At 37.3% G+C, this 58,022-nt stretch overlaps 3 protein-coding genes across 9 annotated transcripts; 2 read left to right on the top strand and 1 right to left on the bottom strand.

Moving 5' to 3' along the window:
* The first annotated feature begins 10,828 nt into the window (after positions 1-10,828).
* On the top strand, positions 10,829-18,477 carry LOC127455945 (ATP-sensitive inward rectifier potassium channel 1-like). The gene is made up of 2 exons (XM_051724141.1): positions 10,829-11,081; positions 14,057-18,477. Exon 2 carries the CDS (start codon positions 14,074-14,076, stop codon positions 15,190-15,192), a length of 1,119 nt encoding a protein of 372 aa, XP_051580101.1. The 5' UTR covers positions 10,829-11,081; positions 14,057-14,073; the 3' UTR covers positions 15,193-18,477.
* Positions 18,338-56,114, bottom strand: LOC127455943 (Friend leukemia integration 1 transcription factor-like). 7 transcript variants are annotated; one of them, XM_051724134.1, is made up of 11 exons: positions 55,998-56,114; positions 53,182-53,295; positions 43,774-43,985; positions 43,413-43,567; positions 42,449-42,652; positions 30,137-30,205; positions 21,412-21,468; positions 21,014-21,076; positions 20,686-20,733; positions 20,121-20,165; positions 18,338-19,309 (listed from the first exon to the last, which is right to left on the bottom strand). In XM_051724134.1, exons 2-11 carry the CDS (start codon positions 53,251-53,253, stop codon positions 18,780-18,782), a joined length of 1,455 nt encoding a protein of 484 aa, XP_051580094.1. In that variant the 5' UTR covers positions 53,254-53,295; positions 55,998-56,114; the 3' UTR covers positions 18,338-18,779. The 7 variants fall into 7 exon arrangements, with proteins under 7 accessions (XP_051580094.1, XP_051580095.1, XP_051580096.1 ...); XM_051724135.1 differs by having other exon boundaries at positions 53,209-53,295; XM_051724136.1 differs by lacking the exon at positions 20,121-20,165.
* Positions 21,475-26,233, top strand: LOC127455946 (uncharacterized). The gene is made up of 2 exons (XM_051724143.1): positions 21,475-23,555; positions 25,042-26,233. Exons 1-2 carry the CDS (start codon positions 23,236-23,238, stop codon positions 25,361-25,363), a joined length of 642 nt encoding a protein of 213 aa, XP_051580103.1. The 5' UTR covers positions 21,475-23,235; the 3' UTR covers positions 25,364-26,233.
* Positions 56,115-58,022: the final 1,908 nt, after the last annotated feature.

The raw sequence follows: 58,022 nt of genomic DNA, 5'->3' as shown, positions 1-58,022 counted from the left end.
TTAATGATTCACTCATTTTGAGTTTGTAAGAGTTCCAAGTGTGTAAATGTATCAATTCATGAAAGAGTAATTTAATTAAATAAGAAATGTATACCTTTAAGAAACACTCTTTTTCGGACCATTTTCTAATGTGATACAACCTTTCCATATCTCTCTTTATATATATATATATATATATATATATATATATATATATATATATATATATATATATATATACAGTTGTGTAAATATAAAAACATAATTCAAAATAACACTACACAATGTCACTACACAAAAGTCAGAGGGGATGTATTTTTATGACACTGCAAGCATTATTGTCAGCTGACTATAATGAGATCAGGTAAGATGAGTATTTTCTTTTCTTTTTTTTTCTTACCCTTTTCTCTTTTTATTCGCAATAGTGAAATGTGAATCACAGTTGATGTTACAACATAACCTTGTTGGTTGTGCGATTTATCCATTTCTTTCTCCTTTTTTCCCCTCCTCAACAGGAAAATATGCATCATGGTTGATGTCATAACATGCCCTTGAAGTGTTGTTGATAGCACTGAACTCGTTTTTAATGTATATTGCAAATGCCATATTTATTCTTTTACTGCTGAATTGCTTTTATATTTGTTTGCTATGGAAAAAAAAATTAAAGCACCAGTGTTGTCGTCAGTGCTCCTTTTGTGTTTCTAACATGCTCCCCAAGGTCGTTATTAGTATTGAGCGTAGGCTCATGTTGAGTAACTGAGCCTTCCATAATGCATGGGGAAGAGCGACATATTAATGATCGAGCCTTGGACCCTTGGGTTTCAGAAGTTTTATAGGTTCTATAACCAAGTTTGCTGATTGGAAATCAGAAATGCAATTGATGTTGTATATTCAGTGGTTGAGTGAGCAGTAACTAGTTCATTTCTATACAGTATCAGGGATTTTAGAAGGGGAAGCACTTTTTTTTTATTAAATATTTTGTTATTGTGAATTAATACCCAGGATAAGAATATTGGTCAAATCTATTTTACCTTCTCTGTTTTTCATCTAATTTATTTCAAACACGCTATGCCTGCAGGTTGTATGCTTCAAAAAAAGAGCAGATTGAAAATGGGAGCTCCGTCGGGAATCACGGACAAAAACAGTTATAATCAAATTACTAGCTAAATGTGAGAGAGCAATGCTTGAATATGACCATACTGTTGATGCAGTAAGAAACAATTAATTGTGTAACATGAATTTAAAATTATTAAGACGTGTTTATATAGTGCCAGTTACTATAACTGCACATGGTTTGAAGAGAGCTGTAAAACTGCTCTGCCTCTGATTTATTTTTTTTCTTGTCAGATGAATCCCTCTTATTTTCAACGCCTTGCCTTCAACCCCCTGGCTCCATTCTGGTTAATGCTCACTTTACATATTCCAATAAATTCCTATTTGTCCTGACCTAATTTTTTACTCATTGATAAAGTAATGCAAACAACATTTTACATTGACAACTACTGTATTATTAAGATGCATACTTGAACCACTAAATGTCAACGGATAACACAGCATGACAGCATATTGTGAGGAAGGTTTGCAATGTAATCGTACTGTGTCATGCATAGGTAGGCTATTCACCTCTTTCCACATTCCTTAGTAAATTACAATTATTTTAATTGGCATTTTTTACTATCTAATTTAAACAACATTCATACACATTGATGATGCAGAAGATTTATCACATAAGTTATTTTAATGAAAAAGCAGATATTTGTTGGTTGCATAAGTGTTCACCAGTCATAACATCAGGTGAAAGACTTCTTGTGTGCACTATAAACATCTGATTCTGGAAGACCCTCTAAAAGTTTGTTAGATAACATATGACGTGAATCATGGTAGTAGCATCATGTTGTGAGGATGCTTTTCCTTGACAGTAACTGGGAAACTGGTCAGGGCTGAGGGGAAGATGAATTCAGCCAAATGCAGTGCAGTTTTTGAGGAAACCATTTTCTGTCTGCATGAAACTTGAAACTGACGACCCAAATAAAATATACTGCCAAATCTAGACTGAAGTGGTTAAAAAAACAAGAACATGAATGTCTTCGAATGGCCCAGTTAAAGCCCAAACCTCAATCCAGTTGAGAATTTGTGGCAAGACTTGAAAATGTATGTTCACCAGTGGTCTCCATGCAAACCGACAGAGCCTGAGCAGTCTTATTGCTTAAGAAATTTTTATAATATTTTAATTTTGCCAAAAAATAGAAAATGCAGGATCCAGATGTGTAAAGCTGATAGTTATACCCCAAAAGATTTGCAGACGTGACTCCAGCCAAATTTGGCTATACCAAGTATTCACTCATGGGATGATTTTTGGATAAATTATGCAATCAATCTTTTTTATTATTATTATTCAGTTACAGTACAACACAATACTGATTCAAATTATTTGCAATTTCAAAATGTTACATAAATCAAATTTTAAAAATACAAATCAAACCAACACTACAAAATGTGGAAGGGGGTGAATTCTTATGCAATGTATTATAAGCATTACTGTCACCTGAGTGGAGTGAATGCACATAGGGTGGATCATGTGATATTCTTTTTCTTTTTATATTCCACTCAATAGGAAAAAAAAAAAAAAGTGTCATAGTTGATGTTACAACATAACCTTTTTCACATTTTGTCCTCAATAGGAAAATGTGCATCAAAGTTGATGCAATAACATACCTTTGAAACTCTACTGTTTAGTGATTTTCCTAACAGTCTTTTGCAGTGTTTAACTAGTTTTTCATGTTTTTTTTTTTTTTTTTTTTTTTTACATTTGACCAAAAATTTGCAAATTACAGTTAATCAAATTTAGCATGTTAATGTGGATATGACATATTGATAGGATATTGGTCTTGGCACACTATATCTCCTACGCTGCTACTGCTGCTGTTGCAGAGTAAATACGGAGACTTGCTACAGCTAAACCATACACATACATACTAGTTATGGAAATGCTGCTGCTGCTGCACAATTAGAAAAATACAAGACATGCTGCATCAAGCATGTATGACATGCTGCTGCAGAATTAGACATAAATACAATCACCATGTAGCAGATTTAGACAAGTGGAGCTGGGGAAATAAGGGGTTTTAGAGAAAACTCACACAGCACGCTGCAATAAAACTGGCTTATTGCAAACTGAGAAAATTGTAATGTTAGGCTAAGAGAGAGTACACAAGTTGATTGGCTACCTGCTTACACGATCTGCTTACATCATGTGAGTCGATTTGCTTGGCTTATCTCATGCGAGTGAGATAACAAGTTCAAAGAATGTATCGGCTTGCGCCATTCAGAGTTGCATGTCTGAACTGCATTTATGTCTCCAGTGCATCGTATGTGGTTCCAGTGTGCTCCCCAAGGTCCTTTGTATTTGAGTTGGCTTAGGACTTTGCCACCTTTTTCGGTGTAGTGTGGTGACTGGAGTGTCTTTCATTAAACTTAAAGGAGTTCTTTCATTCAGTTAACACTTTCTAAAAATACTCCTATATTCCATCTGTATTTTGCTTTGTTAAGAGACAATTACTTCTAAATTATTGTAAGTATTTAAAAATATTTACCGGTAAGGAAATATGTTTTGCTCTGTTTACAACTGGTATTAAGATCCGTCTCAGGTGATCTAATCACAAGTGGTCAGATGAGACACATTGCCATTAACACCTGCAAGTTATATATGTCTCCTGTGACCACTTGTGTTGGGATTTCAAGTGGTGGGTCTCTGATTTCATGATTGCATACATCACTCACTAAGTCTTTGTGATAGTGCATGTTGATGCAGTCCAAAAAAGGACAAAAGAAAAACAAAGCATGAAAAAAAATGGCACACTGTTTCTCATAATTATATTTTAGTTTTAATCTAAGCACAAACAGGATATTTCAAGCAGAATTCGTTGTTATTTAAGGGAAGTACATGTACTGACTGAACTTGTGCTACACATGACTGTTTCTGCATTGACTTCCATTTAAATGTCAACATGATCACACGGGAAGTCGGCATGTTATTTCTGAGAGTTCCGGCACCCTTGGATTGGCTACTTTATGCCAATCTCCTATCAGACATTTTGGCATCTGCTCCAGCATGTTTACCTTCCCCTCCGGTGTGACAAGAAGCACATTGTGTCAGCAGTGCTGGAGACTTGTGTTCAGAACCCACACTGAAACCAGGAAATAATCACATTCCCATAATCAATGACGAGTGCAATTTGGTGGTTGCATTTTTCCCTCTAACATTACATTTTTACTCACAAAAATGTCAAGGCATGTCAAAAATTCTCCAGGGCCCAAAACACCCTCAGACCCCAGAGGGTTAAATCGCTTGCTTCCGGACAGTTCTGCACTAGCCAAGCAACTGCCATTGAGATTAATGGGAATGCTAATGGATAGCTTTCTCAAGGTACTATATAACTCTTTGTAGAGGAGCACAATTTGTGTGTATGTAGAAAAAGGACTGTTTGCTCAGTACTGACACCCTTTAGAAAGTAATGGAAATGTAATGGTTCCACTAACAGGTTCTGTAAATATTAAAGATCTTTGTCCTTAGAAGTTGGGTTTGATTATACAGGACAGCAAATCAGTCTAATTCAACGTTCAATCCTTCATGACCTGAACAATGAGTTGTTGGCTAATACACAGCCACTGTTTGCCAGCAGTCTTTGGCCATATCTGTACTGACAGCTTTATGCTGGCTGGAGATCAGCTCTGACTGCCATAGTTTATCAAGACAACAAGGATTTCAGCACTTTTATTAGGTACTATGTGTCTATTTTGTGAACTCATTGTACCCTCAGATATTGTGACTGAATAAAAAAAAGAGCACTGAACTGCAGATTCAGCTCAATCTAGATGAAGAAGGAAACGTCAAAGGACACTGCATTAACCTACTGATTTCGGTAAAGATTTCCTGGCACTCGAGGAGGGTGAGTCGCATTGTTTACCTCAAATGTCATTGTCTGCAGTTGAGAATGGGATGCCAGCATTGGTAAAACTTTAAGTTAGAAAAAGTAAACTAAATCACTCTGTGAAGGAATGTGTTATTCAGAGCAAGAGCTATGTACATTCAGACTGCATATTGGTTTGGAATTTGGAAGCTGTCTTGTGGTTCTGAACCCTGCTAAGTCGTTACTTAGCTGATCTGATTTTAAAACTGTTCAAACACACAGGACTTCCATAGACATACATTAGAGAAGAGCAAAAACTTTTTCCAAATAATTTGGTTGGCTTTACTGATCTGAGTTGCTACTCATTTGCTTTGGCATATTCAATCAAATTAATGTGCCTGTGATAGACCAAATCAAATTAGAGCACTGGGGTCACTAGCAAATTGAGTAAAATGTCAAAATGAATTAAGGAAGTATCATTCATTCAATTAATGATATGCATGACTTGTTTCCTTGGATCTCCTTACGTCAATTCAAGGTTGGTTTATGGAGTTATTCGGGTTTTTGCTGATATTTAAATACAAAGAAGATACATTGACCATGAATGACAATGACTTCCAGGACTTGGAGTAAATAATACACAAACATTTTAAACTTTTTAATAAAAAACATAGCAGCTTGGTAAATTCGGTCCAAAAACGAATTTAGTTTTTGCTCTCAATTGTCTGCCACATGCAACATATCAAAAGCTACACTGTTGGAATTTGAAGTAACAAAGCAGGCAAGGAGAGCAGAAAATACTTGCGGGAGTGGCGCCTAGAGCCTGCAACTCATTCGAGTTGTTCAATGGAACTAAGTTGGCCATTATCGTTCACACTTCAGTAATGAAATACCCCCTCAGACACCTGAAATAGGTGATCACAGTATATGATTATGATCACAGAAGGGAGAAGAGAAACTACAATTTGCCACCTTGACTAAATGGGCATTGCTTTTTTAAAATGTTTGAATGAGGCAAAAGTTCAAAAAGTCAAGCATTTTGCAAGTTTAGAGTTTGTCCTTTTAATGTTAATTGGTAAAATTCAATAATTATTTAACTCATTTTCTGTGGTCAGCAGAGAGAACAAAAGCATGTCCCTCTTTGTCCTGGTGTCTGAATTCCATGCAAGGAAAGAATGGAATTATGAAGAAAAATATCCAGGTCAAAGAATGAAGAGAAGAGTTTTGCTGTCTAAAATGAATTTGCTACTTATGACTCTTGCCATTTACACAATTATAAAAAGCTCATTTCATAGCAGAAAAGTCAGTGTGGAAAAACTTCTTTCTGGGATCATTGCTCTTTAATGATAGCCTAATGCAGGTTTTTGTGGTTTGTTATTATTGAAAAGCTTATAATGGACTTTCCATTGAAAGCTTTACTCTGGGACATTTGGTCTTTGGCACACAAAGGTATTGAACTGAAGGAATATTATAGTCGAATGAATGACAGAAGAACTAGGGTACCACATCCAGTCCATGCAACACACCTAAAAGGTCAAGACAAATTATTATTATGTTTTCCAAAGTTTAATAGTAATAATTATTAATGATTAATACTGTGCAATGAAGACGCTTTTAAAAAAACTGACTGTAACACTTTGTAATTTTGTCACATTAGGAAAATAAGATGCCAAAGAGAAAATTTTCCCAATTCTTCCAAAAGTAATGATTGTAACACCTGTATATTGATTCTAGAATTCTAATGCAAAACAGCCAAAATTATGATAATACTTCATAAACATTTCCCTGTTTATGCTTTAGGCTTTTTGAATTCCAAAACACTATTGTTTTGAATTGATTCAGTCACACAGTAACACAGGGCCAATTTGTAATCCATGCAGGTAAGAAAACTACTGTGATGGAGACTCACGTTACATGATAATAAAAAGCATTCTGCGTTGCCTTGAATATTACATTATAGAACACAAACTCAGATACCTTTGAACCAGATTTGTTTTTGTTTCATCAACAAATGCTGCACATGGCTTTCTCTCCATACAAATGTCATCTTAGCTGGGTTTCCATCCACCCATTTTAATGCAAATTTTGGGATATTACATAAAAATGCTGCACAAAAAATACCAGGGGTTGGTTAGTGTGTCTGTGCTAGGGTGCAAATAGCATCTTCCTTTTTATTTTGTGAGAAAACATAGGCATTAAACTACGATGGAAACACATTTACAGAATACATTTCCAGATGTGTATCAAAAAATCAAATATGTTAGGGTTATAGGAGTATGGGTTATAAATACACAAGGACATAAGGGTTTAATGAGACTAATGAGCAAGACACACCTGGAGAACAATTTACAACAAGAACAGACACTAAACAGGAAACACAAGACACCAGAAACTACAAAATCAGAGAGATGAAGAAAGACTTCAAATTTCAAAGACAAAAAATTGCAAAGACTAACGTGTTAAAATCCATAAACATGAGTCAAAGACCTCAAAACCTGTTACATGTGTTTAATGGTTCATATAGTTCTAGTTAGCATTAAGGTAAACAGATTTGGCATGCTGTCCATAATGGAGGGGCTCAAGCTCTCAGATCCCCCTAAACTATCTGACTAAAGCAAAAAATATACACTGGCAGCCAAAAGTTTGGAATAATGTACAGATTTTGCTGTTACAGAAGGAAATTGGTACTTTAATTCACCAAACCGGCATTCAACTGCTCACAAAGTATAGTTAGGACATTATTGATATACAAATACAGCACCATCACTATTTGAAAAAAGTATTTTTTGATCAAATCTAGACAGGCCCCATTTCCAGCAGCCATCACTCCAACACCTAATCCATGAGTAATCATGCTAAATTGCTAATTTGGCACTAGAAAATCACTTGACATTATATCAAACATAGTTGAAAGCAATTTGGTTCATTAAATGATGCTTAACATTGTCTTTGTGTTTGTTTTTTAGTTGCCCCAGTATGCAATAGACTGGCATGTCTTAAGGTCAATATAAGGCCAAAAATGGCAAAAAAAAAAGAAACAGCTTTCTCTAGAAACTCATCAGTAAATCATTGTTTTGAGGAATGAAGGCTATACAATGCTTGAAATTGCCAAAAAAAACTGAAGATTTCATACAAAGGTGTACACTACATTCTTCAAAGTAAAAGAACAACTGGCTTTAACAAGGACAGAAAGAGATGTGGAAGGCCAGATGTACAACTAAACAAGAGGATAAGTACATCAGAGTCTCTAGTTTGAGAAATAGATGCCTTACATGTCCTCAGCGGACTGCTTCATTGAATTCTACCCGCTCAACACCAGTTTCATGTACAAAAGTAAAGAGAAGACTCAGGGGTGCAGGCCTTATGGGAAGAATTGCAAAGAAATAGCCACGTTTTAAACATAAAAAAGTTAGAGTGGGCAAAGAAACACAGACATTGAACAACAGATAATTGAAAAAGAGTGTTATGGATCCTAACCCCATTGAGATTTTGTGGGATCAGCTAGACTGTAAGGTGTGTGAGAAGTGCCCGACAAGACAGCCAAATCTATGGCAAGTGCTACAGGAAGTGGATTGCATTGTCACCTGAGTATCTGGACAAACTGACAGCTAGAATGCCAAGGATCTGCAAAGCTGTTATTGCTGCACGTGGAGGATTTTTTGATGATAACTCTTTGAAGCAGTATAAGAAGTTTTGAATTTTTTTCAAATTGTAATAGTAATTTTTGTATGTCCTGACTATACATTGTGATAAGTTGAATGCCGCTTTGGTGAATAATCTTTACAATGACAAAAGAGACACAGAATGAATAAGAAATTACATAGCCATTGAAATCATGTAAACACCCACTGTCAAATAATGTAAAATTGTTTCCAATACCTTTCAAGACAAACTTGCAGAATATGTCTTTGTGAAAATGGAAAGGTTTGAGTTCTCAAGGATGAGACCACTGTCACTGCCATGTCTTATAGAACAAAAGATCACAGGGAGAGCGAGATGAAAGATTCCTTTGGAAAAACCTGTCTGAAACTCCAGCCAGTCCGTGAGCTTTCAGAGTCCATGGGCCTCTTCATCTTTATCACTCATTCAAAGCAGTGAGAGTTCCTCTGTAGAGCTTGTCCTTTTTACAGTGTTATCTTTTTCACAATCATACAGGGACTATATTCTGATTCACACTTATTCTCTTTCTAGAAGAACCACACTTTAATTGGTTGGGAATATGATTCTGAATAACAGAAAAAAAGGTAACACTCTGTAATATGTTGTATACAATATTGTATTATAGTTAACATGAACTAACAATGAACTTACAATAAGATTGTATTCATTTGCATTAGTCAACTACATTAATTAACATGAACTAACTCGCAACCTTCAGTGCGATTCGTGCCATTAAGAAAACACAGTTTCACATGAAATAAGACACTGTATGCCACACATTACATGGCAGTCAACTTATAATACCAATTGACATTTTAAAAACATGTCCACGCACGAAAGCCAGAACCAAGGAGATCTAATACCAATAAAAATCTCTCTAATGATATTTGCTATTAAAATTTTGCTTGCAATAAATTCTGTTTCGTCAGGGTACATGGTTACTATTCAAAATTTGATCTGACACTGAATGCTCAAGCAGCCTAATTTACACTTAGAAAACTCAAAAAGCACTTACCAATTTGCTTGAAGTGAAAATCAGCCCTCCTTTCCTGTTTAATTAATCAATCGCACGATCATGCAGAACATCTCAGGTTTTTAAATCCATAAGGATCTCTTTCTCAATGGTGATGGCAGCCGACTCGACAGCTTTCAAATTACGTACATCACTTAAAACATGATTGCGTCACTCAAGGCCAGCTAGAAGGCCTGGACTGGGACATATCCTAAAGACCACACCCACCAAGAACAAATAAATCAATCTGATTGGCTGATGAATCTGACAATCTGACTTTAGATGCCCATTCATCTGCATTGTTGAGGGATTCTGTGGAAATTCTGAAGTCCTGACAGGGTGGAGCTCAGACTCATGCTCTGCTTCGGCTAAGGAGCGTGGCTTTGGGCATGTGATTTGTGAAACAGTTGTCACACTTTGCTTGTAAGCATCGAGGAATAAATTCTGACTGGATAAACTTTTTGTCTTTTGCTATTTGTTTGTAGATGAATTAGGAGTGAAAAGCGATTGAAAATTCATAGGCAAAAAGGTCAATGAGAATGAAAGGATGAAAAAATTTATTTATTAGGCATGTTACGCCAGCAGAAAAGGCTTTGCTGGCCCTGAGAAATTGCCACTGTGTTAACATATACAAGAGTAGAGTGTAACCAAAAAAACCTGATTCAGCTTGTATGAAAAACTAAGATTACAATTTAGTCTAGGCTTTGACACACCAGATGCACACCAGCAATTTTGTTGGGGACCCTGATTCTGTTTATTTTAAAAGTTTGTCTGTAGGTCCCTCCAAATAAAAGCTCTTTAGTTGCAACAAAGCGTGGTCTGTCACCTTGATTTGCAGCTCACCAGTAACCTAAAACTGTCCCAGAACATAGATTTATCACTTCATACATCAATTTATATTACATTACTTGCACCAGTGACAAAAGTTTATGGTAAAGCAATAAGTGATATGATTTTGTGGGGGTAGCCTTAACAGTTTAATTGTTACAATGTGTCCTGCCTGAGTGTGTGGGAGTGTGTGAGTTGTTTGATGATATGTACTTCCATTTAAGAGTCTACATGCATATGTGCATGTGTGTCAAAATTTTAGAGTATCTTCAGGTAGATGCAGCCTGCTTGCTCTGCTTGCGTAAAGCATTTTTTGTGTATTCATTTGTCGATTTTTGTGTATACATAAACATGTGATGACTGTGTGAGTAGGAGGGAAGCCTACATAAGGACAAAGTTGGGCATAAGCTGTCTCAGACACAGAGAGAGTAACGGAGTGTGAAAAGGTTAGGCACTTACGGAGGGACACAGTTTATTAATGAGTAACACATATGTGTTCATTTCCAATTTCCTGCTTTAGTTGACATTTATAAGAAGGGAAAGAGAGAATAGGAACACAAGTATTTGAACGAGACACAGGAAAAGAGAGCGAGCAAGAATAAAGGATTTCATACACGTTTTTTTTTTTTTTTTTTTTTTTCAACTTCAGCTTGCATTACTTCTGGATATCAGCAGAACATCTTAAGTAGCAGGTAAGCTGAACACTAAACAAATATGCTGTGACTTTCATCTAGATCTAAAAGCAAAAAAAAAAAAAATAATAATAAAATAAAATAAAATAAAAACTTGGATAGTAAATTATCTTTTTGTCAAATAATGAAAGTGTATGGTGACTGTGACACATCTCCTTTTGTGTTCCACAAAAAATTTAATAAAACGGAGTGTCTGTTTACACTAACTCCGCCCACCACTGCTCAGACCACACTCAAGACCGATACGACAGATTTATTTGGGGTCATCTACACTATCAACTGAAGGTGGGCATATTTGAATTTTTCGCAATGGGGCAGATATATTAAACTGGTTAACTGGTTAGACATTTAGTGGATTAAGAGACTGGATAACTAAGTGACTAATTGTGCTCCGAAATTCTGGTGGAAACACAGGATTTTATGACAAATTGCGCCCCCATGAGCAGCTGTAGTAGTTTTGGGTGTAGCGACAGTATGTGTATGTGTTGTCATGCTGGAGATCCGGGTTCGAATCCCACCCCTTGACATATTTTTTCCCATGTCTCTACTCTTAATTTTTCCTATAATACTACTTATAGTAATAAATAATAGAGATTCCTCACAGTGATTTGGTCACAGTGAAGGTCAGGGAGTACAGAGAAGGATTTGACCCGAATAAAATTAACCATGGTTTTACTGTAGTAATATTGTAATAACCATGTGTTTTGGTGGAAACTATATAGTTCTGATGTACTAACCATGGTGTTTCTACAGTAACATGTTGTTAATAGTAATTAATAGTAACCATGTTTAATTTTGTGGTTACTATGATTTTACTAGAAAAATACCTTGGTGATACTATGGTTACTGTAGTAAAACCATGGTTAATTTTTGTAAGGTAGGGTTAGGGTTAGGTGTAGGGTTTCTGTGGGACTCCAAATAAACGCAATAAAAATGCCGCAGTGATGCCACTATACTGTATGTTAGTATTTAAACAGGGGCGTAAGAGTATCTGCCACTAATTGCACTATGGTGCAAATAGCATCTAACACTATTTGCACATAGTGCAAAGAAGATGCTTTTTGTTGCTTCTTACATTTTTTATACAAATAAAAAATAAGCGGGTTTGGAATGAAATGTGTGTGGGTGATGACAGAATTTTCATTTTTGGGTGAACTATCCCTTTAACACGATCACAATATTGCTGTGAAGAAGAGAGCCTTCTCCACTCATGTCTGGTCTAGCTCATCTGTGAGTCTTTTAGTTAGACGTTCTCATCTGATGTGCAGTCTGGTTCACTCATCAGTACCAATATTCCTCAAGGTATTTCGGGAACATTAAATTCATAAATCTGTACAGCAGATGACTGGCAGTTGATGGGAACTGCCAGTACTTCTGGCTGGGCTGAACAGTTGCTATAATGTGGTGTAATTGAGCTTTGGAACAGAGTTGATGTGTATTCTAATAGACTCTGCATTAAACATTAAGCACACTCCAGAGATGAAACAAATGGATTGAATGTGAACTGAACAGCTCTCAGCCCCTCATAAACGACAGATAATCAGAGATTACCCGCAGCTAACTGCCCTGAACATACTACCATGCCCGCATTTATCAACACTTTTATTTACTGTTGTAATTACTGTAAGTACATAGAAACATCCATGTGGCCATAAATAAAAGCGTGCAGTGAATTGAGAGGCCATGACAAGCACACTCATGTGCAAGGGAAAATTATTCCACAATTACCCAATTGCTTGAATTCCATGCAAGCTTGATACTTATTTTGACTTATTCTTGTACTCACAGCTTAGTTTTAAAACAGATTCTTTTTTTCAAAATTGGAGGAGGGAGGCAAAATCAATTCAGATGAAACACCGTTATGATCATTTTTTAATATCTTATTTGTATTGCAGTGTTTAATTATTATTATTATTATTATTATTATTATTATTATTATTATTATTATATCATGTAGGCATGGTTTTACTGAACACTGGCTTAAGTAATATACTGACATTAGTCACATTAATATAAAGTGTCACATTAAGAGACTAATTGTGGATATACAGTATAGGAGGTTGTGTTACATCACCAATGTGCAATTATAACCAATTTTGTCCTAGCCTGTGGTCCATGAGGTATTTCCATGGATGACGTTATGCTTTTAAATACCTAAAAATTATTATTATTATTAATTATTTAATTTTTTTCAAAAAGTATAATATTAGTACAGAGGAGTAGAAATTCCCACAAATCTGTTGTTTCAACATTTTAATTCAAACACAATACACTAGATAACTAAGGAAATAAGCATTAGCCACTCGAACAAGCATATAATTTCCCATTGAAGCCACTCAATCCCTTTGCTAAACCTCATTCAAACATATGTGAATGACTTGTGCAGTGTAGCATGCAGAAATCAGGGCAACGGACCCTAAGCTCATGATGCCAAAGTCAATCTTTTGTGCATTTCACTAAATGCTTTTCTTTGTGAAATGTGCAATTTTGTGCAGGGTTTATTATAGATGTTTTGGCTAGGGACTTGATTTGGACATGAAATTGATGGTTTTCTACATAGAAATTCAGGGATTGGCTGTTGTTATTTGAAATGGCCCAGTTAAAAGAGTTGGACATTGTTTACTGTATGCCACATCTGAAATGACCTGAAGTGCATGTACAGGATGTGGACAGATTTGTCTCGTGTATAACAATGCCCAGTGTTTATCCCTACATACTCTTTTGTGGGGCAGCACGTTCTCCGTCCCCTTTTGAAACACTTCATCAACCACTCCAAATGATTTGAAGCTCTTTAGAGGTTTAAACTGAAACCTCAATCAACATTGTTGTTTTGTGTTATGCCCTGATTTGTTTCTAGTCTTATTAACAGACTTGAAAGTTGTGAAGTTGAAAAATGCTTTACAAAGTACAGTATAACTCTACTTTTATTGTGCTTAAACTGATTAACTTAAAATATCCCTTTTTTCTCTCCCCAGACTGACAGACCCTCAAAATGACAATTTCTTTGAGAGAGCAGCTAAAAGAATACTTAGCAGAACGGCGAGTTCGCAAAAACCGCCTGGTGACAAAAGATGGCCGCTGCAACATTGAGTATGGCAACATAATGCACCGCAACCGCTTTGCCTACATCCTGGACATATGGACCACCTTTGTGGAAACTCGATGGCGGTTTGTCATCCTGTACTTTGTGGCTTCATTCACTCTCAGCTGGTTCATCTTTGGTCTTGTTTGGTACTGGATTGCCAGAGATAATGGCGACCTTACATGGCAGAATCCTCCAGACAATCACGTACCATGTGTAATAAATGTCCAAGGCCTGACCGCAGCCTTCCTCTACTCATTAGAGACCCAGACCACCGTTGGCTACGGTTATCGAGCCATCACCCCACTCTGTGCTGGAGCTGTTGCACTCATTGTAATTCAGTGTCTTATCGGTGCCATCATCAACTGCTTCTGGTGTGGAGTGATCATGACAAAGATTGCCCTACCCAAAAAGAGAGCCAAGACCATAACTTTCAGTGAGTCCGCAGTTATCTGCCCGAAGAAGGGCACCCTCTGCCTTCAGATTCGCGTAGCCAACCTGCGCAAGACCCTGATGATTGGCAGTCAAATTTACGGCAAACTGCTTAGAACAACAGTCGCTCCTGAGGGTGAAACCGTCATCATGGACCAGATCAGCATAGACTTCATGGTGGATGCCGGCAAGGACAACTTGTTCTTTGTGTGCCCATTGACCCTATACCATGTCATTGATAGAACAAGTCCATTCTTTGACATGGCAGTTGACACTCTGCATCAGCAAGAGTTTGAGCTTGTGGTATTTCTGGATGGAGTAGCTGAGTCCACCAGTTCCTCCTGCCAGGTCAGGACTTCCTACATCCCTCAGGAGATCATGTGGGGTTACGACTTCCTCCCTATCATCTCCCGCGGCAAAGAGGGGAAATACCGTGTGGACTTTTCCAACTTCGCCAAAGTGGTGGCCGTGCCAACTGCTCATTGTTCCTACTGTTACCACAACGAGCCAGGGCATCATCACCACTCGATAACTGGCATTGATAACCAGGGTTTTGAGGTGATTGACATTGAAGTACCCAGTAGTACCAAAATGTAGCACTGGTTATTAGAATCTAGCTGTTGGAATGACATGTATCTGTATGATGTCACCATCTTGCATTACATTATATCAAGTACTGGACACTGACAGACTCTTTATACTTTATGCTAACTGCAAATGCAAGCAGGGGTGAGCAGACTGTAGAAATACCACCATATACCCCATAAATGGCCAAATGAAACTGCTGCAAAGCCAAAATGTATTTAATTCTGTTTTAAAGAACATGCATTAAAATGTGACTATATTTTCTGTCTCGGATCACTGCCAGAAAGTGTGACAACCTAACATGAGTTTCATGTCTCACTTGTAAAACACACGGCTAGACCTCCATTTAAACTTGAAGAAAAACAATATTCCTGTCCCTTTGTCCCCACAATATTAGAAAGATAAAAGTGTGAATTGTCATTGATTTGAAGGTGAAAGTAGGGCTTTGTGACATGGTCATTGCCTTGGGAGTGGGAATATTAACTGGAGGTTTATTAATATGAGGGTGGTTTGTATTATCTGAAGTTATAAATTCAAATACTAATGTGCCAGTAAAAGTCTGTACTTCTGCAAATGTTTAATGCTCTGAATCAAATGGGAATGGTGTATTTTTTTTTTTTTTTTTTTTTTTTTTTTTATAAATGAGTAGATATAGTTACAATTTTAATATTGGATGTGTAAATATAATTTTTACTTTTTAAATATTATTATTATTTTATAAATAAAAATAAAGTAAAGAATTGGATTTGTTGGTTTCATTTGTATGTCATGATACAATCTTTATGGAAAAAGCTTGTCAATTATTGACCTACTGAATTTTCCTGCAGTTACTGTTCAAAATGACCACATGAGGGCGCACAAGACAAAGCTATACAATAGCTGTCCATGTCTGCTTGCTACATGATACACTCTTAGCTTGACTAAATGTTTCATGATTGTTTCATAGAAATGTCTCATCATACACAACCTAATGAAAATGTAAGTGCCATTGCTCCGTCATTTACTGGAATTAATGGTGCTGGCTTCTTGGCAAGTGCTGGCTTCTTGGAAATTTGGAAAGTTTACAACAGAGCAAACATTCATGTGTATGAAATGGTAATGCCAAAATGGCGATGGAATTTTGTTGTCAGAATCTCTAGCCCTCTGACTCACTACATGAGATACCAAATAACGAAGAGGCCTTTAAAATATATTATATGTAGGATGAAGATAATACCCTGAGGAGATTTTACTGCCAAAGATTAGAATTAACATGCATTTATGCACAGTCACACCTGATAAAAGGATTCAGTCTTTTTGTTTACTTCACTTCTCAGGATTTTCATTGATGGTATATGATGTAATCTTTTCCTCACCACAAACAGTGGATCTAAATAAATAAAACTATCCAGATATGTCATATCATCATATCTGTTATCACAGCGGTTTACAGTACGATCAATCAGTACTGGATTAGATGAAAGTCATGGAGTCTAGAACATCAGACTGATTTAATATTTGATTGAACAGTTGAGGCAAAGATGCTGACATTTACAAATCATCTACCTCAGTGTCAGTCAGTCAATTCAATAAAAGTTGTATTATATTTTAAGAAGCAAGATGCATTGACCAAACAACTGATAGGAAAAAAAAAAAGTTATATGAAGAGTTTTTTTTTTTTTTTCAAATGTAAAAACATTTATTTTGTCACATTTTACCTATACAACAAACCCTTTTACAAAAGGTAATACTTAATAAATTGCAGAAACAACAAAATTAACAAAAAAAAAAAAAAAAGATTAATTGCAATATTTCATATATTTTTATATAGTCATAAATTTAATATCCAAAATACACTGCATATATAAAATAGCAAAATTCCTTCATATCCGAGAGTGATCCCTTATAGAAATGAGTTGGTGGGAATTTTCAATCATCATTTACATTAATGCTACAAAGTACACAAAGAGGGAAATGCTTTCATGGAACTAACACTGGTATAACACTGTCCAATCAAGTTTAGGCACACACAAAGTTTGGCTTTAAGGCATTTGTCATAACAAGGATTGTTTTTTAGCACTTTGGAAAACCATGATTTATGTAAAACTGCTTGTTTCTTAGCATGTTTTGGTAAGGCATTTGCTTTTAAGGAATAAAAATACATATCAAAATAACTTTTTATTGTCATGGCAACGCACTAAGGACTTTAGAAAAAAAGCTTTTCTGAAAAATACAAGAAAACATTCATAAACTTATTCCCCATATGTACAGATACAAAATACCTACGTAGTAAAAACTACCTTCAGTAACTGATTAAAAAAAAAGTTTTGACCGAGGTCAACTCGTATTAACGTATGATTTTTAACACTGTCACATATGAAAATAGCTCTGCATAATTTATACAGTAAGATGCTTTTAATGCCTAGTTGACCCTTGATCAAAATAATACTAGCAAATAGGTCTGACAAACGCACAGCGTTCGCGAATCTCTGGTTTCAACGTTTTGTTTTGCTGTTTTAACTGTTTACAGGTTTACTTATATGGTTTTTTTTTCTTCCTTTCAAAGAGGTACTTTGCATGATGCCCACATTCAGTTGTTCAGCAATCCAATAATCTAGTCAAGAGTTTTAAGACATAGGAATGTATTTAAATTGCATATGAACTAAAATGACACTTGGCTTTAGATTGGCTATTTGAGATTAAATAAAATAAAATGTTCCTGGCCAATGAGGGGGCCACAAACAAGAATTGACCCCCAAAGCAGGTAAGTGAGCATTAGTTTTCAGCAAGTTAAAGCTGCATTAAAAATGTAAGACAGGTTTGAATTCATCTATCATTTACAGAGCTTTCACATCAACACCATCTTGGTCATCAGCACAGAGGAATGCTAAAGGTGTTTAAGTAAGTTTAGCTTGAGCCAGCTAGCCTGAGAAGCTCCTTATAAACAATCAACCACCACATCCTCCAGTTTGGAGAATAAATGACGGGTGAATGCCAGCATTTTTCCAGTTGCCAGATTTGCTTTAGTGAGAAAAGTTTTAGGTACAACTTAAAAAGATCAATTTATGTTTCCAAGGTGGGTTTAGACAAAATCCAAGAGAAGGATGGACTAGGTCCAAAAACATAAACACTCAGTTCACAATTGCATCAACACACAGGGAGAGTTTACAGTGATTCGTTTTTTTCTTTTTTTTTTTTTTTTTTTTACTTCGGTCATTCACCGATTTAATAACTGTGGTCTTTAATTTGTAGAAGGGGACTTTCGCCCATCGGTGCAGCTTTTGGGTGTAGAAAGGCATAAGGACATTTTGAAACACACACACTCTCCAAAACAAACATCAAACAAGACGCCACTTGTCCTTTGAATAAGTAGTACTCCATTTTGAAGAGGATCAGCCATTTTTTGGTCTTTTTTTTTCTTCTCTCTGCTTACTTTCTCTATCTCTCCAGCTTCTTCCAACATTTCCTTCATTGTACAAATTTTCTCTGGCCTCTCCAAAGAAAAAAAAAAATATTTCCCTTTCCAGCTTCCTTTTCTTCCTTATCCAGGTCCCTTTGTCTTCCCTCCAAGTGCAGTTCAAGTTTTGGCATGTGTGGAGCAGGGTGAGAGGTGAAGGGCATTAGTAGTAACTGCCTAGGTGGGAAGGCACATGAGAATTGGAATGACGTGGAACGCTCGGATTAGGATAAATCCCCCCTGTTGGAGAGCTCCAGTATGGGGAGGTGTGGCCAAAGAAATTGGAGGATGTGACGGGCATGGAGGGTGGATGTGGTGAAACAAAGTTGACCTTCTGCTGGTGGGCGTGGTAGCTAGGTACATATGGCAGGTCGGTTGGGTACTTGTACATGGTAGACTCGGTTGGGTGGGGCTGCAATGCCTGAGCAATGCCATGGAAGTCAAACTTATAGGCATAACGTTTGCCGTGTACTTTGGTCATGATGTTTTTGTCGTAGTAGTAGCGAAGGGCACGGCTTAGTTTGTCATAGTTCATGTTGGGCTTGCTCTTGCGTTCCCCCCAGCGACGCGCTACTTCGTCGGGATCGGTCATCTTGAACTCTCCATTGGTCCCCTCCCAGGTAATGCAGCCAGCATTGGCACAGTCAGAGAGAAGTTCTAGCAAGAACTGCCAAAGCTGGATCTGACCTGAACCTGGACAATGAGAAATATAGGCAGAATTTTATACTAGTCTATAGACTGAAGAGGTTATCTTAAAGGAATGTTCTGGTTCAATACAGGCTAAGCTCAGTCGACATATTTTGTTGCATAATTTTGATTACCACAAATTTTTTTTTTTTTTTTTCGATTTGTCCCTTGTATCTAAAAAAAGGAAAAAAATTGTGGTTACAGTAAGGCACTTATAATGGAAGTGAATGGGGCCAGTCCATAAACACTAAAATACACACAATTTCAGAAGTATATCTACAAGATGTAAACATCATACGTGTTAACATGATTTTAGCATGATAAAATATCTTGTTAACATTATCTGTGTAAAGTTATATCCAATATTACAATTTTGTTGCCATGACGACATAATGCCGGTTAACTCTGTAATCTGGTAAATGCTGTAATGCCAATAAATCCCTATTTTTTCACTCAGAAACAAATAAGTAAGTCATTATCCTTACTTATTTGAATTTGAGAAGGTTTTTACAAGCAATTTAATTTCTTTAAAGTCAGTTTCATTCAGCCAATTAAATATAGTTGGATTAGGGCAAATCAATGTACTGTAGTAGTTTTAACTCAATATTATTAGGTTTGTCAAACTAAATTTACTTATGTTTAATTTAGCTAATTTTCTTATGTTGGTCCAAATTAATTTTATTAATCATTAGTAAATGTCAGGTGAGCAAGTGTAAGGAAAGTGAATCTGTTGCACGGTCAATTTGATAGCAACTGCTAATAGAGCAAAGCAGCTCTCAAATCAAACATCACTTGAAAGTGAAAGTCCATACTCAACCTAAGCACCAATCTTCACCAGAATAGTAACCCCCAAAACTCCAGCCTAATACAATAAAGCAATATAATAGAAAATTAAACATGAACAAACCTGCCCAGTTTCATCAATGCTACAAAATTTATTTATGTAGTCCAAACTCAAATGAATTAGGTAAACTTCAATTTAAAACATTTTATTGGATAGAACGCAGTGAATCAAGTTGTGACAAAATGTTCTAGAATTGTGTTGCTTTAGTTTATTTCAATTAGGTAAACTGAACAACAAGATTTTTTTTTAAATCTTCTGGCTATACTTTTGTCATACACAGTGTGTATTTTAACTGTTAATGTACTGGCAGCCCCAGAGGCGCAAGAACCATATATGCAAGGTATGCAATGCATAGGGGCGTCATGTAAAGGGGGGCACCAGCGGCTCACTAAAGGTGGTGCAGTCGTCCTATATATATATTTGTGGTAATTAATATTATGCCATATATACTGTAAATTGAGCTTAACTTGTATTGAACCTGGAGCATTCCTTTAAGACACAAGGTATCTCAAATAAAGTAAGCCTTTTTGTTTTTTACCTGGATTGGCGAGTCGACTGCTAGTGGGTCCCAATATCTGGTAAGGGTCTAAGATGAAAATGAAATGAGTCTGTATGTTACCATTTTGTTACCAATACCATGTTATCATTTCCACGTTCTCATTACTTGACTTCAGCTCCTGCAGTTTAACTGGTAGAATATGGCACTCCCAATGCCAAGGACATGGGTTAAAATTCACAGAGAATGCTTTGACTGATAAATTGTATACCCCAAATGCATTGTATGTATAAAAATGTCTGCCAAATGCATAAATGTAAATATGTTTTTGGATGAGTGTGTATGCTTGTGGCATAGAATGTCAGGTTACCTGGCTGAGGCCGAGCCTGCTCAGTGCTCTTGGACACGTTCTGAGAGACCACTGTCGGAGAGCCTGAGAAATGGAAAGAAAGAGAGGGAAAGCGACAGAAAAATGAGAAAAAAGTTACGTTCGTTAGTCTAGGTGAGCAGACACATCAGTCTTGGTCCAAAGAAATCCGGGGGCATTAGCTGTCCAAACTGCTAAGTACTTAATTGGCCTCTTTAGTTTCCTGTGTCCCTAAACTAAAGACTGACCATCTGTGTCTGGGCTAATGCTCTGTCCGTAATGTACAGAGTAGAGTATAGATACCTCAGAATCAAGAATATTGGAGCTGATATGTGTCTAAATAAAAAAAAAAGTATCTGAATCAAGATCTACTTTTTGGCAGCTGTTGCAACGACACTCACCTTTTCCACTGTGCATGTTTGACCAGCCTGCCCTCCGTACAGCATCATAAGATGCATCTGGAGAAAAGATCATTTATTTTGTAAATTTACAAGACAGAAAGTAACTTTTTAGTAACTTTCATATTTCATGAGTAACTGAAAAGCTGCTATTGTTTTTCCAAAATCTCAGAATGATTCAAGTGTTAATGGTTTATATCCCAGTCGATGTTCTTGCCTGAGAAGACTTGTGCATATTTTGTTTCTCTCTCTCTCTTTTTTTTTAAACACTCAAAAATGTGTGTTTGTGTGTGCGTGTGTTTGAAAGAATGGACATAGAGCTGTGCTAGAGCTGTTTGGTTGTATCTGACCAACTTTTCAACACATGTAGTACACAGACTCACGCAAGAACACACAAACACTGAGCAACCTATAATAATGATGTCAGGATTGCAGTTATAATCTCTTTGGATGTAAGAACATAATAGTCATCAGTTTCCATCTGTTTTTAGAGATCTCACAGAACCACAAATTGCAAGCCCATTTTGAGCACTTCGGCATATTAGCAGAAAATGATTAATTTTTTTCTAAAGCAATTAAACAGATAAAACATATCAATATCATAGCTCTCATACTGCTTATGTTCTAATAATGGAATAATTTCCACAATTATATATTTATTTATTTTCATAAAATAGCTCAATAACAAAATGCTTTCTTTTCTTTCCCTTTCAGTAGAACAAAGCTGTATGCATTTCTTTGGAACACATTAAACAGAAATGATTTTTTTTTTATTCTTATGCACAAATACAACAATATTATTATAAACACCTTCAGATTAATAAACAACTAATATTATTGATCCATTAACAACATCTATTTAACTTATCAAAGATGCAGAAAACAAAATATTTATTTATTTATTTATTATTTTTTTGGTGCAATTTGAGGTGCATGTGTCATGTGTCCTAAAACCAGCATTTTATTTATTCTTTCTTTGTTTCTTTGTTTCTTTCTTTTTTTGTTTCCAACAATTCAATCATTTTCCAAATAGTGGGATAGTGATAGAAAACGTTATGTTGTCATATGGCAACACCATACAGTATAGTCTCATAGCAAAATGTCAAGAGTTTGTATCAGAGGAAGATTCATGTGTGTTTCTTATGCATGCCTCAGTCACTCAAATGTGCCCTTAAAACTGTCCCATCATGCCTGAAGCACAGCACTGATCCCTTACTTCCAAACGGATATTAACAAATGACTAGCCAAATTTTCTATATACCCTAGACTCTGTGGTTCGAATTTTGGCCTGGGTTACAGAGTAGCTTCCTCTAAGGCTTAGAGTGGCACTAAGACCATATAAAGAAAGACTTTACCATACTACTGTATTTCAGTAGTTCGTATGTTAATGTAATCTTGTGTTGAAGCAGTAAACGTATCTGGCTTGCTGTCCGTATACTGGAGGGCTCGGAGCTCGAGACTCGACTATGACTATGGCAGGAAGTATTTAGTACGGCAAGCCAGCAACAATTCTATTTGGTAAATTGGCTTGGCGGATGCTTCTGAATCGTTCTTCCCCCCAAAATCTGTATAGAGGGAGTGATTTAAGCATTTGTTTGAAGGTGCGTTCTTGTACGATGGCTGGTCGAGAGGGCTACACTGCGATTTGAACGAGAGACCACCACTCGTCGTAAAAGTGGGTGGACTCACGGTATGTGAACAGGGAAGGTGAAAATGAGAGTTGGCTCGTGCTGCATTCGAAAGGGAGGGCTCACACTGCGATTCAAACGGGAGACTGTTCTAAGAGAGAGAGGTATAGCTCACGGAGTTTGAACGGGTAAGCCCAGCATGCGTTCGAACGGGGAAGGTGAGAATGAGAGTTGGCTCACACTGCGTTCGAAAGGGAGGGCTCACATTGCGATTCGAACGGGAGACTACTCTATAGAGAGAGAGAGCGCTCACGACATTCGATCGGGTAAGCCCAGCAAGCAGTCGAATGGGGAGAATGAGAACGAGAGTTGGTCACGCTGCGTTCGAAAGGGAGGGCTCACATTGCGATTCGAATGGGAGACTGCTCTATTGAGAGAGAGAGCTCATGGCATTCGAATGGGTAAGCCCAGCAAGCAATCGAACAGGGAAAATGTCAGGAGAATTGTCACAGGAAGCAGGTAAGCAGTGGCTTATATATTCCTGCTCGTGGGCTGTGATTTTTCAGATTAAAATTAACATGCTCCTCCTGAACCTCTGTTAATTAACTCCATTTTATGAAACTGTCAGGGATGGTCAAGAAATGCTGGCCCCAATAATAGTATACTGGAATTATGTCTTTGAAATTGCAGTAATCTTTGTGTAATGACTGTCCTGAGTGTTAAAGCTTCAGTACACACCTCTATTTTTAATGGATAATGGATTTCTGTGTGCCCTCTATCAAACCTAAATGGGGCCCAATACTTCCGCAAGTATGACATAACAGTGCCCTCTGCTGGTGATTGTAGTTGAAACATCATCCAAGCTGTGGGTGGAACTATGAGACATTAACCTCTGAGGACGAAGAAAAATGTTTAGTTTGGAAAGTGCTGATAAAACGACACGGCCCACGTTTCAAAATCATAACAATATCTCCAGCCAGCATTTCTCAGCAAAGGCAGTATCCAAGAGAAAGGAATATGCTAATCTTTAAAAGCATCTCAGACTCCTGTAAATTAAGAGCAAGAATTTCATTGCTCCTGGTTATCATTAAATCCATCACAGCAGCAATTAACTGAGCAGACATAAGAATTACATCTAAAGACATTCAAAATCAAAGACTTATTTATTCAGCACAATGTGATACAGTTTCATCAGTGATCTATTTCCTTTTTATCTTTTTTAAGATTTCGTTCAGTCAATAATGACCTACATTTCCATATTTTGTCACACAAAGCTATCATATAGCTTCAGAGGACTTCAAATATAGTAAGTGAGTGATATGGACTACTTTTATGGGGTGCTTTAGTGGTGTCTGTTTGTCCAATTCAATCTTGACAGCCATGGTCACTATAAACTATTGTTGAATGACACTATATATTTTTGCTATAAATACTGAAACAGCTATCCCAACATACCACCAAAAAGATGGCGAACTCGTAAGATGTCGAATGACTTGGCTCCTATGAAAAGGTATAACTTTTAGACCAACCAATCAACAAACAGAATTTCAACATGAACACATTTGGTTACTCATTCCATATTTATTTATGCAATACAATTGACTGATGGATGTCAATAACCTGTAATTCGCTTCCCTCCTCTTGTTCCAAATCGATGTTTTCTTTCTTCTGTGGTACACAAAAGTTATATTCCTATTAAAAACTCGGTTCGGTTTAGGGTTTGGGTTAGACTTTATGGTTAGGGGTTAAACTTGGGGAAAATTTTAATAATCAATGAGAAATATTTGTTGGTTTGTTCATTTTTCTCTATATGGGAGCACAAGTCATACGTTTTTGTATGAGCTAATGTCATACTAATTATTGCGACTTGTCATGAGACCGGGTTGGGCAAACATTGCTGTCCATTTAATGTCACTCTTTTAAATCTTCTGTCATCCTCTATTCTAAAACACTCACTCTTTCCCTCTAACAATGTTCCATCCCTCACTCTCTCAATGTCTGTCAGATCTGATCTGGAGTCCAGGCCCGAGAAAAAGAGAGAGAGAGAGAGTCCTGAGAGAGTTACGTTTCCTGCCTGCAGAGTCTGCTCACACAACCTCTCTTTGTTTTACTGGCCTTTTTTCCCTCGTTTTTTCATCCCCCTCTGCCATGAAAAAACACACAGCAGCCAGGAGCAGAAGAGAGGTCACAAACCGATGGGGAGAATGGAGAAGGAAGAGAGAGTAAGAGAGAGAGAGAGAGAGAGAGAGAAAGAGAGAGAGCGCAGACGGAACACATCATCGGCATTTGAAAAGAAAACAATGGTGGTGGCCATTGCTACTGTCTGATAGAGTGAAGGAACTTGTGGAGGAGAGAAGCTTCACTCTTTAAAAAAATAAAAAATAACAGTGGGAAAAACTGACAGATATCGCCACCAGCTCTCAAATTTGAAATAATGTAGAGAAGGGGAAGTGGGGCCTGAAACCCTAATTCAATCACATCAGAACTCAACTGTGAAACAAGAGACAGACGTGCATCTTGGATACAGATAGAACCGGTCAGATGCTTTTGTTTTGTTTTTTATTTCTCCTACCCTGATTCAGGGGCCATAATTTTGATTTGCTTCACTGTCAGTAATGTACAGTATGCATTAGGACAGAGTCCAGTTTTCTTCCATAAAGACCCAATGCACACATACATGAGTATTATCTTGCTTAAACCATTGTGTTCTCAGTCTGTGCAGTGCTCAGAGATCTGAGCTTCACTCTGCTCTGCTTTACTTTGGGTGTGGTGTCTTCTCGAGAGACCAGGCTGGCTCTCTCCTAGTCAAAACAAGATCCTGGCTCAGCCAGTCGTCTAGACAAGTTTTAAAACAGTATGCTCCAAAGTTCAACGTATATAGGCATTTTTCACCAAAAGATCTGTGAGATTCTATTGTGAACAGTTTTGACTAAGATTGGTCATATATGTTAATCTGAGCAGTTATTAACACAACATTTAATATGGAAATTTGAATGTTTGAGGTTATATACTGTGATTGTACTGATTGTGATTCATAGGGTAGTAAACACAAGATCTACAGTTTAGATCAGTGTAATATAATATTAATTGTAGTAAGTAGAGTATTAATCTGTATTAAACTTTAACTTCCTGTGTGAAATTGCCCTAGAATCTATTGGCATAGGATAAAAGAGTAAGTGAAAATAGAGCCAGCCAATAAATTGTCCTATCAAGATTTTAATCTTCTACTGAAAGATGCAGAGCTGTTAAATGGAAATATATATATATATATATATATATATATATATATATATATATATATATATATATATATATATATATATTACAATTTTAAAATGTTTCCTTTCTTGGATTAAACTTAAAGGAAGGTTTATGGATCACCAACTAAATACAGTAAATACAGTATCATATTCAGTGACACTTGTACAATGTACAAAAGAAGGAATTCATGTAATAATTTGTTTTCCCTGTTGAAAAGACCAGCATTGCTTTTGTGTACTACGGAAGAAAGAAAACAATGGATTTTGAACAAGAGCAGGGAAGCTTATTGACATACACCAATCAGCCACAACATTAAAACCACCTGCCTAATATTGTGTAGGTCCCCCTCGTGCCGCCAAAACAGCGCCAACCCGCATCTCAGAATAGCATTCTGAGATGTTATTCTTCTCACCACAATTGTACAGAGTGGTTATTTGAGTTACCGTAGACTTTGTCAGTTCAAACCAGTCTGGCCATTCTCTGTTGACCTCTCTTATGAACAAGGCATTTCCATCTGCAGAACTGCCACTCACTGGATGTTTTTGGCACCATTCTGGGCACTTTCTAGAGACTGTTGTGCATGAAAATCCCAGGAGATCAGCAGTTACAAAAATACTCAAACCAGCTCATCTGGCACCAACAATCATGCCACAGTCCAAATCATTGAGATCAAATTTGTTCCCTCTTCTAATCGTTGATGTGAACATTAACTGAAGCTCCTGACCAGTATCTGCTGATTTTATGCACTGCACTGCTCCCACATGATTGGCTGATTAGACAATCGCATGGATGATTGTTGGTGCCAGAGGGGCTGGTTTGAGTATTTCTGTAACTGCTGATCTCCTGGGATTTTCACACACAACAGTCTCTAGAATTTACTCCAAATGGTGCCAAAACAAAAGACATCCAGTGATTGGCAGTTCTGCGGATGGAAATGCCTTGTTGATGAGAGAGGTCAACAGAGAATGACCAGACTGGTTCGAAATGAAAGTCTACGCTAACTCAGATAACCGCTCTGTACAATTGTGGTGAGTAGAATAGCATCTCAGAATGCTATTCTGAGATGCATGTTGGTGCTGTTTTTGGTGGCACGAAGGGGACCTACACAATATTATGTCTGATCAGTGTATATCAGTCAATTGTAATGCATAAATAAATACATAGAAAATGAGTAACCAAATGTGTCTACTGATTTTTCCTTTATTAAAATAAAGTGTTGGATAGGACACTAGCTCAAATTTAATGCCTGCATTTTATCGTTTTTACATTCTGTTTGTTGTTTGGTTGGTCTCTATGGGAATAAAAGTCATACAATACAGTATATTACATTTCGGACATGACAAATGAATTATTATTAATAAGTTGTCATGAGACTATGTTGGTTTTGGATATGTAACGCATTCAGTGGAAAGGAGGAGGCGAGAACCGGCTTGATAATATAAATAATGTTTTAATAATAAAATAAACCTAAAAGAAAACACACACAGGTGTTGGACAGTTGTCTGTAACTCTCTCTCTCTCTCTCTGTCGCACTGCCGTCTCTGGTCGGCTTTATTCCTCTCGGGCTTAATCAGCCTTATTAGTGGCCGGGTGTGCGGAATCACGACCCGGCCCCGCCCTTCGCCCTGCCACAGGATACTATTCCCCAGCATAGGATGCTGGTATGCTGGTGTCCCTTTCAAGCTTTTAAACTGATTTAATCAGCAAACCTTCCTCGGTCAACCAGCTACATCAAAAAGACCATGCTCGTCGACCAGCTATGATGGTCTACCAACTAGACCAGCAACAAACTAGCACTAATCAGCACAGACAAGCATGGAAACTTTAATACCATTGTACTTATGTGCTCTTACACAAAGACCATTTCTCATGAAGCTTTTCTCTTCTGGGTCTGTCCATCACATTGCATAAGCAGTTGTGTAGTGCTATATCATGACTGACAATTGAGAGAAGGGGGGTCAGATGTCTTGCAGTCCTTTCGTCATTATCTTATCTTCAAGCCCACTGTACTAATGACCCTAATATGTGTCTGTTGGCTCTGAGTACAGAACAGGTGGTCTGACTTCTGGCTTTTATCAGGATAGCTGGTCCTCTGGTCTTACCCAGATAGCACTGCTTTCACTCAGGATTTCACAGCTATCAATGTTATTGCAGCCTTGTGCTTTCTGAAGTGGGAATGCCCAAAGTGGTCCATTCTCCAGAGAGACTGTCAAATGTTTACTTAAATGGTTTATGGAAAACAATTTCCTTGATGACTTTGAGAGCTTGATTTAATTTGGATATGTATCTTGAGTCATCAGTGGAAAGTACACAAGTAAACTGAGTTAGGCAAATGAGTCAAGGCAATCGTTGCATGTTATCTCTGTTGGTTATTTAAGTCTTAGAGTATTCTCAACAGAACAACAATCTACAATAAAACCTTATGCCAGACACCACTCTTTAAAACTGACTGTAATGCAACTTCATTTAAAGTGATACTTTTAACAGGTAGCAACCTCTTCAGCCACTTACACTTCATATGATTAGCACACCTTATACATACTAATGCATACAGTTGATTTGATGTTAGCATATTGCTAGCTAAACTATAGTCAAATAAGCACAAGAATATACAGGATATAGTACATATGAATATTGGGTGACAATGGGGTCTAAAAGTCTGAAACCACTTGTGAAAATGCCCTTTTCTAATTCCAAACAAGATTTTACATTACAAATTAGATTAATAACATAACAATTTGAGTTTAAAGTTTAATTGGAACATTTACATAAATTTGAGAATTTCTTAGTGTTGGGTATGTCCCACTTTTGTTATAATGACAGCATGCACTCAAGCTGGCATGGACTCCACAGGTTTGTGCAAAAGCAGATGATTTGAATGTTCTAAAGAGCATCTTTGCAATGCATTGTTGGATGTCCATATCCGAGGGATACACACAATTCTACCTCAAATTCTGGCTAAAATAAGCTTTCCAAAGGAGTAAACTGCTGCTTTCAATTACAATCTATCTTTGTGTCAGGAGCATGCCTATGATGCTTAAAAATACTAACAAGGTTGGTATCTCTCTAGCTTTTGAAACATAGACCTATTTGAGGCACACTACAGTGGAGACTAAGAAATATTTTTGTACTGCCCTTATATAATAAAATTGAATGCACCCTTTAAAGCAAATGTCCAATGCTTTTATGGTATAAAATCAGTATAGGTCACTCAAATGGACACTTAAGAGAAAACAACAATGTCCCTAAATTCACTGTTATTGTGGTACACATGTCTACCAATAACACATAATTTGTACATGTTTCATTTCAAGAATGAGATTTTCTCTCTCTTTCCTGTATTATACACAGAGACACCTGTCTCTTTACCCTTGCTCTCTGTGTCCCTGTCTCTCTCTCTCTCTTCTGAAAGCTCTGATGCAGGTTTTGTCCAGTTAGGCACGTGGATTTTGTCTTGCTAATTGTCTCCCTGTGATGAGAGCCCCTCTGCTGTCTGTGTTCAGGTGGAAACTGAATAGTTGAAACTTTTTATTTGTGCCACACAAAGACAGCACCTGCTGGGCGCATTGCTCTGTTATACAGAGGAAGATGGAAAGAGTCCACAGGGGCCAACTAAACACTCTGCAATGTCATTATTTTAGTGAAATGATTGGACTCACTTTTTCATATCCATATGCATTGTTCATGTAATGTGCCTTTTGTGTTTTAGAATAAGTAACCCATGGAGGCAGAAATTAAAGAGTGAAGATTTCCAGTGAAAATTGAATTATTGAATACGTGCAAAAAGTGGAAAACAATATTTTGATTTAAATCAGTATACAGTATGTGCTTAGTAATACCTTCCTTGGCAGCCAGGCGAGGAGACTGGTCAGTATGAGATGGTGTGTTGTAAGATATTGATGAGCTGCCTGAAACAGAAAACAACAAAACATGGTTGTCAGACAGTTGTCAGTAAGGTGTATGCCACACTTTATATTAGGTGTCTTTAACTACTATGTATTAACATTAAAATACATACAATACAATGTATTTACTGTGTAACTTAATGTTGACCTGCAACATTTTCATAAGATTCATATTTGTAGGGTTAGGGTTAGGGTTGGGTTTATGGGGTTAGAGTGAGGTTTCAGAGTAAGGGTTGGGTTAGGGTTAGGTTTAGGGTTAGAGGTAAAGTTCACAGTTTAACTACATATGTAATTAAATGCAAGTTCTTTAAATGTAACTACAATGCAACAACATGTATGTACATAATAAGTTCATTGTGTCAAATGTTTAAGTACATAGTAGTAATATAAAGTGGGACCATGTATGCTTAAAACATGTGAACAAATCTGCCAATGAAACAATACAAAATACTTTTATCCAGTATTGTGTACATTTTCTAAAAGCATGTCTAAAGTCTATTTTATAGCATTTTGTCTCATACGCACCTTTTTATAAAGGATCTTTAGATGTTTTTATTGAAAATTAAGACAAATAGATTAAGAATATTTTCCACTGCAACAGTAGAACAGTATTGGTAAACTATTGTATAAATACTTTATAACATTTTCGAAACTGCTATTTTATTTTAAGTTATTGCCATAACGTTAGCATTTGTGAAAAACGTTTGGCCGTGGGATTTGTACTTATAGAACAGTTGAGATTTCCAATTGAGGTTTGTAAATATGTAATAACTATGTAACTACATTGTAACAAGTCAAATGCATTTTTTTATCAAGGCACATAATTTACCACTGTATTTCAATGTTTATTTCATTACACACAAGCCTCTTCTGTTTTTTAATCCAGAAGCATCAAAATCCAAACACAATCTGCACTGTGTTCATAGCAAGCCATTCATGTGCTGTTAGAGTGTTTCCAGTGATCTATCACAGGCTTGTCTTGAAGCTCTCTCTTAATTTTAGCTGCTTAACTCATAAATCAGCACAAAAGAAAACAGAAGGAAAATTGCACTGGCAAAACACAAGTCTTCCTACTATGGATGGTGCGGTGGGATTTTTAGCAGACACTAAATGGGGGATGATCTCTTTTCTGAATGAGCAAAAGGAACGTGTAGCAGTCAGGTGATTCTTTTGTATTTTTTTATCAGTTCAGAGGAGATGGTAAGATGTTTTAAAATATAAATGTGTGCTTGTGTGAATGTATGTTTTATGGGGGAGGAGAGAGCATTGAACACATATTTTAACCTCCAGGCTCCTAACCCCCCTAAGCACTGGTGTTGGGGCCACAGAACAGGGCAGCCTTTGTGTGGGGTGCGATCCCCACACAGCAATCAAAGACTGCTGTTCCCATACAAAAATAAACCCCCACACATCCACGTGGAAGAGAAAAAGAAAGCAATACTTGTAAAGAAAAATAAATGAGAAAAATAAAGAAAACAACTCCGTTCTGGAACAAAACAAAAAAAAAAAAAAAAAAAAAAAGAAAAGAAAACATCTGATAGTTAATTACTTTTTCTACTCTTAAAGAGAACTTATCATAAATACAATTTCACCTTGATAACATCCATCATAGATCAGCCATGTCAAATGTTACATTACTTTTTTTAATTTTTTCCCAATTTGCAATGCCCAATTCCCAATGTACTCTAAGTCCTCGTGGTCGCGTAGTGATTCGCCTCAATCCGGGTGGCGGAGGACGAATCCCAGTTGCCTCCACATCTAAGACCGTCAACCCGCGCATCTTATCACGTGGCTTGTTGAGTGCGCTGCCACGGAGACATAGCATGTGGAGGCTTCACGCCATCCACCGCAGCATCCACGCTCAACTCACCATGCGCCACACCTAGAATGAACCATATTATAGCAACCACGAGGAGGTTACCCCATGTGACTCTACCCTCCCTAGCAACTGGGTCAATTTGGTTGCTTAGGAGACCTGGCTGGAGTCACCAAATGTTACATTACTAATGTTTGGGGTTTCAGAGACCCCAGATAAAAACATGACTAAATGCAATGAATTTTTACACATACATCGTTAAAGCTTTTGTACTACAACGTTTTTGTTAAGTGCCAGCTTAATTTTGTGTGCAATTGTATGTGTGCTAATGTTTCTGCAGTTCACGTTGCTCCCCTGTAAGATCTGGATGCTTTAGAATGGTTTAGATTAAAACTCTCTGAATTCCATTTGTTGTTGGTCTGGTTTTTTGTATTAATTCTCATTACACAACATATATGCGTAATACCCTACACCATGCCCCTATACTCTCTCTTAGCCATGGACCACAAATTCCCATCAACACAGAGTACTGGGGGAAGAACCAATGTGACAACAATAGTGCATAGAGGTGCTAAGATCACTTGACATAGGTTCAAACCTTGCTAAGCTGACCTATTTATGGTATAAAAACACAAAAGGTTGTACAGTAGTACAGAAACACATAACTCAAGGCACTACTGTGGAACATGCCGAATAGTACGACTCAAATAATAATCCATTACAAATGGGAGGAAATATCAATAAAATTATGTGGGAAACAGAGAACGAGAGAGAGAAAGAGAGAATAAGATGTCCATATGTTTATGGTCTGTGTAAACCATCAACGGTCTCTGAATATCCAACTCGGAATTAACACTGTGGCCACTCTGTCTCATTCCGCCAGACCTCCAGCATTGACTGTAACGACTGCTGTGTTTGTAGGTCAATGGTATATATAAGGATATCCAAGATGATGAATAAGAACACATTTCTTAAAAAACTAATTTGAAATGTATGTTTTAGAATTTTTTTAAATTCCAGTTTGAAATGATGTGAGCCTTAGAAAAAAAAAACGTTTTTAGAAATATAATTAATGCATTTATAAGTGCTGTGATTAATCAGTTATTCCTTTGGGATATTATTTGCTGTTTTATGGATTTTCAGTCATGTGATGGCTATTACATTAGGTGTGTTTGACTTCATGTAACACTGCGAAGACCAACTGGCGCCTGACTTAAAGCATTGCATGTCGGTTAGAATTTTGTCCGACTTTAGTCGGCACTAAGGCCGAGTCATCATGACGTATGCCATCAAAGAACCTTGAGAGTGAATCGAGACCAGCTGGCTGGGTCAGCCGCTGCAGGTGCTCCAAAGCAGCTGCACAAGCTCTGATGATGACACAGCTTAAATGCGATTGGCCAGACTCTCCGATGACAAAGATGACATACATTTCATAGGCTGAGTTCGAAATGGCATACTACTTTTACTACTTCTGCCATACCAGCTTATAGCAGAAAGAGTATATGGTAGTACACCATTAGCAATGTGTTTATTCTGACACCTTCAGTTTGGCTAAACTCTCACAAATCCTTATTTTTATAACAGTACAATTCTCTTTTTATGTAATCTTAATTTTATATATCATGTTTATTCGTAAAAAATAATTCAAAATTATTCAAAAAACCTTTATTGGTATTAAAATAATATAGACTTATTTCAGACTTTCTTCTTGTACACATAGGCACTGTATTAAGCAGCAGGTAACAAATTCAAATGAATAGTGTTTCTGGTTATTATTTGTAAAATTCGAGCATCTGTCTATCTGCATTTCTATAGCTTCCACTACGTCTGTAATAAAGAAAGCAAACATCACGTGATCTGTCGTGACTGATGTAGGTTCAACACATGAAGGGAAGCGCAAAGTTTGACTGCTCTCTTTTCAACTCCTTTCAAATTTTGCCGATCGGTAAGCCAAGGTGCTGTTGAAGTCGAACAAATTTACTGACTTTGATTTGCAAGTCAAAAGTGTTTCAAATACAAATGTTATTGTAAAACAAAACCGATTAGCAGATTACTTTTCGGAATAAGCTATTAAAGATTATGCCAAACTAATTGACATCCCCCCCCCCCCAAATGGGACTTTTTATTTTTTATTATTATCAAAATTAATATTAATTAGGAAACTGAATAGACATTTATCATAAAAGATGTACAGTATATATATTAAAGTCAATTAAAGTCAATATATGAACTACATATTTAACGTGTTTTTGAAAACTTAATAGATGAACAAATGAGTGTCATGTCATTGGCCTTTGTAAAGAGATACGTAAAGTTTCTTTGTGTGTATGTGTGCTTACGATTGCCTATGTGCACACCCAAGGAATCTTTCATTCTGTGGCCTTTCGACACTGTAAAAAAAGTTTTGTCAGGTAACCTACAAAATGTGCTTAGTGAAAAATCTAAAAATAAAACCTATCTGGTTTTATTTAAAAATTATTAAAGGGGGAGAGTCGTGTGGTGCCATGCGAGGGTCGGACGTGTGAACGGCGAGAATCTCCGGTGAGATTCGATACACTCTGTTCCATAAGCATCATACAGTATGCCTCATTCATCAAAAAATCCAAAGCACGAGAACTTGTGGAGTTGGAAGGGAATATTAAAAGTGCCGAGGCACAGCTGAAGCGCCGAATGTCGTCTGATGGCCTCAGAGAATTGACCTGATTGATATAACAGATATAATACTATTTTGTCACGGAAGGTGGAGTTTTTGCTATTCAGGGCAAGACAGTCATACTTTGAGTTGGGGGACAAAGCAGGGAAGCTTTTGGCTAGATATATAAAGAACAGAGAGTTTTTTTCTACCATTCCCTCAGTGAATTCTGCTGGTGGTGAAATTTTTACCTCGGCCATTAATATGAATGCTTTTAAAGAATCTTGATCTCTATAGTTCCACGTCTTCATCTACTGATGAAGATATTAGAAATTTTGTGGAACCATTAGAGCTCTCTAAACTGACAACTGAGCAAAAAAAATGATCTTGATTCTGAGATAAACTTGGAGGAGCTTGGCGAGGCTCCGGGGCCAGATGGCTTTGCCGCTGAGTTTTTTAGATCTTATGCTACAGAATTGGCCCCACTTTTGTTAGAAGTGTATACAGAATCATTAAAGAATGGAAACCTTCCGCCAACCATGACACAAGCCCGGATTAATCTGATTATTAAAAAGGACAAAGATCCAAGCAAGTGTAAGAGTTATCGTCCAATTTCCCTGATCCAGCTAGACGTTAAAATATTTTCAAACATTCTGGCTAACCGATTAAGTAAAGTTATGACATCTCTTATACATATAGATCAGGTGGGGTTTATTTGGGGCTGCAGCTCTTCTGTGACATTAGGCGTTTCATCAATATTATGTTGTCAGTGGTGAATGATCAGACTCTGGTCACGGAAATCTCACTTGACGCTGAAAAGGCATTTGATATGGTAGAATGGGATTATTTTTTTAAGATTTTGGAAATATACAGGTTCGGGAATACTTTTATTGGATGGATTAAGTTACTTTATAGACACCCGGTAGTGACGGTACAAACAAATGGATTCATTTCAGATTATTTTCCTCTGGATATGGGCACCCGGCAGGGTTGCCCTCTTTCCCCATTATTGTTCTGTCTTGCCCTGGAAAAATCAGCAGCTGCAATAAGAAGGAAGATGATTTTCCAGGGGTGGTGGCGGGAGGTATGGTGCATAAGCTTCTGCTTTACGCAGATTATATTTTATTATTCGTCTCCGACCCCACTAGATCTATGCCTTGCCTCCACAGAATTATTAATTCCTTTTCTAATTTCACAGGATACAGAGTCAATTGGTCTAAATCCGAAGCTTTGGCTCTGACAGCTTACTGCCCAGTAATGGATTTCAGGGCATTAAGTATTTGGGCATTTTATTCCCAGCAAATTTGTCTGAGTTAATTTTGACCCCTTAATAAAAAGGTTTTCGAGTGACGTGGGCTTCATTACATTTATCTATGATTGGGAAGGTTCATGTTATTAAAATGAATTGTATTCCAAAATGTAACTACCTGTTACAATCTCTCCCTCTAGAAGTCCCCCTCTCTTATTTCAAGCTATTTGATAGCATAGCGAAGTCCTTCATTTGGAATGGTAAATATCCCAGATTACATTTCAGTAAACTGTATAGGCCGACTGACAAAGGTGGACTAGGCCTACCCAAGATTTTGTTTTATTATTATGTGTTCGGTCTCAGACATTTGGCTCATTGGTCGCTTCCACCTGAGAGAGCCCCTCCCTGACTTTGTATTGAACAGGAAGTTCTTGCCCCTATTTCACCATTGCAAAGCCTTTCTATCAAACTAACCGGAAAAGTTAAGTCACACCCCATTATCTCACATTTGCACATGGTTTGGACAAAAATGTCCAGAGTGTTTAATTCTGACATTTATTTAAATATAGCCTCGAGAATATGGCTGAACCCAAAATGATGTATTAATAAGTCCCCTTTCTGCTGGTCAGAGTGGATTGTGAGGGGGGTTACTACACTCAGTGACCTATATGAGAGTGGAGTGTTGAGATCTTTTGAAAATTTGGTTAAACATTTTAAGATTCCTATATCTCAGTTCTTTAGGTAATTACAGCTGGACCACCTGTTCTGTACTATTTTGGGGAGTAGTATACACCCCCCCTAAAGCGGCAGATACTCTGGAAGTGGTGATTACTGTTTCTGGAAAAGGTCATGAGGCATTGGTGTATTACTCCTTGTTAATTCAGAGTCTGGGGGACGGAGCTTCGTCTTCTCTCAAGAGATTATGGGAGAAAGATTTAAATTTGGTATTGGAGGAGGGAGTGTGGGCTAGGATTCTAAAAAGCATCAAGTCTACATCTAGAGATGCAAGGGTCCATCTGATGCAATTTAAGATTTTGCATCGATTCTGTTGGACCCCCTCTTGATTGTATAGGCTGGGTCTTAAAGACACACCCACCTGCTGCTGGTGCCAATCAGAAGACGGGGACACAACATGTTTTTTGGGGATGTGTTAAGATCCAAGAATTTGGTTGAGGTTTCAGAGCTTTTTGTGTGAGGTATTGGACACAATGTTTGGGGGGAGGGTTTTAATGTGAATAATTGATTCTGTATTTTATGTCGTGTTTGTATGTTTTATGATTGGAATCAATAAAAAATAGTTAATAACAAAAACTGATTAAAGGAATACTCCGGGTTCAATACAAGTTAAGCTCAAATGACAGCATTTGTTGCATAATGTTGATTAACACAAAAAATAATTTCAAGTCATCCTTCCTTTTCTTTAAAAAAAGCAAAAATCGAAGTCACAGTGAGACACTTACAATGGAAGGAAATGTGGCCAATTTATGGAGGGTTTAAAGGCAGAAATGTGAAGCTTATAATTTTATAAAAGTACTTACTTTAATTCTTCTGTTAAAACTCGTATTATTTGAGCTGTAAAGTTGTTTAAATCATCATTAAAATGTTATGTAATCTGATTTATTTAACTAGACAAATAAGTTTTCATTAAAGAAAATAATTTGTATGGGTTTGATCAAGAAGAAATAGATCCTTGTGGTAACAATTGCAAGTTACCACTTTTTTATAGTGTAGCCCAGGTACACACACACACCCACACACACACACAACAGTATGTACAGTGTAGAAGTTGAGATAGAGGCAGCAGTTGGGCATGGCTCACCTCCTGCATTGAAATTCTGACAAATTCTCAGATTGCACCCAAATTGAAAGCACACTGGTTAGTGGGTGGTAATCACTTAAAAAATCTAGATGAGTGACCAACAGCATAGCCAAAATAAAACCTCATGATGATACCAGCATCGCCACATACAGCACCCACACATATTCAGCAGTTCTGCATTTAAACAATCTGTAATAAACCATCGGCCTGTTATGATAGTAATGTGTGTATTTGTGTATGAGTCAGCGTATGCTTGCAGTGTGGCCTGAGGCAGGACTCATCCCTGCCCTGCTCCGCTGTGTATACACGTAGGCTTAATGACACACAGGAATGTTAATCAGACTCTGTCTAAACACCACAGCATGTACACAGATGTGTATGAAATGATTATGCTGTGGACTGTCACATTTGCAGACAGTGGGGACAGGAAACATGTAGCAGGCTGAGGGATGCAGTGTGTATTTGTTTGTTTGTAGGACCAGTGTGTGAGCAAAACCACAGGACTGTATTGTGGAGTGCTTCACTGGTTGTGTGTAATTGTGTTTGTTTGTGTTACTAAAAGGGAGAGATCCGCTTTGGTTTCAACCCCTGAAATCCCCAGGACTTGAGAGAAAGCCTTTACTTACATTCCCAAACACTCATCTTTTTCAGTGGACACATGAGTCATACAGATGATCACATAAGTGCACACATATAATCTGCGTTAACATGCAGTCCTCTTAAAGCTACAACCAGGAAAAGGAACCTAAATGTATAACCTGGTCTCCTAGAAACACGTTACTATACCAACATTTTTCAAAAATGATTTTTACTTGTAAAATGGAGGTTTCTTGGTGAAATGAACACTATAGATGCACAAAAAACAATGACTTTTATTTCCTTTCACACAAATCACGAGTATAACGACAGATGATTAAATCTAAATCCTCAAACAATGCTATCTTGTGACATCTAAATGCTTTTACTATAGCGCATGACTTCTAAGACAATATATTTTAACATTAGCATTACATAATCATATACATTTACAATCGTATTTTAGCCTGATCAAAACTTATAGAGCATTGCACTTGACTGGGGTACAAGTGTCTATGTAGGAGATGCTTTAGTACACTCAATAAACTGCTTTTGTGAGGTAACAGCTCATCACTTAATTAATTGACCACATGTCCGCTAATCTTCAACATGTTATACACTAAACAGTCCTTTTGGAGTGAAATATGTGTGGAGATTAATATGATAAAATTGCTGGTATCTGCAAACGGTGACTTATTCTCATAACACACTAGTTGACCGACCATTACGCTGTCTCTAATGTTAAAAACACGGAAGTTGTTATCTCGGTATAGAAGGTCTCTGAATTAACTACATGTCATCAGGCATTAGATAGCCAGCTAGGCTGTGCATGGGGTCCTATAGGTTGCCATGGATATGCACGTATGTTGTTTGACACCTGAGTGCAAAATTATGAGCGAAGGTCTGAGCATGGTCTTGTATTCAAACTGATCAGACTGAATAAACATGAACCAATATGTTATCTTCTCATAAGCACCTATTTATTTGAACTGTGCAGCAATAGGTAGGCATATGTCATGCTGTAAAATAGCTAAAAGTTAACATACAGTAACTGTCTGAACATATTTTAGTGTAGCCTGGACTACCTGTAGCTGCTGTCAGTTCCCCCTACTTTTGCAGCTGCTTGTACAGATGATTACAGGCGGACACATGAACTAGCGTGCAGGATGGGAATGCATTCTGATGTCATTGTACTCCAAATTAAAACGCTTTTGTAACTATTGCATTCTTGAAGGAGTGACCAGCAACCAGGTCAGATGTCCAAACACAAAAAGTTGTTCTGATCATGTTGAAAATCACTAACTAGCTCTAGCAGGTGTCTTTTTTAGATAATTAAACATAGCACTAGTATCTCTGTTATATTTGAAGTCCACTTTGTATATATTGGAGGTTAGAGATGCATCTGTGTCATCTTTATCAAATTATATTTGAGCCACTTAACATTTTCATTGCAGAGCCATCGGCCACCACACCCGCTGGCAAATTTGTGAAATGGAGGATGGCAGGGGAAGAGTCATTTATATTTATGAGAAAAGTGATAACAGATTGGACGATTCTGTTATATTCATCAGGAAAACGTTACCTGCTTGGTCAGAGAAACTATAACCCAACACCTAACAAATCAGGTAGAGCGTTTATCAGTTATTCCATCAATGTGCACTACCCGGATGGCTTTCATGGTTGTGCACTGTCTCCACGTTTATATTTGCGTGTCTCCTGCTGAACGCATTAATATGTGCTCTAAAATATGGAATAGCCTTTCTGTGGACCCCCAACTCCGGGCCCCCCTCATACCCAGGCCCGGGCCAAAAAGTCCAGTTGTACCCCCTTATCGGCAGCCCGGGAATATGGGATACTGATAATTCACCATATTTGTCCAGAAAATCACTGTGAAATAGTAGCCATTTGTATATTATATATATATATATATATATATAATCTTCCAAGAAAGGTTGAGGAATACTAAAGAGGTGTGGGCATAACTCCAAAAAAATGGATGAGGCACACAGGGTAGAATAAGGTCCTGCATCACTAAAGACTCGAGGTATGCATTTAAGTTGTCAACTGGCTTTAAGTTTCACACAGTGGACATTTCACCTTGGAACTGCCACAACACAGTATGTGTATAAAGCAACGTACTATAATTTTGCAAAAATGTCACCACTGTCACATAATTTTCATGAGATTAGGCTCAAAATGTCTTCTGGTTTAGAATAGAGAGTGAAAGGCCTCTGGTAGAAGGGACAAGAGCATCTCTTTTATTATTACTTGATTTTCGCTCGGGACGCCTTCCAAGGCAATACAAATGGTGGAGCAGAGGATTATGAACCATTTCTTCTGTTTCCAAAACACACAGAGGCTAAATCAAAGAAAGAGGCGGAAGGCAGATCCACAATGCTCGGCGCATAAGCTCTGGCTCAGTCCTGCGGCAATCGTCCCTAATGAAAACTCCCAAGACCAAGTTCCCTCAAAAAACAACCTGACAGTTCACAGACAGACTGGGCTCTGCCCTAAAACTCACAATGGCTCTCTGTTATATTCCAAGCCTGTATTCAGGCCCACAGCCTGGCCACCAGCACAAAACTGTTGACACCCATGGAATAAAATTCCCATTACCTCACAGCTGAATCCATCACTGTTTTTTAAGGAGAACCTTTTTAACTGCTCAGCCCTGTTGGGACTCCACCCACCTCTGAACCGAGCTGCTGTCATAATGTTTGGATGGGCCAGCTGCTCTCGCCATCCAAGCGAATTGCATTAAAAACTGAAGAGGACACATAGCGAACATAAGCCTCTGTTTACCAATGCGCAGCCGTGCCGATGGTTTTCGTGCAAACAAAGTCTCAGAGTGATCAGCGTGAGTATTGCTTATGGCAAACACTCCATGCTCCCAAACAAAGTTTAGACAATGATCTGTGCACAGACACGGTGTATCCTCACGACATTTCGCTTATAGATAGCATTGATGTATTCAAGTGGATGAGTGGACTTAGTTTTCTCCAAATCCAAGGGATCCCTGCCAAAACATGCAGGGCTATAACATAAGAAAGCTCTTGGAAGAGAAATGGGGCAAGATGCCTCTGTTGTAAATTAGGGATAAACTTTCCCGTGCAGTGTGTAGGCAGGGGCCTCGCCGGCCAGTCTCCTGAGGCCATGCACCTGGGCTTCATCTCTCCAAGTCTGAGGCCGACAGCACTCAGGGGGAGATGCTCTGGATGGGATGCTTGCTGAAATTCATAATATTTGTGATGCTGCCAAACCAAATGCACCCAGTAAAAGTCAAGCAGGTGGAGCAACACAGAAGCCCTCCTTTTTCTAAAGGCTGTATGAGCCACAAAATGGAATACAAAACAAATATAATGTGAAACCTATTAAAGAAATATCTTATAAAATATTTGTGTACATTTGATTGATGTTCTCAGTGTGGTTCAAGTGCCATGGCACAGCAAAAACAATGACTTCAAGCATGTGGAATAAAGAATTTAACAAAACTAAACAACTTTGGCTCAATTTCTAGCATGACTAGTCATGCATTAAACAGTTTCAAATCCTTCCAAACATTTTACTGTTGTGGTACAATTAATAACAGTTTTTTTCTAAATAGTTCGGTAACAATTTATTGGTCAGTTGCTTGGCACCTCGTAAATACTGTAAAAACAAATATATACACTGCTCTCAGAAGTCTTGGGGGCAATTTTCAACTAGATTAAGCTGATTTTGTTTAGAAGTCATTAATGCAATCTGCCATCAGGCATAGTCAGAACATTCCAACTACTCTGAGTTAGTTATTGATATTGATTCAAATGTCTCATAGTCATGCTTCATAAGGCTGACACTCTCTTGCATTGCACAGTTTGGACTTTCCACTACTAACATCATTGCAAATCACTCAAGTCATTCAAGTCACATTAATGTCACATATAATGTGATGAAAACATAACAAAATTATTTCAATATTTGACAATATTGCAATGTGTTAATCATCTCACATCATAAAGAAAGACTTAGACATGGTTCCAACTTAATGGTTTAAAACAAAATAATAATTATCTGTCTGCACAAAGCCTGACATCACCACTAAGGGAATGACAGCTAAATTAAAATACCAGAATTAGCCAAGGAATTTAAATGAATACAAAAGGTGGTGGACTTACTTTCCCTGAGGTAATTGAGATGTGAGAGCAGAACCTCCGCGTTATACACGCTGGTAAGTCTCAAGAAGTCCTCTTTGCTCATTTTGCAAAGTTCTTTTCCATCTGTGTTATGGAACATAGCTGTGTCGATCTCCTGAAGACCATACTCCTTAATGGCCCAGTCTAACCATTGACGCACGTGTTCTGGAGACCAGAGAGATGGGTCTGAAAAGGCAAATGCAAAAATAAAGAGGTAACTTAGCTGGAGACTCTGGGTTAGATAGATTCCAAATCTTTTTCATTGGTTTAAAGGAATAGTTCACACAAAAATTAAAATTCTCTGATAATATATTCATCCTCATTCCATCCCAAATGTGACTTTTTTCTTCAGCTGATCACAAACAAAGATTTTTAGAAGAATATTTCAATTCTGTAGGTCTATACAATGCAAGTGAACCAGTGACCAGACCTTTCATGCTCCAAAAACCTCATAAAGGCAGCATAAAAGTAATCCATATGACTCCAGTCATAGGTGTGGGTGAGAATAAAAGATCAATATTTAAGTGCTTTTTTACTCACCCAAAGTGATTGCATCGCTTCAGAAGAGAAATATTAAACCACTGGAGTCATATTGGGATGGCATGAAAGTTACTGATGAGAGAATTTTCATTTTTGGGTGAACTATTCCTTTAACTGTGTGGGAACATTACAATAGCACCACAACCATTGTTGTCTGACCAGTCATGGTAGAGAATTTAAATCAATTATGTAGTCATTTACAAAAACATTTGGTACTTTCATAGAAACAGAGTAATATGGATTAAAGGTAAAGTGTGTAATTTTTATGTCTCTAAACATTCAGTACACAAGCCCACAGAGGAAGTATTATTACTCCTAATTGTATTCACATAAATTTCAAACAATAATAACAGTTTGCGGACATGCAGCTCTTTTTCTAAAGTGTGTTAAGAAGAACTGAGGATACCTGCAGGGACAATAACTCTCCTCTCGTTGGTTGTCATGTTTGGGGGTGGTGCATTCTTCTCATCCATGTAGCCAGTATAGTTCATCTGAGATGTGTCGGTCCCACCCACCATCTTATTGCATTTACCCACACTACAGTCCACTGGGGACTCTCGGCTGGGTAAACAAGGAGAAAGAGAAAATGAGAAAGAGACTTACATAGAGAAATAAACAAGGATAGATATAATTTATGAAAAGCAGAGACAGAGAGAGGCCACAGAATAATGACTAATAACCACTAACCAATGTAGGATAATTGTGTCAACAAATGATAACAGATATTAGAATTTTAAATGCCACTGGTTGAAGTCTTGGTGCTGTACCTGGATCCATTGATGTGGTCATATTCTCGTTTGACATTAACTCGGACAGGTTGGTTGATCCACTCCTGCTGAGGAGGAATAGGGTTGATCTTGTGTGGTTGGCCGTAATCCTGCGCACCAGACGCAGTCATGTCTGTCTTGGGTAAGGGTGCAGCAGCAGCGTAAGGAGGCTCAAACAGAGACTGGTCTTCACTCACCACTGACAGTGCCTCCTGGAGGGTTGTAGGCAGAAACTGTATCACTGCTTGTCATTATAGCACTGTGCAATTGACTAATTTCACTACATCATGTGTAATTAATATTAAAGAATTAGTTCACCCAAAATTTAAAATACTCTCATCAATTAATCCCCCTCATGCCATCCCAGATGTGTATGTCTTTCATTCTTCTGCAGAACACAAACAAAGATTTTTTTAGAAGAATATCTCTGTAGGTCCATACAACACAAGTGAATGGTGATAAGGCTTTTGAAGCTCCAAAAAGCAAATAAATTCAGAAAATATAATCCATCAGACTCCAGTGTTTTAATCAACATCTTCTGAAGCGATCCATTTAGTTTTGGTTCAGAACAGACCAAAATATAACTCCTTTTGCACTGTACATCTTGACAACAGTCTCCTTGGCGATCATGATTTCAAGCTCTATTGCACTTCCTAGCACCATCTAGCGCTCTGCTCATGCGTCAAGCACTAGGAAGTGTAATCGAGCTTGAAATCACGATCGTGCCTAGAGATTGCAATGGCAAGATGTACAGTTATATTTTGGTCTGTTCTCATCCAAAACCAATTAGATTGCTTCAGAAGACATTGATTAAACAACTGGAGTTGTATGGATTACTTTTATGCTGACTTTATCTACTTATTGGAGCTTCAAAGGCCTGATCACCATTTACTTTCATTTTATGGACCTTTAGAGCTGAGATATTCTACTTAAAATCTTTGTTTGTGTTCAGCAGAAGAAAGAAAGTCATACACATCTTAGATAGCATGAAGTTGAGTAAATGATGAGAGAATTTTCATTTTTGGGTGAACTATCCCTTTAAGTCACACATATTTGTCAATTGTCTAGTTTCTTGTTAAAGAGCTGTTTGGGAACATTGATAATTGATGCAAATGAAGAAATGTAATTGACTGCTGACAATTTGAAAAAATTCTTAAAGTCAATATGAAGCATGAAAACCCAGTCACAACCCATTTGACTTAATCTGACACATTTCCATGTGAAACAGAATATTCAAGGAGGAAAAATGGTAGGGCAGGGTTTAATTTTATCCAACAGGATTTGATTGGATTGTGAAAGGTGGGCATTACTACATACCAGAATGGAGACAGGTTGGAGGTGAGGGGTTTAAAAAGAAAGGGGAATTTGATGATCTGTGATGTCAGCCTATAAAGCAATGTTTTGTGTGTGTGTGTGTGTGTGTGTGTGTGTGTGTGTGTGTGTGTGTGTGTGTGTGTGTGTGTGTGTGTGTGTGTGTGTTTGTAGAGGTGGAGTAAGATATAACTTTAAAAAAAAGATTAAATAAGACAACTTCTTTTTTTTTTATTTGAAAGTAAACTGGTTGAATTTTGATTTCATGTTGACTTCAACCATTTATATACAAGGTTGCATAGAAAAAATATAAAATAAAAAATAAGCTAAGATAAAAATAAGAAATAGGTTTGAGGGTCAACTCTCTAAGCACAACTATTAAACAGTTATTACAGTTATCTTCACATTCACCTTTAAACCTTTTCTTTTCAAAAAGAGAATTTCAAAACATGACTGCCAGTGTGTAAAATAAAAACTTGGCTCATCTTTTTTATCCTGTTCATGACTCACATGTGAGACAGAGCAGAGGCAAAAAATCTTTCCAAGGTCACTTCTACATTTGCTCTCATTGCAGGCGCTCAGCTGGGGTGATGTAGTTTTATTAAAGAAAACAAACGCAGCAGACAGGCCCCTCTGGAGAGAGCAGCGTTTACACGTGCATACGATCGTCTCCATGTTCTTTTCCCCATTCACTGCTCAAATATTCACATTTCATTTAAATATTTATTTGGTTTCTCTCTTTCTTTATTTTTTTTTTTTCTTGAACCACAAGAATCAATATGATTATCTGTTTTTCTTTTTATATGCTCTGCAAATATAAGTTTATGAATTACACCTGTGAGTCCCTTTCACTGAATTGTATACACAGTGAATGCATAGATTCACTATTCACATTATTGGAAATGAAAAAATAAAAAATAAAGAAATAAGCAAGGCTAATAGATGCTCAGCAGCAAAGTACAAATTTGATAGAGTGGATTTTGCATATTACATTACAAATTGTAATGCAGCTATTCAGTACATCTGAAAAATACAAAATAACTCCATGAAATGGAAAGGGGATCCTGGTATGCTCCATCAGTATTTAGTTGTACTTTTTTTTTTTCTTTTGGCTTTCTGAACTTTCATGACAGTCGTCATCAATTTGATCAGTGGACCGTGGACAGTATCGGGACAACCCACACCAACAGGACTGTGGCATGATTAGTATGGCAGAGTTGAGGAATGCCTTTATAGTGCCAGATAAGGCCAGAGCTGCTATTATGACTGTTACACGTTACTTACACGCAGACATATCAGCCTCCACCATATAATTCATGATTGGCAGTAAGACTTTCCCAAGATTACAGAGGGTTTTAAAAATAGGAAAATCTAATTCCACACTAACACTCGCACAGGCAAAATCATCTGTGAAACAGAGTGCTAAGCAATGGTCAGCATAACTACAAGAGCAGAGCCAAGCTTCTTGTTACAATAAGATTAAAATACTCACAAAGGTGCCATTTTCCTTAGGCCATAAATTGGCCGTGCCTGCATGGCTCACTTGAACCATAAAGAAACACAAGGTTACACTGGTTTGTGTTGTAGATTTATGGTGAGGAATACCAACAACCAATCTTTGCACAGCTGAACTTATTACATAAATAATTAATGGAAGCATTTGTGCTACCATATCTTATAATCTCAAAAAAAAAAAAAATAAATAAATAAAAAATAAAATGTTTTGAACATTTAACATGAGAAATTGAATAATCATTTTTCTTACTGCATGACTTGTTTATGTTAAGGACTAATTAATACAGGATAACTGCCAGGAATTAGCATTGCTTGTCCAGTAAAAAATACATCATAACGTTGGGATGTACAGAACCCATTCAAAACAGTGCTATTTTATACACAGGGCATTCCTGTCTTTTGTTTCAGGAGGAAAGGGAAACCTGACAGGAAACCAGATTGTGTGGAACAGGAAATACCCGTGGATTGAGAACCCCCCCCCCCCCCCCCCATTGTTGAGTAACAGTGTATGGTTTAAAAGCAATCAAGAGAGTTATCTGTGTCAAATTCCAAAGTCATGATAGATTAATTATTCTAATATATTTAGGCTAATATTGTCAAAAATAGTATAATATTAATAATAATAATGACAATAATAACAATAACAAATATTATGACATTGTTGTTGTTGTTGTTGTTGTTGTTGTTGTTGTTAATAATAATAATAATAATAATAATAATAATAATAATAATAATAATAGGCAATAACTACAGTCCTCATCATCTGATAACATAACATAAGCACAACATTTTTATATTTCTGCTTATGATTTAAATACCATAAACCGAGAATTGTATCATGCTTTTGAGCGAGTTTTGCAGCATTAAAATAATCCCCTTTCTGATGTCCTCTGCAATTGAAACAGTCTATTTAACGTGATAAAATCTAACACAAGCATGGTGTGTATGGCCCCAAACATATTCCACACCCAAAACCACTTAGTATATGACTGCAAAAAAAACAAAAAACAAAAAAATAAAAAAAAAGAATAATAATAATAATAATAATAATAATAATAATAATAATCAGGAGTGTTTCAATTTGTGGACTCCTCCAGGAGTCAACAATCACGAGTCAATCAGTGATCATTGCCTTTATTTATTTATTTATTTATTTATTATTATTATTATTATTATGTGTGTGTGTGTGTGTGTGTGTGTGTGTGTGTGTGTGTGTGTCAGATCAGCGTTTTCACCCTATTTCACCCACATTATTATGTGGACAAAAGGATGATGTTGCTACATTTCTTGAATAACATATTCTATATTGCATGACTCTAACAATCGAAAATAAAAAAAAAGTGCACAATTATTTTAAGTAGCCTATGTATGGCATTAAGAGCGCAGTTTATATTTAAAGTGAAACACAATATAACGCAACAGAACCTATTCAAGATTGCTGTATAGTGCTTATTGTCAGCTATCAGAAGAAGAAAAGGTTGTGAAGTAACATTTTATTGTGGGTGGGCTCGGGTTTTGGACTATATGAATGGTTGGAAAACCTCGGCACGGTGCCACTGAATTGCGCAGCCAGCATAAAGCTTTATGATTTATCTAAACCACAGCACTGCATTCACACGCACGCCACAATATACGGAGAACCCTGAGCAACCCCATCAAGCGCTGGACTTTTGCTATTCTAATCTTAAAGTCGACTCGTAGCTAGTTTTCTTTCTTGCCAAAACAATTTTATTCCATCACAAACAGCGTGTCAATCTCTTGCGTTTGTTTCAAGTTGTTTTCTTCAAGCGTCCAAGTTCGTGCATATGTAGAGTCCGTCTGAATGCCTCGTATCCTCCGCGATAGTTTTTGACTTTCAGCAATGTTTCGACCAAAAGGAAAAGGAAACTTGGGAGGAAAACCGAAGGAAATCTCCGTTACCGCTATTCAGAGCGGCTGAAAAGCCTCAGACAGGCAGAACTACAGGCGTCTTACGTTCTCAAACTCTATCCATCTCAGAAAGAGCCCTCTCCACCACTCTTACCTTAATAGTTCCATCCATTTTGCGCAATTTTCAGTGGAGCCCGACAATATTCCAAACATGACACGCGTCTGAATTAATTCCAGCCCTCGATCTGTGGCGGAGAGACATAGACAGTTTCGCCGGATGGTTTTTTCCCTCTAAATTTGGGAAGTGAAGTCACTGCGCTTGAGAAGGAAGCCGTGCGTGTGTGTGTGTGTGTGTGTGTGTGTGTGTGTGTGTGTGTGGTGTGTGTGCGTGTGTGCGTGTGTGTGTGTGTGTGTCACTGGCCCTTCCTTCATTACGGCACCCAAAAGCAGGATACTTGTCCCGAGGAGATAAGACACCAAAACAATAGTGTTTCTTTCCTTTGTGCAAGTTTTGCCTGGAAATATTTACAGAATGCCTGCTAGCTCTTCACATAGGCTTATGTTTGGTAGAAACATTACATTAACGCATCGAACTTAGGTATAATACACATTTTGAAAGCAATTTTCAATTTGACTTGGATGTTTACAGTAATGCAAAACAATAAGAAAAGTCAAATAACAAACTAGACAAATAAAATAATAATAATAATAATAATAATAATAGTAATAATAATAATAATTAACATAGGCTAATGACTCAAACGGATTTATGAGTAAAACGTCACTAATAGCCGATTTAGGCAACACATTTTTTTTTATTTTATTTTTTACATTAATACAAACGGTTAGAGCCTTGCAGTGTATTAGACCTAATATACACATCTAATGAATCGGCGAATTCAATACCATAATATTAGGCTTGGTATTCCTCTGTTTAGGAAAAACGCGAGCTGGATCTATACCTATGGTGAAGAATGTGGAAAGTCTTTCCAAAATTCTGTAGTCTCTTTCAATCCTGAAATGGGCATCCATTAATAAAAGCAAAGCCCGCAGCGCCGAGTCAGTCTGCTCCACACGTGTGCGCCTGTTCTCCTGCGCACCTCTGAATGCACATGAATTGTATCTCCAGAAAGAGTGGCGCTCTGAGGATGTATGGACCATATAGCGAGGCTCTTACCTCTCCTGTTCAACATTTCTCAAAAATCAATAGCATATGGCCTCACATTTTTCATGTCCTCATGGGCGATGAGGGCAGTTGTGTCTATTATAGTCTACATTCCTAACGGACACATATTTTACTTGTAAAGGAATAAAACTTATTTACGCAGTATTATTTATTACGGTATTAACATAAATTCTGCATTGTCAAATACACTGTCATTTTTTTTTATTTATTTATTTATTTATTTTTTTGCCTAATTATTATGTGCTATTGTGTGTAATATTATACAGTCCTTGTAATTCCCTCTCTAGCCTTAAAGCGAGAGTAAATCTCCACCCCCTACAATTTTTCGGTGCACTCTGAAATAGCTCTCACCAGTTCCGGCGTGTTATTACCGAGCAAACTCCAGTCACAAAGCCAGCGCAGAACGTGACCAGACCCCCGGATCCTGAGACCCCCTGACCGATGGGGGCCATGCCTAGGGGAGCGAGACTGAGTCTGCGCCGGCTGGCTTGTTCTGTTTGCGACTTGGGGGTCTAGAGGGGGAGAGGCCCCCTTGAGAGCACCACATCTGGATCATGCTAGGGGTCAAGGCTTCTCCTGCCTGAGGCCTGCACAGTAATTAACGGAGACACCTTGTTTAACCATTTCGAGTCAGGGTCTTTCCTTTAATTCAAATAAACAGTGTTGACATATATTTCAGTGTTCTTCATTCTTGAATACCAGTGGAGAGAGTAGGATATCCAGATAAGACAAATAGAGGAAGGCGAGATTGCAAAAGAAGAGGAATTTAGAAGGGTTTTAGTCGGAGCTAACGGTTCATCCTTAGCAATTCACCATTACTTTATGGTTAAGTAATAGCTAGTTAGAATTTGGATAATCATATAAGGTTTTGGGACATGTGTATATGTACGTTGCAGTGGAGGGGTGGACATAATTTTCACAGAGCGTGGGACCTGATAGCTGAAACATATGTTTCCCTAGAGGGGCCACGTAGACTCCACCATTCTTTTAATTAAAACACCATTATCTCTGAGCGCATGACGAGACGGAGATCTGGCAGAGAGGGGTCACTAATCACAGTATAATTATGTTTTATGGTCTCCATCTCGATTATTATAAATGAGACGTCTCTTTACCTGAAGTTGAATAATATATCAGATAAATAGTGAACACAGGAATAATTTTATGCAAAGTAGCCTATACCGCAATGTCGAGTCAAGAGTTTGTGCTGGATATAAATCATGTAACTTGCAAGAACTTTGCTGACAACAGTTTTATCATGCTCTGGTAGCTGAACATTCACCATTTAGATATTTAGCATGTTGTTCCTAGATATGTTTATCACTCTCAAGATGTCAAAACTAAATTAATTGTCTTTTTTTTTTTTTTTTTTTTTTTTTTGTTATGGAGTGAACATCTTTGTGAGGTGCATCATTAAACCTAGAAAAATCATTCTCTTTTCCTGCATGGCACTTGCCCAGGTCATTATGAGTCCAGCGGTAACAAACATTTTGGAAGGCCAATAAACAGATGCATGTTGGTTTATGTAGGGAGCCACAGAACATCTGGCTCAACGCTAAAGCTTGACAGCCAGGCATTTCTCCCAACCACGACCTGTGGGAAGCCAGTGGCCCAAAGCTACTGGAAAAACCCTAAAGTGCTGGAGCAAGACAAACGCAGAGTAGACCAGAGGCTTCCTCGACTTAAAAAATGAAGAAAAAAACGGTGTGGGAACAACGTGGTAAACTGACTTTTACATAACGACAACAGGTCTAGAAATTTACATCTATTGAAGTCTACAGCTATGGCTTATATGTGATAATGGTGTTGAAAGATCTTGAGGGCATTTGAATTATGAGTTTTGTGACAAACATTCGAGATATATTAATCAAGAGGCCATCCTGATAGGGATCATGCTTCTCTGGTTGCACAAGACCATCACAAGTCCTTCCCTCTCATGCGCTGAGAAAGACATGCACCTCTAAAAAATGGAGACTGCAGCACACACCACCACACTGTCTGGCCTCCTGCTCCAGGCCATTATTAATTTGAGATTTATTTTCATTGGAGAGCTCCAGTCTCACCCAGTCTTAACCAAACAAAAGCACTTGCTGGACTGTGGCTTCGCTTGAATGAAGCTGACGATTTCTCTGAAACTGGTCTTTTTGAGGCGTGCTGAGGTAAATCCCTTTCCCGCTCATATTCTGCCCAATAGCTACAATGCTCAAAAATGATATTTATGTGAAACATATTTGTTAAATAACCCTGAATATAACCCCAACAAATAACTCAAAATGGGGCCTTTCACCTGAAAGACCTTGCATATATTTTATACCAAAAACTATAGAAATACAAGGACCATGCATTGTTTGGGTTGTGGTCAGACACACATCAAGGGTGACATTAAATAAATAAATACACACACACACACATACATGCATACATAAATCTTGCTCTTGCTTGCATTTTATCTTTGTACATAGTGCAAATCCAATGCCATGCACTGAACTTCAGTTCTTGTAGAGAAAGCTGGATTTCAAAGAGGTTTTCCCCTCAACATTCCTCCACTGCTAATGTCTCGAAACAAATCAAGGACTGTTCGTGGGACTGTGAAACTCAGCCCCTCTCTGGAGGAACACAAACTATAGCGTCTGCATGAAAAGCTCCCTTATGCAGAGGGGCAATAAGTCTCCATAACATAACAACTCGGCTCTGCAAAGTATGCTGATTGTAAAGATATAATGATTGACTTTAGTAGGCACAATACTTCATTTTCATGGCTCTGTCTGTAAGCAGTGCACTAAGCCTTTTGATACAGTAAAGTTATTGCAGTGGCACTTTGCCATAAATAACCCTCCAAATATGCCAGTGTGCCTTTCAGTCTCTAAAAGAATGAACAGTGACAATACTGCATAGAGGCATACAAACCCATGTTAGCACCAGAAAGTGAGCAAACCAGTATGATTAGTGGCATAATCAATGTGCATAAACTTCAGTCTGTATGGGTTCATCATTGGCATACAGCAGACCCAAATCCATATGCAGAGATTTTTTAGACCAAATTTGAATGGCTGTAAATGTTCTATACAGAAACATTCCTATGCAAGGTTGGTTAGGTTTAGTTATTGCAAAAACAGATGTCAGCCATTTGCAATGTTTACATTCTTTAAGAGCATGCAGAGAGAGAGAGAGAGAGAGAGAGAGAGAGAGAGAGAGAGAGAGAGAGAGAGAGAGAGAGAGAGAGAGAGAGAGAATAATGTGCAATAACAACATTCAAGAAAGTCAGAGATGGCCGAATTCTGAGTTCAATGGCCATATATATATATATATATATATATATATATATATATATATATATATATATATATATATATATATATATATATATCAGTTAAACTTTACATCAAAGTAAACGTCCATGAACTTGGATAGCATTTATAATTCATCTTGGAAAATATAGTTAAATATAACGAGAGTGGAATCCGGGACAAGTCATTTATTTCGTCATCAAGGAAAGTAAGAAGTTCCAGTGTTTCCTCCGACATTACCTGCTCATAGTGACGATGTTGTCTTACCTTGACGTAAGACGAAGTGTCAGGGACGGTCTGAAACATTTTCATTGGACAGAGAGCCCGGAAATGTGTGATGTTCACTTCACGGCACTTTAAAATAAATAAATAAATAAATAAATAAGATTCCACAGGTCATCAAAGAGGTAATTAGACTTTACCCAGTGCAGTAATAAATAATTAATAAAATAACAACAACAACAAATACTATTAATACTATTACTAATAATAATAATAATAATAATAATAATAATAATAAGAAGAAGAAGAAGAAGAAGAAGAAGAATAGCCTAATAATTACGATTATAATGATGATGATGATGATGATGATTATTATTATTATTATTATTATAGAATCTGGAGCACCTAACTGACACTTCTATTAGGAACTTGTAATAAGAACTGCATCCTCGCCCCCCAAAAATAGTCTTAAAGTTTTAAAACTTAACTTGATTTTAGCCTTCATATTAAATTTGTGATACAATTTAAAAAATGAAACAAGTCCTAACATTTTCAGTACGACTGATAGGTTAGCAGCAACGAATCTCTTCCTTATTTTATTTCGTTCGGTGTTCAGCATTCATTAGTTTCTACGCCGTTTCACAGATCTGCACAAAGCTATTTAAATTATTTATTTTCAAAAAAAAAAAAAAAAAGAATAAATAAAAAAAATAAAATAAAATTCTGAATTACTCGGATTAACATCAGTACATAAATAAATAAACGTGCCATTTCCTCTCGAAATGTATTTGCTTCTCGGATTCTAAGAAATATATTTCCTTATGCCCTATAGTGATATTTTCTTTTCGACAAAAAGCAGTTTTTTCGTTATCAGGGTTTGCTTATCTGCGTTCTTTGTGTATATAATGAACCTTGTTATGTGTTATGAGTGCATACACTATAAAACTGACGCAAAATAAATTAATAAATAAAAAATCAACAAAGCAGCAGCTATTGTGAGTACTCTGGGCACCTCGCTTTCCACCCCGTAAAAGAACATCCAGACCAAGCAGAGAGGTCAGATCTGGTTCATGAGCTTATGAGGGACACGACTGGGGCACGGTTAAACGGAGCTACATTTATTCGTTGAAGAACTGTAGCCTATACCTTTCATCCCTCCAGAGGTTACAAAAATAGTTTTTTTATTGACTGCACAGGCCTTCATTTCCATATTTGACTTCAGAATTTTGACTAAAGATGGCAGTAAAACAGTAATAGTCTAATAATAATAATAATAATAATAATAATAATAATAATAATAATGTATTTACAATATACACACAATAATTCAGTTTCACACATTATTGCTCTCCTATTTCCCTTCTTTTTCTTTCGTTTGAATTTCTTCATATAGGCTACTGTAGGCCTGTATATATATTTTGTTTTAAAGAGATACGTGCATTAGTGAAGTTAATCTAAGCTCAGCCCCCTTCACGTTCCTGCTAAGACCAGCCACATATTGAAACACTTTTCGCTTTAATAAGTGTAGCTTAAAGAGTCTCGGGTGAAAGAGCACCTCGGGGACGGTGTCTTTTGCATTTCCTTCAGAGTGCAATTACAGAGCAGGCTGCCACTAGCATTATTTAAAATTCCACAACAGCTCATAAACACAATGAAAATAACTGATTACCATATCAAAACACAAGCAAGACAAAGTGCGCCAAACGTTGAAGAACTTTGTTTCTCATAAATGATCCTGCTTTGTGCAATAACAACTGACACGTTGCCAACAAATCGAGAGTTAAAGATGTACTGCTCTGCTATCCTTCTTTGGAGGTTTGGTCGTAAAATGTGAGAAGTTATCAACAATTGCAGAATAGTAAACAGTTAATAACCATTGCAGTCTGGTGTAGCCTACATAAATGAACTTTTCAGTGGTTAGGGCTCGGGTTTATCAGAAAGACCTGTCTTGACAACCAGGGTAGCCCATTTTCCCGAAACACTTGATCAGTGTGAGACCACATTTCTTTTCCATCAATGCATATCAATTTGTGTATCTAGCTGTAAAGCAACAATATTCGATGCCATTTACATACATAATTATGTGTAACCCCGGTAACAAATTTTACTTGAGATTGAATAGCCTACAGTATTTCTGAAAGAAATTTGTAGAAGGATGATGGAATAGTAGCCTAAATGACAAAAGTCATACACACAAACACAGCATGGAAACTGAAAAGCGTTCAGCTGTTGTCTGTGATCGCGATAAGAAACGAGATTTCCCAGTTTGGGTACCTGAACATACTGACCGTATCGAATAAATCACGAGTCTTAAATGAGCTTAATTTATATTCGCATGGAACCTCGTGTGCTAGACCTCGGGCTCTTGCGGGCGAGAGCTGGACTCGGCTCATAAACTTTCCCAAATGCATCCAATTCTAAACGGTAAAAGAGCATAGAATTCCGCATCTGTTGCCAATTAAGTGACTGGAAGCTCAAGAGGACTGTTAAATAACTGCATCGGTTCTTCTCCGATGAGGACCGTGAGCCTCTAGTGTTACATTTGGAGCCTCGTACCTAATGAGAACGTGTTATCCATCCAATTACATATCCTTCTCGACTGTCAGCACGCTCGAATCGAGCAAAGAAGCGAAAGAGCAAATAAGGTACTCCGAACCATTCGCAACCATTCGCAAATGAAAAGCACGAAGCAGCGTCGATTGTGGAGCGACAACAACGGCGTAAACAACTGGGAAGAAAAACAACTTACTGCAGGTAAAACAGATGCAACTCGCCCAAGCAAGTTCACCCTCTGCTGTGCATAAACTCATAGCATACCCATTGCCCATACTCACCTGTCTTGTCACTCGTTACTCTTAAATTCAACAGTTGAACCAGTCTATATTAATTAGTCCCGTATGAGAAAGTGGTTATCATGGATAAGTGTGAGTTATCTAGAAGAGGCGTACATGTGTGGATGAGAGGAGGGATGTATGAATGGAGAAAGAAAAAGAGGCGGCTTGCTGACCAATGAGAGAGCACGGACTCACCCCGCATGCAACTGCACATCCACTGAACCATGAAATAAGGGAAATCAGACTGAAATGAGAACAGCACCATAAAAGAGAAGGAGAGAGGGAGACAGCGTGAAGCTCTTTTGCTTGCAGGTGGACATTCAAGTTGAAGAAACCCTAAAAATGTATTTTTAAGCAATAAGCACCATAGAAGATTCAACTACTGTAACCTATCTTTTAGTGCCTATTCGTTAAACATACATTTTCAGAGTTGCATTTGTTTATTTATTTATTTTTATTATATGAACATACAGAGCACAACAATTTAATTCAAGAAGCCTGTAGTTTGACACATCTCTTTTGGCGTCCTGTAATATAAGCGTTCTGTCTTAAAAGCAAGACAGTGGAAACAGTAGTTTATTTTATTTTATTTCATATTTTGCTATTTTAATTCTATTCTATTCTAATCTATGCTATGCTATTATACTATAATATATATTTATATATATGTATGATATTTTATTTAATATTTTGTTGACTATTGTTGACTATTGGCTATTTTATTTTAATTTATTTTGTGTTGTGTTGTTGTGATGGCTCCCCGTGGAATCACCATCACACCAGGATGAACGCACTCAATGTGGGCGCGTGTCATATCCACTCGTCTCCTGAGAGCATCTCTTTCCTGTTAGGTTGACCCTGCTCACTTCACTAACTCCATTTCCTCTACCCGAAAACTCCATCAAAGAAACATCGGCAGGTTTACAGTGGGGAAAGCTGCTGGTGCATAACGTTTGACTGGAACCAAACACTTAGTTGGCTCCAAATAGATCTAAATTGAAGGCGGGTCAATTAGGTTAGGTTTAGGTTAGGTTTTGTCACGCCTAATTTAGGTGTGCAAAACTGATGTCTGAGTGATCTTAAAGTTGTTTATATATATATATATATATATATATATATATATATATATATATATATATATATATATATATATATATATAAGGTATTACATTGTTAATTGGTTGACATTTTAGATTAGGGTTAATATTAACTGTTTAAGTATGCCTACATAATACTAAAGAATACTCATTTACAACACAAAATGAGCAACATATGTACTGTGGAGATGCTTGTGTTTTCTATAGTTATAACTATTATAATCAATAATTACACATGTAAGGGGCAACATGGAGGCTTAAAAAGGGTTACCATACATCTTAAGAATCATATGTGTTTTTTTCTTATGGCTTTTCATGTAATAATTTCGTTACAGGCCATGACCCCAAAACTAGATTGAAAATTCAAGTTAAAGGGATAGTTCACCCAAAAATGAAAAATCTCTCATCATTTACTCACCCTTATTCCATACCACATATACCACATGACTTTCTTTCTTCTGCAGAACACAAACAAAATTTTTAGTATAATATCTCGGCTCTGTTGGTCTTTTCATTGAAAGTGAATGGTGGCCAGAAATCTGAAGGTCCAAAAAGCAGATATAAGCAGCATAAAAGTAATCCATAAGACTCCAGTGCTTAAATTAATATCTTCAAAGGATGATTGGTGTGGGTGAGAAACAGATCAATATTTAAGTCCTGTTTTATTAAAACGCTACTTCACTTTTACTTTCACATCTGAAAGTCATATGTGGCGCCTGTTTAGTTTTACTTTTACACCTAAAAGTGAAAGTGAAAGTGGAGATTTATGGTATTAAAAAAAAAAAGGACTTATATTGATCTGTTTCTTACTCACACCTACCATATAGCATTTGAAGATGGATTTAACCACTGGAGTTTTATGGATTACTTTATGCTGCTTTTATCTGCTTTTTGGACCTTAAGATTTCTGGCCACCATTCACTTGCTT

Source organism: Myxocyprinus asiaticus, chromosome 18 (genome assembly GCF_019703515.2).
Source record: "Myxocyprinus asiaticus isolate MX2 ecotype Aquarium Trade chromosome 18, UBuf_Myxa_2, whole genome shotgun sequence".
Classification (NCBI taxonomy): Eukaryota; Metazoa; Chordata; class Actinopteri; order Cypriniformes; family Catostomidae; genus Myxocyprinus; species Myxocyprinus asiaticus.
The sequence above is the reverse complement of the archived record's forward strand: the minus strand, read 5'-3'. Positions and strand labels throughout refer to the sequence as shown.

What these genes read in the sequence shown, in the direction of transcription:
- LOC127455945 (XM_051724141.1), top strand. Translation starts at nt 14,074, where the DNA reads ATGACAATTTCTTTGAGAGAGCAGCTAAAAGAATACTTAGCAGAACGG.
- LOC127455946 (XM_051724143.1), top strand. Translation starts at nt 23,236, where the DNA reads ATGCGTTCGAACGGGGAAGGTGAGAATGAGAGTTGGCTCACACTGCGT. An exon ending in AGAATTGTCACAGGAAGCAG is followed by an intron (nt 23,556 to 25,041) that starts GTAAGCAGTGGC and finishes AATGTCTGTCAG; the next exon opens with ATCTGATCTGGAGTCCAGGC.
- LOC127455943 (XM_051724134.1), bottom strand. Translation starts at nt 53,253, where the DNA reads ATGAAAATGTTTCAGACCGTCCCTGACACTTCGTCTTACGTCAAGGTA. An exon ending in CAGTCGACTCGCCAATCCAG is followed by an intron (nt 20,166 to 20,685) that starts GTAAAAAACAAA and finishes TTATTGTATTAG; the next exon opens with GCTGGAGTTTTGGGGGTTAC. An exon ending in TGGTGAAGATTGGTGCTTAG is followed by an intron (nt 19,310 to 20,120) that starts GTTGAGTATGGA and finishes CTCATTGTCCAG; the next exon opens with GTTCAGGTCAGATCCAGCTT.